The sequence below is a fragment of the Miscanthus floridulus genome, chromosome 8, assembly GCF_019320115.1.
Source record: "Miscanthus floridulus cultivar M001 chromosome 8, ASM1932011v1, whole genome shotgun sequence".
Lineage (NCBI taxonomy): Eukaryota > Viridiplantae > Streptophyta > Magnoliopsida > Poales > Poaceae > Miscanthus > Miscanthus floridulus.
This window is the reverse complement of record NC_089587.1, coordinates 160,870,640-160,942,728: the sequence shown is the minus strand read 5'-3', so window position 1 is coordinate 160,942,728 and position 72,089 is coordinate 160,870,640. Positions and strand designations below refer to the sequence as shown.

Sequence of the window (72,089 nt, the reverse complement as noted above, 5' to 3'; positions counted from 1 at the left end):
TTGGACTGAGACTTCTGAGCGGCTGAGTTCTGTGGGCACTCAGTGGCTTTGTGACCTGGTTGCCACAAGCGAAGCAGGTGAAAGGCGTACCGCCTGTAGGGGTTGGCGCGGGTGCCTTCCAGTTTCCAGTGCTTGGTGTAGAGCGGTTCTGTGCTAGGCGTTCATTCACAGAGCGGGAATAGTTGAAATGGTCCTGAGTGTTGCGGTCCTAAGCATAATGGTCCTAGGTGTAACGATCCTGAGTAGGGCGGGAGTATTTGGTGGTGTAGCCTCCACTACCCCTACTCGATCTAGGGTTGTCATCCCTGTTGTGGCGAGAGTGTTCCCTAGGTGGTGTATCTCTGTGGAACCTCTTGCAATCATGACCACAGAAGGACTCCTCAGGCTTACGCTTCCTCTCCTTGTACTCCTCTCCAGCTTCAGCATGGTCCTTCTCAATCTGAATGCAGCGATCCACCAGAGCACGCAACGTGTTACTCTCAATACCGCCAAACTTTAGCTTGATGTGCGGGTTAAGTCCCTTGCGGTAATAGTACAGCTTCTCCTTCTCAGAGTTCACAACATAGGAAGGTGCATAGCGAAGAAGATTGGTGAAACGAGTAGTGTACTCAGTCACCCTGTCCTTTCCCATCTTGATGTTGCGGAACTCCTCAGCTTTGGCCTCCATGATACCCTTGGGAATGTGATACTCAATGAATGCTTCGGCGAACTCATCCCACGAGATGTTGGTAGGGTCCTCATGAGAATCACTGAAACTGTCCCACCAGGCACGTGCTACACCTGTGAGCTGATGTGTGGCAGCTCCAACACACTCATCGTCAGTGAAAGTGGTGAGGTCAAGCTTCTTCTCCATCTCCTTGAGCTAGTCATCGGCTACAAGCGGGTCAGGGTCGGTGCCATCATAGGTAGGTGGCCTTAGCTTCAAAAATCCTTCCAGCTTCCTTTGGAAGTCATTCTGCGGTCCTCCCTAGTGATGATTTGCTCTGTCTACAAGAGCTGCAAGAAGCTGGGTCTGTTGCGCCATCACCTCTGCCAGGGTCGGTAGTGGTGGTGGCAGAATGTTCTCCTCAGGCGGCGGGGTATTCTCTAGGTTGAAGGGTATTCTCCACATCCACGGCTACGGTTGTTGCCACCACGCCCCCCATTTGGTTCGACTAGTTTGGGGGTGGGAGCACGTCCACGGTTCATTAGACGATTAGATCGATGGTTCAGCATCTGCAACACGGATCATAGGAATTTTAGTGTTCGTGCCATAAGTGCTTATAATTTAGTATGATTACATGATTTTGACGATTTAAAGAAAAATATTTATACTATCCAACACTCATTACAAAGAAGCAGTAAGATCCATAAGATGCAATAAGATCCAAAACATTCATTATATGGGTTTTATTACATAGCATCATCTCCAGTAGCTACACTTGAAGACTTGCGAGAATCTTACTACGCATAGTGTCTCATATTACATCTCATAAGGGGTACAGCTTATGGAAGCCACTGACATGACTCATTACCACGCAGGGTCATCTACTCTAACTCGTACACCGTAGCTAGGATCTCGATCTCCTCATCAGACTTGTGAAGTCAGGACACATACTTCAAGGCCTCGGCGAGCTCCTCGGTAGGCTTGGCTCCAAGTAGGGTAGGGCAGGCGTCTAGGTTGAGGCGAGTCAGGGATAACTCAAACTCCTCTATCCTAGGCTTTGTCTTGCTACGAATCTCCTTGGGTAGCTGATCCCACATACCCTTCATCTCCCTGAGGCGCTTCCTATTAGACTTCTGCCAAGCCTGCCATGTCCTCTCACACTTGTCCTATAGGTACTCATTCTGCCTGAGCGCCTCGATCAGGTGACCCTAGTTGCGAACAGCCTTCTTCCTAAACTCCTCTAAATCCTGAGTCATGGTCTTGTTCTGAGATTGGATTTTCAGCATTTCAATCCCCTTGGACCTTTCTCTGTCTCCTCTATGGTTGAACTTGGCCTTCTTGTCATCCAACTCTCTCTACAACTCCAAGACCTTGCTGTCGAGGTAGCAGTTCCTGTTGCCTAGGTCGGCGGCTTTGTCGTGTAAGTCTGCGACCTCGGTTCTGTGGACTTCTTCATGATGGTTGAGCTCATCCTATAGCTTGGCGACAATCTCAAGTAGACTAGCTCACTCCTGTGCTCCCTGTGAGTCTCACTCCTGGTACTCCCACAGAAGGGCCTGGTCCTAACATCTCCTCTGCTCCAGTTGGGTCACGTACCTATCCTGCTCCAGTAGGTGGATAGCCGAGACACGAAGGCATCTGTCCTCCTCAGCAAAGATAACTCTGCTAGCTACAAAACTCTGCTCACTAGGGGTAAGGCTGAGGTCGAGGGCCTAGGGAAGTAGATGGAACTCTATCGTCTTCAGGTGCTCGTAGTGGTCCCTCATCACCCTGCGAAGTGCCTTGTGTGAGATAGCTTGCAGTCCCTCCTCGACTATGTCCTCTATAGTCATCCCAATGAAAGCTGGGACAGAAGGTAAGGTAGTGCTAGCTGGGAACTCGACTGAGGTGACAATCGGTCCTTCGATTCCTCCTTCCTGAGCTGGCTTCCCGGTGTAGGTGATCTTGACAAGCTCGTCGAGGATTCCTAATGTGATGAGAACTCGGCAGAGGGTCTGTGCAAAACCCCCAAGCTCACGTAGGTCGAAGGTAAGCTTTGAAGGGTCGAGATGGCGACTAGAGGGGGGGGGTGAATAGTCCTTTTTAAAACTTAATCACGTTGGCTAACTGAAACAAGTGCAGAATTAAAACTATCGGTCTAGCCAAGACTACACCCCTCTATCTATGTTCACTAGCACCTTGCAAAGATACTAATCAAGCAACAAAGGTGCCGGGCTAGCTATAGCTCTCCTAACCAATTCTAGAAGCAAGGTCACACAAACCTATGCCACTAGTACTTTAAGCTACAGGGGAGCTCCTACACATGCTAGTAAGCAAAAGCACAAAGCCAACTAAGCTCACTAGCAATGCTCAATAACAAGGCAACCAATGCCAAATTAGAGAGCGCAATTACTTAGCTACACAAACTAAGTAATGTGACTAACAAGGTTACATAAACCAAATTAGCCATGCAAGGGAGCTACTTCTATGCTACACAAGCATGAAGGTAACTAGCAAGCTACGCAAGCTAACTAATTACAAAAGCAACAACACAAGCTTAATGTATATGAAAGTAAACGCAAGCTTGTGTAACGGAGATGCAAACCAACGGGAAGAACAAGGTTGACACAATGATTTTTCTCCCGAGGTTCACGTGTTTGCCAACACGCTAGTCCCCGTTGTGTCGACCACTCACTTGGTGGTTCAGCAGCTAATTGGCATCACCCGCCAAGCCCGCACGTCGGGCACCGCAAGAACCTACCCCTTGAGTGAGGGTAGCTCAATGACATGCTTTACTAATGTTGCTCTTCACGACTCCCGCGGGGTGAGCACAAGTGCCCCTCACAAGCACTTCTCTGGAGCGCCACACAAGCTTCTTGCGCGCTTCGATGGAGACCACCACCAAGCCGTCTAGGAGGTGGCAACCTCCAAGAGTAAGAAGCACCACTGGCTTGCAACTCGATCACCTAGTGCCACTTGATGCAACCTCATGATGCAATCGCACTAGAATCGCTCACTCACACAATCGAATGATCACTATCAAGTATATGTGTGATGAAGGGCTCCCAAGCACTCACAAGCATGGACACTAAGTCCCTTGAGGTGCTCAGCACCAGCCATGGCCGAAGGCCACTTCTATTTATAGCCCCAAGGGCTAAACTAGCCGTTACCCCTTCACTGGGCAACGGTCGGGCCGACCGGACGCTCCGGTCGTGTTGACCGGACGCTGGACCTTAGCATCTGGTCGCCCACAGATGGCCACGTGTCCTGGTTCCAATGGTCACTTGACTTGACCGGACGCAGCAGCTTTCAACTGACCGGACGCTGAACCCCCAGCGTCCGGTCGTTTCCAGTAAGGTACCAACCTCGACCGGACGCGTCCGGTCACACTTGATCGGACGCAGGCAGCGTCCGGTCACACTCCAGCTTCTGCGTCATTGTACGTCAGCCTGACCGGACGTAGCCTGCCAGCGTCCGGTGCATTCAGATCCAGCGTCCGGTCAGTTGACCGATGCCAGCATCTTCGCGACTAACTCGTTCTCACTTCTAACTTCTTCATCCTTGCTCCAAAGAGCCAACCACTAAGAATTTGCATCCGACGCAATAGAAAATAGGCATTCCATTTTCCCAAAAGCACCGAATGTAAATGTGCCAACACCACCTGCAAACACCACCTCCTTTGTAAATGTGCCAACACCACCAAGTGTACACCATCATGTGTATGTGTGTTGGCATTTTCACAATCATTTCCCAAAGGATGTTAGCCACTCAACTTGCCACGCCACTCGATCCTAGCAACAATGCAAAGTTAGATCACTCGAGTGGCACTAGATGACCGATATGCAAACAAGTTTGCTCCTCTTGATAGTACGGCCATCTATCCTAAACCCGGTCATAAACTTCTCTACACACCTATGACTGGTGAAATGAAATGCCCTAGGTTATACCTTTGCCTTGCGCATTCCATTCCATCTCCTCCAATGTCAATGCAACACATGCACCAATACGATCAACAATGATATGATCCACTTCATATCATCACATGATCATATTGGTTCATCGATCTTGACTCTACTTGCTCTTCACCATTGCCATCGTCCATCGGCGCCAAGTCTTGCTCAAGCTTCACCGCCACGCGGTCCATCACTCCAAAGCCTTCGACTTGCCCTTCACGCTTGCAACCGGTCCATCAAGCCAAGTCTTGTCTTGATCTTCTCCACCTTGATCACATGACTCAATGTCATGTCTCATGTGCATTTAAGCTCCTTCATCATCACATGTGTGAGCTTTGCAACATCTCCAAGCCATTTTCACCTTCATGGCATATGTTGCTCATACACATGTACCTATGGACTAATCACCTGTGTATCTCACATAAACACAATTAGTCCACCTAGGTTGTCACTCAATTACCAAAACCAACAAGGACCTTTCAAGCTTGGCGTGGTCCAGAGGTAGCGGTCCTAGAGGCGGCCAGTCGACGTTCATTACCACTTGCATGTTTTAAGGAAACATGTGTTAGCAGGTCAATAATAGATAAGCCTTGCATAAAAGTAAATGCAGGGTCGGTATATAACCGAAAGAAGGGCTGTTCATGTCCTATTCTATTGTCCATTTCTGAGGGTTTCATCCTATGGTCAAGTATGGCTCTGATACCAACTGAAGCGACCTAATTTCCGTGAAGGGAAATCCACAGAGTCGAAGTGTATTATGACCGTTGTAGATCATATTACCCAAATTCTAGTGGAATACCACATCCATACAACAATAATATCAGAGTACAAATAGTGCAGACTTACATAAATTATTACATTGCCGCATTGGCGAGATCCAAAGTAGCATTCATTCAGAACAGCTTGAAGATAAGATCACCAAACTCGAGCGTAGGAACGAACCCCTCAACCGTCAAACTCCTCGGAGCTATACTCCTGAGCAGAACCTGTGTGCCAAAATTTATCAGTACGGTTTGTACTGGCCACTCCCACCCTATGAGCATTTGCTTTGTGGAAATTGGATGCAAATTGGATATAATCAAAAGGAATCTATAAGGCCAGGGTTTCCTATGTCTTAGCATGTCAAGTATATAATAATAGTTGGTCAAGTTTTAACACCATTCCCACACCCATTCCACCCCATTCCCATCCAGAGCCAGATTTCGATCCTAGGATCGATATGCCACCATCTCCACACTATCACCATACCATCGCTCAGTCGACAGGCCAACTCCCTCTCGACATAGTCTCAAGGCCCATAGCCCCTGGCTACGACCGACACTCTCTCACGGGGGAAGAAGAGAAGGACTCATCTCACTATCTAGTTTAAGCGAAACCTAGGAAAGGTCCATAGCCGATAGGTCGGCTCATGTATCGATCGATCAACCATACACTCTGCAGAGGTTTTACATAACCACAAGATCTGCCTTCTTCGCTGACCGTCGTCAACTGGGCTGATTTCGGCCGCTTGCTAGCCTAGGATAGTGCCACTCTACCATTCAGCCCTGGTACACCCCAAGTTTAGCCTAGGGTGGCTGAAACTGTGAGTCATGAGCCGGGTCCACAAGGTCTCCATGAAGTCTCAGAAGGGTGTGGGGGAAATCCTCAGCGCCCCGTACCTCCTTACACTATCCGCTATCAACCTAGCAGTAGTGGCAATATCCTACCAAGTAGTCCGGCAGTCCCGCACCATATAGGGCGAGTGGTACGTAAGGCTTCCCGGTGACTCTGAGTACTAGTAAGTCCTTAGGGATGACCAAGCCAGAATGTCTTCATCGGGGTTTCCATTTACCATGCCACCACAGCACCTCCATCCCGAGCTCCTCCCATCATAGGTTCACACCTAGGACCACCTCATATACTATTTACCCACCACAGGTATCCATTCCAGGGGTGCCCAGGTAGCACCCCATGGCAACACTTGCCCCAGGCTCGTCGTATACTCTAACTTGGTCGACACAACCCTTACCCTCCATGCACCCAAGTCACACATGTAGCACTCTCCCCATAGTCCAGATAACACCAGTTTCCATCATGCATCAATGTAGTACAAGCATAGTAGAAGTATAAGCAATGAAATATAGCAGTAAGCATGTGTCTATCCTAATAGCAGGGTAAGCAGGGGTAAGGTTGCGTCAAGGTAAAGGCCATCAAGTAAGCATACTACCATGCAAGTCCTATTATAGTGTGAGTATAACAATAAAGTAAAGCAATAGCAGTTCTATATAGGCCATGCGTAATAGGTGCTACGAGATTGGATGGGATGTGGCACCTTCAGTGAAGTCATCTCCGTACTCCTCACGGTACTCTCGGTCCTCGTCCGTCTGGTTCTCCTCCGAGTCTGCAAACGATCGAATTATAGTCACGTTAGCGACGTCTATAGAATAGCACAAAAAGCGATGAAACTTCAAAAGAGCCAAATGCACTCAAACATGGGTTCATTGCGTAGAGTTTGATTTTAGATGAATTTTGGTCCTGGTCTTGTATTTTTCTGAGTTCGTATGAGTTAGTTATGAATTTCTAAAGTTTTAATCATTTCTAAAAATGGGAAAAGGCTGAATTAATCCTGAGCTGACACGTATCACACTGTGACTGGTCTACGTGGCATGCTGACGCCAGCATGACGTCAGCCTGGCGTCCTCATCTCGGCTCCGAGCTGACAGGTGGGGTCCCGCATGATGTCATCATGACATCAGCATGACGTCACTCAATGACAAGTGGGTCTAGCGGCTCTGTGTCGCTGACTTATGGGCCCGGTCTAAGTCATCGTCAAGTCAACGGGTGAGTCAATGGTCAACGGATCACAGTCACTAATAGGTGGCCTCGGTCAACGGCCAATGTTGTCCGATCAATGGCCAATACAGGCCGAACCTCGACTGGGCTGGTTGGGCCTAGATATGGGCTGGGCTTTGGCCTGCCACGTGGCGCGCACTGGTGCGGCCATGTTGTCTTACTGGGCCACTAACAGGCCATGATCCATGGGCACAAGTGAGGCACGGTTCATGGTGAACCCGCCTATGTTGGTCCATAGACCGCAGAGCCGGTCGATGATGGACTTGGTCCACCTACTCCTTCCTTGGGTTTGGTTCACGTGCACGACGTGGTCATGGTCGGAGCTGCTTGGCGGTGCTGCTTGGGACGTGGTCGGCGTGGTCATGGTCGGCGAGGTCATGGTCGGAGCTGCTCAGCGGAGCTGCTCAGGATGTGGTCGACATGGTCATGGTCGGTGAGGTCGTGGTCGAAGCTGCTCAGGACGTGGTCGACATGGTCATGGTCAGCGAGGTCATGGTCGGAGCTGCTTGGGACGTGGTCGTGGTCGGAGCTTGGTGATGGGAAAATCCCCTTCTCTTCCCTGACGGAGCTTGTGGGTGACCCAACTCAAGTTGTGAGCGGTTGTGGGCGATTCACCGCGACGGAATGTCAAAGAATCAACCCGTAGAGAGCACTTGATCCTTGCGCGGATCAAGGAGGAGCTACACCCTTGTGTGGGTGCTCCAACGAGGACTAGTGGGGAGTGGTGACTCTCCGATACCTCGGCAAAACATCGCCGTGTTCCTCTCTCTCTATTTACTTTGAGCATTTACTTTGAGCAATTCAATACTTGTTTTTACATTCATAGAATTGCCATGCTAGAGTAAGTTTGGAACATAGGTTGCAAGTCCTTTGTGCGTTAGATTGATAGAAACACTTTTCTAGGCACAAGGGGTTAATTGGGCTAACCATAGGATTTAATTATTGCAAGAAAATTTAGAATTAGCCCAATTCACCTCCCCTCTTGGGCATCTTGATCCTTTCAATTGGTATCGGAGCCTCGTGCTCACGTTTTTAAGCTTAATCGCTTAGAGCAAGATGTCTCACGAGGATGGACCACCTCCTATCTTTGAGGGAGATGACTTTCCATATTGGAAAATCCGCATGGAGGCGTACTTAGAAGCTCTAGACGTTGGTATTCTTAGAGCCGCCTCATAAGGCTTCCCAAAACCTTGGGACGCTACACACTTACAAGGCGATGAGGTTAATTATAAAAAGTGGAATGCAAAGGCTCTAAACACCATCTTTAGAGGCCTTTACAAAGATGTGTTCAACCGCGTAAGGAACCACAAAGACGCCCATGCACTATGGTCGGATGTTTGTGCGCTCCATGAGGGAACCAAGAGTGAGCGTGAGGAACGCTATCATCTTGTGATTAAAAAGCTAAATTCATTTGAGATGCTTTCCAAAGAATGTGCTAATGAGATGTATTCACGTTTGAATGTTCTTGTAGAGGAAGTCAATGGGCTTGGACTTACTCAAATGTCACCATCCGACGTTGTGAGAAAGATCTTGAGTGTCCTCCCCATTGACAAATATGGGCATATTGTGACCGTGCTACACCAAGGTGATCTTTCCACCGCTACACCAACACAAATCTTGGGAAAGATCAATGCTCATGAGATGTACATGCACATCATGCCACAAGATGGCTCATCCTCTACCAAGAAGAAAGAGAAGGACTTAGCATTCAAAGCTAGCCAAGATAAGGGCAAAGCAAGACTTGAGTATGAGAGCTCAAGTGATGAAGAAGATGAAGATGAAAATCTTGCTCTCATGGTGAAGAAAGCCGCCAAGATGCTAAAGAAGCTAAACAAGAGCGGCATCAAGTTTAACGGCAAGAAGAAGTTCTTCACAAGCTCTAGAAGAAAGCCAATCTCCGAAATGGATTGGTTCAATTGTGGTGAACTTGGTCATCTAGCACATCAATGCACCAAGCCCAAGAAAGACAAGTTCAAGAATAAGAACAAGGGCAAGAAAGATGACTCAAGTAACAAAGATGAAGATGAGAAGAAGAAGAACAAGCCATACAAGAAGAGAGATGGCAAAAAGAGGGACTTCCACAAGAAGAAGAAGAGTGGAAAGGCCTACATCATCGATGATTGGCTCACGGACATTGATTCATCTAGTGGATCATTCGATGATGATAGGTGGCCACCATTGCTATTGATCTTTCATCTTCACCGCCACCATCGCCATCATCCTCTACACACCTATGCCTTATGGCCAAGGGTGAATGTAAGGTAACTAATAATGATGATAGTAGTGATGATGAGCAAGCTAGTGATGATGATAGCGATAGCGATGATGATGATTCACCTTCATATGATGATCTTGTCAAAATACTAAGAAAATACACTAAGATCATTAGAAAGAGTAGAGCTAAAAATGAAAAGCTTGATGCTAAAAATGATTCACTCTTAGCAAAATGCGATACATTGGAAAAGGCTAATGTTGAGCTTAAAGAAACAAATGATGCTATATCATCCAAACTCAAGGAGCTCAAATCTTCTAAGAAAGAGCTTAAAGATAAACATGATAAACTTGAGTGGGTGCACAATGAGCTCATCACTAGCCACAACAAGTTAAAAGATGAATATACAACTCTAAAGATCAATTATGATACTCTTGTTATTGCTCAAGAATTTTTACCGAATGAGCCACATGATGCTACTAACCATGTTGTCAAGATTGATATAGCTACATCATGTGATGATTTGATTGATGAGAGCATTGAGCAAGGATCTAGTGGCAAAGGCAAGAAAGTGGTTGAGTGCAATGACTATGATGAATATGTCAAGCTTAAGAATACAAATGAAAAGCTCATGAAAGATCTTGAAGAGATGAAAAGCCACAACACCATTGTGCTAGAAACTCTTGAGCATGATGAAGAGTTGATCCTTGAGAATGAGAAGCTCAAAGAAGAGAACAAGAAGCTCAAAGAAGAGAAGAACAATGATATTCTCAAGGAAGAGAACAAGAAGCTCAAAATGGAGAAAGAGCATCTCAAGATGGGATTGAGCAAGTTTGCAAGAGGCAAGCATCTCCAAAGTGAGCTACTCATGAACACCGTCATGAAGATGGATAGAAGTGGCATTGGATATGTGGCAAGTGTAGAGAAGAAGAAGGCTCAAGTTCAACAACAACAATCAAAGCCAAAGCCAAAGCCAAAGAGATGTTTTGAGTGTGGACAAGAAGGCCACTTTGCTCATGAGTGCCAAACTCCACCGCCGCAACCCTTGCCCAAGCATGCTAGACCCTTTGCCTTCAATGCTCACTACATGCTTAGAAAGGATTCTAGTAGAAAGATGAAAGTCATGTTCTTAGGACCCCCTAACAAGAATAGGCCTAAGAAGATTTGGGTGGCTAAGTCACTTGTTGAGAAGGTGAAGGGCCCTCAACAAGTTTGGGTTCCTAAAGCTTGAATCTCTTGTGTGTAGGTGAACTACAAGACCGGTGGAAGTTATTGGGTTATTGATAGTGGTTGCACTCAATATATGACCGGTGATCCTCGTATGTTCACCTCACTAGATGAAGAGGTAGATGGACAAGAGAGAATAACATTTGGAGATAACTCAAAGGGCAAGGTTAAAGGATTGGGCAAAGTGGCAATATCAAATGATCATTCCATCTCCAATGTGCTTTATGTTGGTTCATTGAGCTTCAACTTGCTATCCATTGGATAATTGTGTGATCTTGGCTTCCAATGCTTGTTTACCGAGAAGGAGGTTGTTCTATCCAAGGTAGATGATAATCAAGTGATATTCAATGGATTTAGATACAACAACTTATATCTAGTGGACTTCACCTCCGAAGATGCAAACTTGAAGACTTGTCTATTCACCAAAATAACACTTGGGTGGCTATGGCATAGAAGACTTGCTCATGTTGGTATGAGTTCACTCAAGAAGCTAATGAAGAATGATTTGGTGAGAGGGTTGAAGGATGTGAAGTTTGAGAAGGACAAGCTTTGTAGTGCATGTCAAGCCGGCAAGCAAGTTGCAAATACCCATCCAACCAAAGCTTTCATGTCAACCACAAGAGTGCTAGAACTCCTTCACATTGATTTATTTGGACCAACAACATACAAGAGTTTGGGAGGAAATCTTTATTGTCTTGTGATTGTTGATGATTATTCAAGGTATACATGGGTATTCTTTCTTCATGACAAATCCAAAGTTGCATCTTGCTTCAAGAAGTTTGCCAAGAGAGCACAAAATGAATTTGAAGTGAAGCTCAAGAAGATAAGAAGTGACAATGGGAAAGAATTTGACAACACAAACATTGAAGCCTATTGTGATGAGGTTGGAATCAAACATGAAGTCTCCGCAACTTATACTCCTCAACAAAATGGTGTAGTTGAGAGGAAGAACCAGACATTGATCACTCTTGCAAGAACAATGCTTGATGAGTACAACACCCCTGAAGCTCTATGGGCGGAAGCAATCAACACTGCATGTTATGCATCCAACCGCCTATTCCTTCAAAAGTTCATTGGCAAGACACCTTATGAGTTGCTCAATGGGAAGAAACCGGACGTCTCCTTCTTTAGGGTGTTTGGTTGCAAATGCTACATCTACAAGAAGCGGCAACACCTAGGGAAGTTCCAAAGACATTGTGATATTGGTTTTCTTGTTGGTTACTCATCAAAGTCCAAAGCATATAGAGTATTTAATCATGCCACCGGCTTGGTTGAAGAAACATATGATGTGGAATTTGATGAATCTAACAGCTCCCAAGGAGCACATGAGAATCTTGATGACGTAGGTGATGAACCATTGAGGGAGGCTATGAAGAATATTCTGGTGGGAGACATCAAGCCTAAAGATGATGAAGATGATGTACAAGTCATTGATCAACCTTCTTCATCAAGTGTGCCACAAGATGGTGAAAAAGATGGGAGAGTAGAAAATGAAGATACTCATGTCTCCCATGAGCAAATGGTGGTACAAGCACAAGATGTTGATTCTCCACAACCTCCTCCTCAAGTGGTCAATAGAAGAAATACACCTCTCCTACAAGATCATCCACAAGATCTCATCATAGGGAGTCCATCAAAGGGTGTAATGACTCAATCTCAAAAACTTGCTTCATTTATTGCTCATCACTCTTTTGTCTCTTGCTATGAGCCTACCAAGATAGAAGAAGCTCTTAAAGATCCAGATTAGATAAATGCCTTGCATGAAGAGTTGAACAACTTCACTCGCAATGAAGTTTGGACTCTTGAAGAGCGACCAAAAGGTGCAAGAGTCATTGGAACAAAGTGGGTGTTCCGCAACAAGCAAGATGATCAAGGTGTTGTTGTGAGGAACAAGGCAAGACTAGTTGCAAAGGGGTTCTCCCAAGTTGAAGGTTTGGATTTTGGAGAGACCTTTGCACCAGTTGCAAGATTAGAAGCCATCCATATCCTACTTGCATATGCATCACATCATGAAATGAAACTATATCAAATGGATGTGAAAAATGCATTTTTAAATGGCTTTATTAATGAACTAGTCTATGTTGATCAACCTCCTGGGTTTGAAGACCCTAGATATCCTAATCATGTTTATAGGTTGTCTAAGGCACTATATGGGCTTAAGCAAGCCCCAAGAGCTTGGTATGAGCGCCTTCAGGACTTCCTCATTGAGAAGGGCTTCACCATTGGGAAGGTCGACACCACGCTATTCACCAAGAAGCTTGATGGGCATATCTTCATTTGTCAAGTATATGTTGATGATATCATCTTTGGATCATCAAATGAAGACTCTTGCAAAGAATTTGGTGAATTGATGTCGAAGGAGTTCGAGATGTCCATGATTGGTGAGCTTACATTCTTTCTTGGTTTTTAAGTCAAGCAAATGAAAGAAGGCATCTTCATCTCTCAAGAGAAATACACAAAAGATCTTCTCTAGCCGCATCCGTTCCTTCCTCTAGCCGCAAGCAAATGAAAGAAGGCATCGTTTCCTTTTCTACTCACAAGGGGGACCCTTTATAACCTAATCCGGCCGTACCTATCCCGCATCCGTTCCTTCCTCTAGCCACAAGCCGCCGGAACCATCGAGAGTCGCCGCAGCCACCGCCACCTATACCAGGGCCACCCTCTCTAGCCGCCAGCGCACCACCGCCAGCCCGCAAGCACGCCGTCACCTGCTCCCATGCTACCAGTGCCTCCCCATGCTGTGCTACCCTTGCACCACACCGTTTCCGTGCACCACCAAGCCGCCATGCCAAGTTCCACCGCTGTCCTCTCTTGTGCGCCTACCGTGCTCTCTCACTGCCGAGTCACTGCAAAATTCTCACCGCACTAGTAAGGCCATGCCCTAGCATCCACTTCACTTTGATCTAGATTGGTTTCAAAGCTTTGACCTCAATTGCAATCAGGGCCATCAATTCATCGCGAACCCTAACCCTAGCGGTCCCGGTGATCCCCGCGTGACGCTTCTCTCCTTTTCTTTGGATCGTCGGTTTGACAGGTAGCAAGCTAGTCGATTCAATTTCGTAGCTAGAGAGGAGGTGCCCGCAGTGGAGTTGTCATTGCAGATCATCTATCACCAGAGGCGTAGGGCAGACTTGAGCAGATTGAGCGTCTTCATGGTAGTCCACCTAGGACTATCATGATGGTAGGACGACGTCTTCCCGTTGTGGATCCTCAGCCTTAGGGGGAGTCATAGCAGGAGTCATAGCAGCAGCCCCCACCAGCAGAGCCTCAGCCAGCTCAGGAGACATAGGAGGGACAGCCATCACAGTAGACTCAAGAGGGCCAGCAGGCCAAGAAGGCTAAGGAGACCGAGTAGGCACCCCAGCCACAGCTACGCCACTCTGGTTGTACCCGTGTTCTAGTCTCACTGAGGCCATCGACACAACAGAGGGGATCACGTCCACCGCCTAGACCATAGGGTCCACCTCCAGTGACCCACCTTGACTTGAGGGCCACCATGGCCAAGCAGGTTCAGCAGCTTCGCTTCATGGAGTTTGATGTGTGGTTTCCACCCAGGAGGGATGAGAGAGCAGCAAAGGGTTTCTACACGCCACTGTAGGAGGATTTCTATAATGCCTATCTGAACAGTGGAGCAGTCTTCATATCTCAGAGAGTCTGCAGCATAGAGGCTATAGTCGCAGTAGCTAGAGAGCACATTCGCCCCCACCTTGCATATCTACCGGGGCTGATAGATCTGATTGGCTGGACAGGATTGTATGTACCATTTTGGGTTCAGCAGTTCTATGCTTTGCTCTACATTGACCCGCATCATAACTTTATACACTTTGCTTTTAGAGGCAGAGACTACAGGATGATGAGTTAGAGGGCCAGGGAGATACTGAGGCTACAGGAGCAGCCTGTCAGGTTATATGAGGTATGTTATGGACAGCAAGAGCCTCCCAGGCATCCTCATGGTGGTATGGTGCCCCCTATAGATCTTGTGCATCATTACTTCAAGGAACCCTTTGGTGAGGGGTCGAGGAGGAACCCTAGTGACCTTACTCCTATAGCTAGAGTGCTAGAGGCTATCATAAGGAGGACACTACTTCCTAGGATGGGATACAGAGAGGGTTTGACTCGCCTCCAGCTTTGGCTCCTCAATGCCCTGATGCAGCAGACAATGTTTGATATTTGGGACCTCCTTCTATCAGAGATGGAGGATACTATAGCTGAGGGCTTCAAGGGTCATAGGTAGCTTCCATATGCACATTGGATCACATTCCTCATTCTCAAGGTTGTGCAAGTTAGGTCACTAGAGATGGTTGTAGAGTACAGAGGTGCCACCACAGAGTTTCCAGCTTATAACATGGCATAGAGAATCAGGCATAGCACACCACAGGCACCCACTCAGCCTCGCCATCGTTCAGATGTACCAGAGTCTGCAGCTCAGTAGGACAAGATTATCAGAGGCATAGCAGCTACTGAGGAGGAGCAGCTTGAGGCTCAAGAGGAGAGGAGCGAGTCTAGTGATAGTTCAGATGATGACTACCTACCTATTCCTCAGATGCCTCCACACAGACATGATGCAGAGGCTAGCAGTTCTAGCTCCGCTCCACCTGCACCACAGACGGACCCCGCTTTGATTGCTATCCTTGAGCGGATGTAGCATGATCAGGCTAGACAGGCTCAGGAGACCGCTGCTAACTTTGCACAGTTTCAGGCTCATCAGGATGAGTTCCAGCGACAGCAGTAGGTCCTCTAGTAGCAGCAATAGCAGATGCATCAATAGTAGTTACTCATGCAGCAGCAGCTTTTGGGATTCATGCAGCATGTAGTGACAGCCATTGGGGCCCCACAGCCATAGCTTACGCCTCAGATTGGTTAGCCTACCACCACTATGACGACTCCAGCAGTATAGCCCAATGGGCTTTAGAGTCAGGGATAGCCACCAGCTCTGTTTGCTTCTCCCACAGTACAGGTGTCCTAGTGGTTATCCTCACCAGTGGTAGCCCCATAGTTCACACCACTTCAGATGGGCTTCACACTGGATTAGTCACCCTCGCTATTTGTGCCTGACACATCAGTCTCCAGGAGTCTTGGAGCATCTTTTAGCGAGTTGACAGGGATGCCTACACCACCACATATGTATGCCCTAGGTCCTTCTACAGCAGCTCCTATCATCGTGACTACTCAGAGGCTCCCTTCTTCTGTCGCATCTTCAGATCCTACGATAGACATACCAGCAGCATCATAGGCTGTACCTGCCCCAGCTCAGACCCAGACCGCTTCAGTGACGCTTCCAACCATCGAGGGTCAATCAATACAGAGCTTAGGGTCAGATGATGATGGCGCCCAGTTCTAGCTTGCTCCTCGTACCTCAGCGCCCGACTCGTCCGTTGCAGCCCCGCCGACTGACCCTTAGGTTTTGGTGTTTGACGCCAAAGGGGGAGAGGGTTCGAGTATGTTGACTCAGGGGGAGCGACTCTTAGGGGGAGCCTAGTTAGCTATTAGTCTATTATATACATTTGAAATTTTATCTATGTGATACACTATTACTATTATGCTTTCGTGTGTTTACTTTCATGCACTATTATATCTATGTGATAGTGATATCTACGTGATTGTGATATATGACATGTGTGCTCTCTACTTTGAATTTCTTTATATGTCATATCACTTGTGTTATGCTCATTTGCTTTTGATTCCGCGCTTTACTCCGATGCAAATGAGCTTCACCACTTGTACTCATGCTTATTTCTTATCTTTTGAGTACATTGTGTTGGCTTGGGTCATATAAGCTTGCCTAACTACTTTGTTCTTATTGACAAAACTTATATGAACCAAGCATGTCAAAAACCTCACTCTTTCACATACTCGAGGTGGTATTGTCATCAATCACCAAAAAGGGGAGATTGAAAGCATCTAGGCCCCTAATTGGGTTTCGGTGATTAATGACAATACAAGATTACTATGACTAATGTGTGTTTTGTAGAGGCAATTAAGTTAGGTCATGGTAATGGAAATCAATTGGGCAATCAAGGTGGTCATGCACCTACGATGGAAATCGTTTTGGTTTCAAAGGATGGACGACAAGGTTAAGGATGTGTGGCAGAACCTCCTAAATTATAGGACCCACATGCACTTGTCACTGTCCAACGACCTTTGACAACTATGCATATATTCCTGGTAACTTAAGAAGTCTGTTGGGTGTCCTCGGGGAACCCCGAATCATCCACGATTTCTGAGTAGGATCACATTACAGAGTCATTGCAGTATTACAACATTTATTCAAATATATACATCAGAGTAAAATAGTGGAAGTCTTACGATAACTTAGTTTACAAACCAGTTGTTTCAAACCTTACAAACTAAGTTTAGTAATTATTACAAACCATAGTAGTAGTGGAGTGGCATAATTAACATAAACATAACACACAAAATAAGCATCCTACCTAAGGATCACACATTCACTTATCGTCATCGACAGGAACAATAGTCATGCAGCAAGGTCCAAAACAGACATGCTCATGAGGCTCACCTGCAACAAGGGTCAACGAACCCTGAGTACAAAAGTACTCAACAAGACTTAACCAAAATAAAACTGAGAAGACTCAGGAATGTAGGCTTAGGGATTCAAGGTTTGGCTTTAGCAATACTCAAAGTTCTTTTACGTAAAAGCTCTTTACAAAATTTCAGTATTTCAATATTAAAACTTCATAAGAACAATATATGAATCTGCCATGATCCGTAATGAGATCATGAACTTCATATCAAACTCTTTCTCAAATCCAGCTCTAGTTTTAGTTATTAACTACGATGATGAACAGTGAGTTGAGTCTCCATAACTGAGGAGCAACGACGATTCGAACCGATTATAAACCCAGCTAGGGATTCTAGACCACACGACATATGCAGGTCCCCGACTTACATATATCAACCTACCCTCGGATCTTCTAAAATAAGAATGGGTCCGCGCCACCCGAGAATACAGTACTTCACCAATCCAGCCCATTACCACGTGGGTATACGCTATTCCCGCCATCTATCCACTCCCAGTGCGCGAGTAGCCATTCTCATAATAGAATAGCCGAGTTAAGGCTTACCGGAGTATGTGGTTAGTACTACAAAGTCTCATCTCATGCAATTCAACAATGGACGGACCTTAATCGACACAGGCAGAAAGAAGCCGCTCACAAGACCTCCATGTCTTGTGGCTCTCACACACCGAGTCTGCCCGGTCTAGATTTATTACTTCACATGTTCATATCTCATGATAACATAAGTAACCAAAGATCCATTTGAAATTCTCAGGTGATAGGTAATCACCTGACTAAGCATGACTAAGCATAACTAAACATTTATGAATAAAACAGGTAACTAAGGTAGATATGGAAAAACAAGGTTGGTGATGCACCAATTAGGTTTCCACTTGACTCCTAATCACTTAATGCAGTATAGGAAAGCAAAAGCGATAAAATTTGTAAAACACAAGGTAGGGTTAAATGCATCCAGGGCTTGCCTTCGTTGACGGAAAAGTTAGATTCCTGCGGCGTTCCACAATTATCCGATCCGACCTCAACAGATGGATTAACCTCTTCCGCAACTTGATTAACTACCATGTGTTCACCTTCGTTCACTACATGTAGTAACAATGCCATGTTTAACATGATGTGGAATACGAAACATGATGTTTGATGATGGATGTAAAATTAACAATTTGAATACAACTTTCCTTCACGGTACAGTTGCAAGTCAAACTAACTAAACATTTTTCGTAACACATACATCAATTGCCAAGGATCATTATCAACTAATGACCCAAGGTCATCACTCAATCCAAAATTAAATAAAAACCTAAATCATTAAAGATTACTATTTGCTTTTATGAATTAATTATTTAATTCAAAATTATGAAATAAACCAACTTATTCTAATTGAGCTCAAAATTTTTGTAAATGTTCATTACATGATAACTAAGTGGCAAAAAAAAATTCTTAATTTTTGGATAATTAATTAAGCCTAGAAAAATCATGGAAACCCATTTATTAATTAATTGAGCAACTTTTTTCACATTCAAAAAATACTGAAAAATAACATTTAATATTTCTCCTAAATAGTATTCATCACAGAGAGGTCACACAAAAATTTTCATAATTTTTGGAGCTCTAAATAAATCTACACAAAAATAACAAATTAAAACACTATTCAAACATTTCAGAAAAGGAGAAAATTCATTTTTCAACTACACAGCCGCTGACAGGGTAACCCCATATGTCATCCCTGACCTCCCGCTTTGACCACGACAGCGACGGCGCTGACCAACAAAAACTCGCCGACGGTGAGACCAATGGCGACGACCAAAGTACCAAAACACTCCCCACACCACCCCGCATCGCTTGAAGGCACTAGCTTGAGCAATTATAGCGAGTTACGAGCTTGACGTCGGCCATGGCGGACGTAGCGGCTCGGCGATGCCACACCGGTGAAACAAGGCCGGTAGAGTGTAAACAAAAGGCACAGGAAGGTTCAGCGGCTCACCATGAACATGTTGGAGCAAAGAGCGAGACCAAAGAAGCAACGGTGACGCGGGTCGACGCTCACAGCAGCCACGGCGGAGCAAACTTCAGCGACGGCGGTGCTCAGGCGACTGTGATGGACAAAATGAGCAATCAACTGGTCATAGAGCATCTCAGGAACAAGGTGGAGCTCAAGGTGCACTGAGCAAGAGCAAAGGCTCACCGGAGAGCGCTGGCCACGACGGCGCAAGCACGATGGAGAGGTTGCCGGCGGTGAGGAAGAAAGGCGTCTAGCGACGATTCTCGACGAAATCAAGTGACCACAGTTGGATGGCTAGGCGTGCAAGGAGTAGGCGAAGCTATTGAGCGCTTTGTTATGACGGCACAGACGCTGGTTCGACGGCGAGGGCTCGACGGAGATGATCGGTGACGTCGAGAAAAGCAGAGCAAAGAAAGGAAGAACGGCGACGGCGTCTGAGCTTTATAGAGCGGCCAAGGGATTAAGGAGACGACATGTAGTGGCCTTCTCCGTGCCAGTGTGAAGCCAAGAGCGGCCACAAGCACGTCTGGAACCGAGCAGAAGGACGCCGACGGTGGGGCGGTGGTCGTGGCACTGTTCCACTTAATTACAGAATTGCCATTCATTTTAAAATCCAAATTACTCCCAAATTTGTATAACAACTCAAAAATCTCCAAAAATAAAAGTTGCTCAAAATCCAAAGTTGTACAACTTTGCTTTTATAACCACCCCCTAATTCAGTCTACATTTTGAAATGAAATTTTGAATACAAATAGGGGACATTTAACGAATTTCGCCTTTTCAAATTACTTCAAATTTTTCATAACAACTTTGAAAACTCCAAAAACAAACTTTGTATAACTTGACAAGCTCTACACTTTTGCTTTTAGGCTCAACCCCAAAATATGCTTAGATTTTGAAATGAGTTTTCAGGGTAGGATTTAAATACTGAAAATCAGGGTTTTCTTGAAAATTCAAATCCAAACCAAATTTTAAACTTGATTCTACAATTCAACACATACCACATGAAGGTAAATTTGTTTTAGTGTATGCATATCAAAATTTTCACTAAATGCCAAATGCTTTGCAATGCATATGATGATATGACAGGTTTTAGTATTTAAACACCCGAGGTGTTATAGGATGACTAGTTCTAAGTGTTGATTGGAGTTGGAGAGACACTTAGAGTAGTTTAGGACTTTGTTTTTTTCTTTGGTCGTACTATTAAGGGGGGTATGGACGGGTAGCTTGACCTAGATGAGTCTAGTGAGTTAGGTGTGGTGCACACTTGTTAAAACTAGCACTAGGTAGCTCCTACATATGCCTAAGATCCTATGGAGCAAACTTCATTCACATATGATCGAGAGTTGGAAGTGAAAGGAGGGTCAAATGCTGATCAGACGCTGGCTCTGGTGCGACCGGACGTTGGCCGCAGGGTCCGGTCAGTTCATTTGACCAAGGAGATTGTGTTCGGTGCGACCGGACGCTGAGTGGTTGAGTGACTGGACGCTGAGGACCAGCGTCCGGTCAACTCCAGTAAGGTTCTAGAGAAGGAATTCTATGACCGAACATGACCGGTCAGTACTGACCGGACCCTGAGGGTTCAGCGTCCGGTCGAGTACAGTAAGGTTCCAATGAGGGTTTAATGCGACCGGACGTGTCCGGTCAGTGGTGATCGAACCCTGCCAGCGTTCAGTCAACACTTAAACATTAGTATGCGGGTTGAACTGACTAGAGTGTCCGGTCAACATGATCGAAGCGTCCAGTCACCCCGTAGAGGCAGTGTGGCAGAACCTCCTAAGTTATAGGGCCCACATGCACATGTCACTGTCCGATGACTTTTGACATTTATGCATACGTTTCCAATAACTTAAAAAGACTGTCGGGTGTCCTCGGGGAACCCCGAATCATCCACGATTTCCGAGCAGGATCACGTTACATAGTCATTGCAGTATTATAACATTTATTCAAATATCAATACCAGAGTAAAAACAGCGGAAGTCTTACAATAACATAATTTACAAAACAGTAGTTTCAAACCTCGCAACTAGGTTCGATGTTTATTACAAAACGAAATAGTGGAGTGGCATTATAATATAATACACAACACACAAGGAGATTGCCCTGCCCAAGGACCACACATTTACTTCTCATCGTCATCACAAGGTACAACTGTCATGCAGCACGATCCAAAACAGATCTGCTCATGAGGCTCACCTGCAACAAGGGGTCAACGAACCCTGAGTACAAAAGTACTCAACAAGACTTAACCGAAATGAAAACTGATAAGACTCAGGAATGCAGGCTCAGGGCTTCAAGGTATGGTTTTAACAAGAATCAAAGTTCTTTTGCGTAAAAGCTCTTTAATAAAATTCTTTACTCCAAAGGTAAAACTTTATAAGTACCACATATGATTCTGCCATGATCCGTAATGAGATCATGAACTTCATATCAATCTTTTTCGCAAACCTTTCTCAAGTTCTAGTTATTAATTCTACGATGAGGAAGAGTGAGTTGAGTCTCCATAACCGAGGAGCAACGACGATTCAAACCGATTATAAACCCAGCTGGGACTTCCAGACCACACGACATATGCAGGTCCCTGACCTACATATACCAACCTACCCTCGGATCCTCTGAAACAAGAACGGGTCCACGCCACCCAAGAATACAGTACTCCACCATTCCAGCCCATGGCTATGTGGGTACACGCTATTCCCGCCATCTCTCCACTCCCAGTGCGCGAGTAGCCATTCTCGTAATAGAATCGCCAAGTTCAGGCTTACCGGAGTATGTGGTTAGTACTACAAATTCTCACCTCCTGCAATTCAACAACGGACGTGCCTTAATCGACACAGGCGGAAAGAACCCGCTCACAAGACCTCCATGTCTTGTGGCTCACACACACCGAGTCCGCCCGGTCTAGATTTATTACTCCACATTCCCATATCACATGCTAACATAATTAACCAATGTTCCATTTAAAACTTGCAGGTGACAGGTAATCGCCCGACTTTCATCGTTCTATGCATAGCTAAGCACAACTAGGCATATACGAGTTTAAAACTGGTAATATGGTAAATATGGAATAACAAGGGTGGTAATGCACCAATTTGTTTTTCACTTGACTCCTAATCACTTAATGCAGTAACGAGAAGCAAAAGCGAAATCAATTCGTAAAATACAAGGTAGGGTTGTATGCATCCGGGGCTTGCCTTCGTTGACGGAAAAGTCCGGCTCCTACGACGTTTCACAAGTATTCGATCCGACCTCAATAGACGGATCAACCTTCCCGACAACTTGATTAACTACCACGTGTTCACCTTCGTTTACTACACATAATAACAATGCCATGTTTAACATGATGTGGAATACGAAACATGATGCTCGATCATGGATGCAAAATTAATAATTTGAATACAACTTTCCTTCGCGGTACAGTTGCAAGTCAAACTAATCAAACCTTTTTCGCAACACCCAATCAATTGCCAAGAATCATTATCAACTAATGATCCAAGGTCATCACTCAATCCAAAAGTCCAAACAAAAACCTAAATCATTAAAGGTTACTATTCGCTTTTATGAATTAATTATTTAATTCAAAATTATGAAATAAATCAACTTATTCCAATTGAGCTCAAAATTTTTGTAAATGTTCATTACATGATAACTAAGTGGCAAAACAAATTTCATATTTTTTGGATAAATAAATAAGCCTTGAAAAATCATGGAAAGTCATTTATTAATTAATTGAGCAATTTTTATCACATCCCAAAATTACTGAAAATCAATATTTCAAATTTTTGTCATATAATATACATCATAGAGAATTCACACAAAACTTTTCATAATTTTTGGAGCTCTAAATAATTCTACACAAAAATAACAAATTACAGCACTATTCATTTAATTCTGAAAAATAGAAAAATCCATTTGAACGTTGAGTCACTGACACCCGGGTCCCACATGTCATCTTCAACCTCCGACGTTGACTACGACGACGACGGTGCTGACCGGCGCAAACTCACTGACGGTGAGTTCAAAGGCGACGGTCACGGTACCAAAATGACCACATCATCACGGCGCATCGACTGAAGGCACTAACTAGACAAATTACTACGAGTTACAAGCTTGGCATCGGCCATGGCGGACGCGGTGGCTCGGCGACGTTACGCCGGCGACAGGAGTACGGTAGCAGTTAATCAAAGGGCACAGGAAGCATCAGGAGCTCACCACGAACACTACGGAGCAGAAAGCAAGGCTAGAGAAGCAGCGTAGACGCGGGTCGACGTGAACAGCAACGGCGGCGGAGCAAGGAGCGTCGGTGACGGTGTGCCGGTGACTGCAGTGGACAAAACGGCCAAGCAACAATGAAATGAGCACTACGGCATCGAGACGAAACCAAAGGTACACCAATCAAGGGCAACGGCTCACCGACAGGCTCTGGCCACGGAGATGCGCATGCGACGGTGAGGTTACCGGCCGCGAGGAAGAAGGCGATGAAACTCGAGTTCCCGGTGAAGACAAGCCAAATTGGTGGGTCAGATGGACGCGCAAGGTTTAGGTGGAGCTGGGACTAGCTTATCAGCAACGGTGGAGCACGACAACGACGGCACGGGCTCGCCGGAGTGGAGCAGCGGCGACGGGAAAAACAGAGGGCGAAGAAAGAAGAACGGCGGCGGCTCCAGAGCCTTATAGGGCGGCCAAGGAAGTGCAAGGAAGCCACGACGAAGCCTTCAGCGTGCCAACGCGATGCCCAGACGGCCATGCGCGCGACTGGAAGCAAGCCGAAGCTCGCCGGCGGTGTAGTGCAAGCGGTGAACACTGTTCACAATAATTACAAGTTTGCCATTCGCCAAAATTCATAAATTACTCTCAAATTTTCATAACAACTCAAAAATCTCCAAAAACAAAAGTTGTTCAAAATCAAAAGTTCTACAACTTTTCTTTTATAACCATCTCCTAATTCGGTCTAGATTTTGAAATGATCTTTTAAATTCAAATAGGGGATATTTAACGAATTACGCCTTTTTGAATTACTCCAAATTTTTCTAAACAACTTGAAAAACTCCAAAAATAAACTTTGTATAACTTGTTAAGCTCTACACTTTTGCTTTTGGGATCCACCCCAAATTATGCTTAGATTTTGAAATGGATTTTCAGGGTAGGATTTAAATGCCAAAAATCAGGGGTTTCTCGAAAAATTCAAAATCCAAACAAACTTTGAACTTGAGTCAAACAATGCGATTCAACACATACCACATGAATATAAACTTGTTTTAGTGTATGCATCTCAAAGTTTTTAATATGACCAATTGCCTTGCAATGCATATGATGATATGACAGTTTTTAGTATTTTAAACACCCGAGGTGTTACAATCCTTCCCCCTAAAAGAAATCTCGCCCCGAGATTCAAAGCCATAGAGTAAGTAATGGAAAAGGAAATGTGTCAATAAAAAAAAACATCCAGAACTTTTCCATAAAACAACTGAGAGTCTTTTACAAAACACAATTTGTAGTAACCGAGCTCAACTAACATTATTCTATTCTATATTGACGCTAGAAACTCTGGAAACTTTTCTAACAAGTAATCTTCTGATTCCCAGGTAGCTTCCTCTTCTGAATGTTGATTCCATTGTATTTTATAGAACTTGATTGTCCGTCTTCGAGTAACACGATCTTTCTGATCTAACACTCGGATAGGATATTCGGAATAAGTTAAATCCGGTTCTAATTCTACTCCTTCAACTTCAACATTCTGTTCAGGCACTCGGAGACACTTCTTCAATTGAGAAACATGGAACACATCATGCACAGCTGTGAGATGTTCAGGTAATTTCAAGTGATATGCCACTTTTCCACACCTCTCCAAAATTTGATATGGTCCAATGTATCGGGGTGCCAACTTTCCTTTAACACCAAAACGGTTAACTCCCTTCATTGGCGATACTTTCAGATATACAAAATCTCCTTTGTTGAATACCAATGGTCTCCGTCGTCTATCCGCATAACTCTTTTGGCGGGACTGAGCTATCTTCAGATTACTCTGTATTTGCCTAACCTTGTCTTCTGTTTCTTTCACAAGGTCAACTCCAAAGAACCTTCTCTCTCCTAGCTCAGACCAACTCAACGATGTTCTGCATCTACGACCATAGAGTGCTTCAAATGGAGCCATTCTAATGCTTTCCTGATAACTATTGTTGTATGAGAACTCGGCCAAAGGTAAGCACTCATCCCACTTATTGGAATAGTTAAGGACACAACACCTTAACATGTCTTCAAGTACTTGATTGACTCTTTCAGTCTGCCCATCAGTCTGCAGATGATAAGCTGTACTATACAGAAGTTTGGTACCTAATGAAGCATGTAAGTGTTTCCAAAAGCTGGAGACAAACTGTGTACCCCTATCTGACACTATGGTTTTTGGTACCCCATGCAAACTCATGATTCTTGCTAAGTACATCTTGGCATATTGGATCGTAGGATATATGGTCTTGACTGGAAGAAAATGTGCTGACTTAGTGAGTCGATCTACAATAACCCATACTGAGTCAAATCCCTTTGATGTCTTGGGTAGACCAATAATAAAGTCCATACTTATGTCCTCCCACTTCCAAGATGGAATAGGTAATGGTTGTAATTCACCAGCAGACCTCAAATGTATAGCTTTCACCTTTTGACAAGTATCACACTTTGCTATATATCTAGCAATCTCTATTTTCATTTTAGTCCACCAGAATCTTTGCTTCAAATCATGGTACATCTTGTTGCTTCCCGGATGGATAGATAACCTAGTAGCATGTGCCTCATCTAGAATTGACTGCCGTAACTCAGGAACTTTTGGTACCACCAGGCGATCCTTGAACCATAACACATCTTCATCATCTATGTTAAAGCATTCCGCTTTTCCATTCTTGACTTTTTCCTTGATATGGGCTATACCCTTGTTTTCCTTCTAAGCAGCAATAACTTGATCTTGAATAGTAGCTTCAACAATTATGTTGGTCAAACTTCCTTGTTGAATTACTTCTACATTCAACTTCTCCATTTCTTGGCATAAATTCAAACCCATTGTTCTCACTGTCAGACAATTGCAATAACTTTTGCGACTAAGGGCATCTACAACCACATTTGCTTTACCAGGGTGATAATGTACTTCCAAATCATAATCCTTAATCAGTTCTAACCATCTTCTTTGTCGCATGTTCAACTCTGACTGAGTAAAGATATACTTTAAGCTCTTGTGGTCTGTATACATATGGCACGTATTACCAAGCAGGTAATGCCGCCAAATCTTCAGAGCATGAACCACAGCTGCTAACTCCAAGTCATGGGTCGGATAGTGTTCTTCATGTTGCTTAAGTTGCCTGGACGCATAGGCAATGACTCGACCTTCTTGCATCAACACACATCCAATACCAATACCTGAAGCATCACAATAAACATCAAACGGCTTCTCAATATCAGGTTGAGCTAACACTGGTGTAGTAGTCAACAGCCTTTTCAAAGTCTGGAAAGCATCTTCACAATCTGATGACTAGACAAACTTAACTTGGTTCTTCAACAATTCTGTTATAGGTTTTGATACTTTAGAGAATTCTGGAATAAACCGACGGTAATACCCCGCTAATCCAAGAAAACTTCGAACTTGATGAACTGTGGTTGGCGGTTTCCAATCAAGCACATCCCTCACTTTGCCGGGATCAACTGCAACTCCTTCAGCTGACAAGACATGTCCAAGAAATTGCACTTCCTTAAGCCAAAAATCACACTTGCTGAACTTGGCATATAGTTGATGTTCTCTTAAGCGGGTCAGAACAATTCTGAGGTGTTCTGCATGTTCTGTCTTATCCTTGGAATACACTAGAATGTCATCAATAAATACTACTACAAACTTGTCTAACTCAGGCATAAATACTGAGTTCATCAGATACATAAAATGAGCGGGAGCATTTGTCAAACCAAAAGACATCACCAAGTATTCATATAATCCATACCTTGTGGTAAATGCCGTTTTGGGAATATCTTCAGACTTTATCTTAATTTGGTGATACCCTGATCTCAAATCTATCTTGGAGAAAACTTTGGCTCCGGCCAATTGATCAAAAAGCAAATCTATCCGAGGTAATGGATACTTATTCTTGATGGTCACTTCATTCAACGGACGATAGTCAACACATAACCTCAGGGTCTCATCTTTCTTTTTCACAAAAATTGCTGGACATCCCCAAGGTGAGGAACTAGGTTGGATAAACCCCTTCTCAATTAATTCTTGTAACTGAGCCTTCAACTCGGCTAATTCCTTAGGTGGCATTCTATAAGCTCTCTGAGAAATCGGAGCTGTTCCAGGTTGTAACTCTATATTAAACTGTACATCCCTATCAGGTGGTAGACCAGGTAAATCTTCTAGAAACACATCCGGAAATTCACACACTACCGGAATATCTCTAATCTCTTTGACAGCAGTCGCACAAATCTTGCCCATTGATCTTCTTAGGGTTGGAAGTTGGATGAGAAGTTGAGAATTACTATCAGGCAAACTTACTCTTAAGGTCCTATTCAAAATATCTATAACAGCCTTATGCTGATACATCCAATTCATTCCCAAGATTACATCTATATCCTGATCCTTAAGGATAATCATGGTAGTGGGAAAAATATGCCCACCCAGGTTTACGGGTACTTGGTATACCATTTCCTTAGTACACAGACGTCCCCCGGGCGACTGTATAAAGAAACTTTCCTTTGTTGCCCCAATTGAAATTTCATACTTCATGACAAATGTTCTATTGATGAATGAATGCGATGCGCTAGAATCAAAAAGTATAACTGTAGGGTGATTGGCGATAGGAAACATACCCATCATCACTGGCTCTCCTTTAGGAATTTCCCCGGCTTGAATATAGAAAACCCTTCCTGTCTTCCTCTCATCTTTGCCCTTCTGAGCATTCTGATTGTGGTTCTTGTTTGGTGCTTGACCCTGTTGTTGATTGGCAGGGGCCTTCTGATAATTTTGATTAGCCTGCCTAGGATATGGACATTCCCTGGAGAAATGACCAGTCCTTCCACAATTGTAACACGGATAGTTGTGACCCTGTGATGTTGGAGCATTACCACCTGGAGCATTGGTTGACTGTGAGTTTGGATAGGTTATAGCAGGACGGACATTTGACTGTTGCCTGGCTTGGAACTACGGCGGACGATAAGGAGGACGATAATGGTTTACTGGATGATAAATCACTCTCTGCCTCTTTTGGTTTCCACCAAAAGGTCCAGACGGCACATTCTTTTTCTTCTTGAGCTCCTTATGCTGCCGATACTTTGCCTCTGAAGCAATTGCAATATTTACTGCCTCATGATAAGTGATATTGGTACAGGCTGTCATCATTGTCTACAGTTTGGTATTCAGACCTCTCATGAACCATTTCTTTTTCTTGGCATCCGTATTGACATGTTCGGATGCATATTGGGACAGATGATTAAATCTTCCCACATACTGCATCACGGTTTGATCTCCTTGCTTCAAGGCAAGGAATTCATCCAGCTTCATAGCCATCACTCCTTCTGGGATATAATGGGCTCTGAAAGCAGTGCGAAATTCTGTCCAAGTTAACGGAACGCCTGCAGGTTGCATGGCCATCAGATTTGCATACCAAGCACCAGCTGCACCTCTAAGTTGTTGGGTAGCAAACACCGGTTTTTGAAACTCTGTGCAGTGAATAAGATCAAATTTCTGCTCCATGGTCCTAAGCCAGTCATCAGCCTCCAGGGGTTCATCTGCCTTGGTGAACACCGGGGGTTTTGTATCTGTGAAATCCACATAGGTAGCCTCATGCCTGTTATGATTGCGGCCACGGTTTCCATGCATCTAATTCTGATTACTTTGAGCCATCTCATGAAGCAAACGAGAATTTTCCACAGTCACATTGACTAATGCAGCGATAGCATCAGCCAAATTGGTCGGCATTGGTGGCGGGTTGGGGATATCATCATCATCTTGTGAAGTACCAGGAATATGCGATCCCCGCGTACGACGCATCTGTTCATAACAAACCAAACTTTATTCACAAGTCTTTAATCAAAGATCAAAGAGCATACTACCCGCATTACATCGATGCCACTTATTTAAACACAAGAACACATCTAAACAAGACTACTATCTTAACTAGATCTTCTATTACACAACTCTACTCCTTTCCCTGAGCACTTCAAACTTCAGGCTCGGTATCCATTCCGGAAATATTACCACCTTCATTATCACTTTCATCTATCATTACTAATTCTTCAGGATCTTCTTCTTCTTCTGATTCACTTTCATCGGCAAGGATGACACCTGGGTCCATGGCATCAGCTTGAGGCTCATGATTCAGGTTTAGTAGATTGCTAAGCCTATGAACTTCCTCATGTAGATATGTATTATGTTCTTCTAAATCTTCTACATAGAATTCTAGCTCATGAGTTCTAGCTCTAGCTACATTTTCCCTATGCCAAGCCTCATTTCTTCCCTCCACCGTACGAACTAACATGCTTTCGTAGTTCCTGTGTGCGGTGGTGAGACGCCTCAATTGATCCTGTAATTCTCCTACCTGTATAGCATCCAAAGCCCTATCTCTAGTAGCTTGTGCTAACTCTGTAGAAATCCTCTGTATTTCTACCTAGAGATCAGGCCTAGAACTGCTACTGCTAGCACCATCATTTCTAGGGGCAAGTTGGTGACGAGGAACTCCTTTGGGTCCAGTGGACTTACGGGGCGTCATCTTGGCATGAGCCATACTGTAGGAAACCAATTTAATCCAAGTAAGACCATTTGATCAAAGTCTAAAGAGCAGCTATGATGGATTACATTACTCAAACCAGTCTCACTACTCAACTCCAGACTAAGAGGTGAAGGAAGTAACGAGTGAATTATGCATGATGCATGAATCGTTCTTACGAACAGAAACATCAAAGTTTATAATGCACATAAACAACATTTATTTTTATATAGGGCATAGTAAGATTACTACTCCACCACACAAGACCCTTTTAGTCAAATAAGGAATGGTGAGAAAGAAATAAGATAAGTCAGAAGCAATTTGGACCAAACTATCAAGTTAAATTTAGTCATCCAAATCATTTTGAAGTTTTTGTAAAACAATACAACAAAAAACCTTGTAACGATCGCTCTGATACCATTCTATGGCAGAACCTCCTAAGTTATAGGGCCCACATGCACCTGTCACTGTCCGATGACTTTTGACATTTATGCATACGTTTCCAATATCTTAAAAAGACTGTCGGGTGTCCTCGGGGAACCCCGAATCATCCACAATTTCTGAGCAGGATCACGTTACATAGTCATTGCAGTATTATAACATTTATTCAAATATCAATACCAGAGTAAAAATAGCGGAAGTCTTACAATAACATAATTTACAAAACAGTAGTTTCAAACCTCGCAACTAGGTTCGATGTTTATTACAAAACGAAATAGTGGAGTGGCATTATAATATAATACACAACACACAAGGAGATTGCCCTGCCCAAGGACCACACATTTACTTCTCATCGTCATCACAAGGTACAACTGTCATGCAGCACAATCCAAAACAGATCTGCTCATGAGGCTCACCTGCAACAAGGGGTCAACGAACCCTGAGTACAAAAGTACTCAACAAGACTTAACCAAAATGAAAACTGATAAGACTCAGGAATGCAGGCTCAGGGCTTCAAGGTATGGTTTTAACAAGAATCAAAGTTCTTTTGCGTAAAAGCTCTTTAATAAAATTCTTTACTCCAAAGGTAAAACTTTATAAGTACCACATATGATTCTGCCATGATCCGTAATGAGATCATGAACTTCATATCAATCTTTTTCGCAAACCTTTCTCAAGTTCTAGTTATTAATTCTACGATGAGGAACAGTGAGTTGAGTCTCCATAACCGAGGAGCAACGACGATTCAAACCGATTATAAACCCAGCTGGGACTTCCAGACCACACGACATATGTAGGTCCCTGACCTACATATACCAACCTACCCTCGGATCCTCTGAAACAAGAACGGGTCCGCGCCACCCGAGAATATAGTACTCCACCATTCCAGCCCATGGCTACGTGGGTACACGCTATTCCCGCCATCTCTCCACTCCCAGTGCATGAGTAGCCATTCTCGTAATAGAATCGCCAAGTTCAGGCTTACCGGAGTATGTGGTTAGTACTACAAATTCTCACCTCATGCAATTCAACAACGGACGTGCCTTAATCGACACAGGCGGAAAGAACCCGCTCACAAGACCTCCATGTCTTGTGGCTCACACACACCGAGTCCGCCCGGTCTAGATTTATTACTCCACATTCCCATATCACATGCTAACATAATTAACCAATGTTCCATTTAAAACTTGCAGGTGACAGGTAATCGCCCGACTTTCATCGTTCTATGCATAGCTAAGCACAACTAGGCATATACGAGTTTAAAACTGGTAATATGGTAAATATGGAATAACAAGGGTGGTAATGCACCAATTTGTTTTTCACTTGACTCCTAATCACTTAATGCAGTAACGAGAAGCAAAAGCGAAATCAATTCGTAAAATACAAGGTAGGGTTGTATGCATCCGGGGCTTGCCTTCGTTGACGGAAAAGTCCGGCTCCTGCGACGTTTCACAAGTATTCGATCCGACCTCAATAGACGGATCAACCTTCCCGACAACTTGATTAACTACCACGTGTTCACCTTCGTTTACTACACATAATAACAATGCCATGTTTAACATGATGTGGAATACGAAACATGATGCTCGATGATGGATGCAAAATTAATAATTTGAATACAACTTTCCTTCGCGGTACAGTTGCAAGTCAAACTAATCAAACCTTTTTCGCAACACCCAATCAATTGCCAAGAATCATTATCAACTAATGATCCAAGGTCATCACTCAATCCAAAAGTCCAAACAAAAACCTAAATCATTAAAGGTTACTATTCGCTTTTATGAATTAATTATTTAATTCAAAATTATGAAATAAATCAACTTATTCCAATTGAGCTCAAAATTTTTGTAAATGTTCATTACATGATAACTAAGTGGAAAAATAAATTTCATAATTTTTGGATAAATAAATAAGCCTAGAAAAATCATGGAAAGTCATTTATTAATTAATTGAGCAATTTTTATCACATCCCAAAATTACTGAAAATCAATATTTCAAATTTTTTTCATATAATATACATCATAGAGAATTCACACAAAAAGTTTCATAATTTTTGGAGCTCTAAATAATTCTACACAAAAATAACAAATTATAGCACTATTTATTTAATTCTGAAAAATAGAAAAATCCATTTGAACGTTGAGTCACTGACACCCGGGTCCCACATGTCATCTTCAACCTCCGACGTTGACTACGACGACGACGGCGTTGACCGGTGCAAACTCACCGACGGTGAGTTCAAAGGCGACGGTCACGGTACCAAAATGACCACATCATCACGGCGCATCGACTGAAGGCACTAACTAGACAAATTACTACGAGTTACAAGCTTGGCGTCGGCCATGGCAGACGCGGTGGCTCGGCGATGTTACGCCGGCGATAGGAGTACGGTAGCAGTTAATCAAAGGGCACAGGAAGCATCAGGAGCTCACCATGAACACTACGGAGCAGAAAGCAAGGCTGGAGAAGCAGCGTAGACGCGGGTCGATGTGAACAGCAACGGCGGCGGAGCGAGGAGCGTCGGTGACGGTGTGCCGGCGACTGCAGTGGACAAAACGGCCAAGCAACAATGAAATGAGCACTACGGCATCGAGACAAAACCAAAGGTACACCAATCAAGGGCAACGACTCACCGACGGGCTCTGGCCACGGAGATGCGCATGCGACGGTGAGGTTACTGGCCGCGAGGAAGAAGGCGATGAAACTCGAGTTCCCGGTGAATACAAGCCAAATTGGTGGGTCAGATGGACGCACAAGGTTTAGGCGGAGCTGGGACTAGTTTATCAGCGACGGTGGAGCATGACAACGACGGCACGGGCTCGCCGGAGTGGAGCAGCGGCGACGGGAAAAATAGAGGGCGAAGAAAGAAGAACGGCGGCGGCTCCAGAGCCTTATAGGGCGGCCAAGGAAGTGCAAGGAAGCCACGACGAAGCCTTCAGCGCACCAACGCAATGCCCAGACGGCCACGCGCGCGACTGGAAGCAAGCCGAAGCTCGCCGGCGGTGTAGCGCAAGCGGTGAACACTGTTCACAATAATTACAAGTTTGCCATTTGCCAAAATTCACAAATTGCTCTCAAATTTTCATAACAACTCAAAAATCTCCAAAAACAAAAGTTGTTCAAAATCAAAAGTTCTACAACTTTGCTTTTATAACCATCTCCTAATTCGGTCTAGATTTTGAAATGATCTTTTAAATTCAAATAGGGGATATTTAACGAATTACGCCTTTTTGAATTACTCCAAATTTTTGTAAACAACTTGAAAAACTCCAAAAATAAACTTTGTATAACTTGTTAAGCTCTACACTTTTGCTTTTGGGATCCACCCCAAATTATGCTTAGATTTTGAAATGGATTTTCAGGGTAGGATTTAAATACCAAAAATCAGGGTTTTCTCGAAAAATTCAAAATCCAAACAAACTTTGAACTTGAGTCAAACAATGCGATTCAACACATACCACATGAATATAAACTTGTTTTAGTGTATGCATCTCAAAGTTTTTAATATGACCAATTGCCTTGCAATGCATATGATGATATGACAGTTTTTAGTATTTTAAACACCCGAGGTGTTACAGGCACTTAACGGTTTGTTTTCAGGCTGCCTTATAAATAGAAGCTCCACTCATGTGTGGAATCACTTTTGCTCATTCCAACAGCTGAGAAACACGTTTGTGAGTGCCAAGAAGAGCAAGGTCCTGGTGAGGTGATTGAGATTCATGAATCCAAGAGAGTAGCCTCATTAGTGAATCAAGAGTAGCAAAGTGTGCATCCACCGTTCTCATTAGGCTTTGAGTGGTCAAGTGAGAGTTTGTGCTTGTTACTCTTGGTGATCGCCATCACCTAGACAGCTTGGTGGTGATTGGGTGCTTGGTGATCACCCAGCAGAGCTTGTGGGTGACCCAACTCAAGTTGTGAGCGGTTGTGGGTGATTCACCGCGATGGAGTGTCAAAGAATCAACCCGTAGAGAGCACTTGATCCTTGCATAGATCAAGGGGGAGCTACACCCTTGCGCGGGTGCTCCAACAAGGACTAGCGGGGAGTGGCGACTCTCTGATACCTCGGCAAAACATCACCGCGTTTCTCTCTCTCTATTTACTTTGAGCATTTACTTTGAACAATTCAATACTTGTTTTTACATTCATAGAATTGCCATGCTAGAGTAAGTTTGGAATATAGGTTGCAAGTCCTTTGTGCGTTAGATTGATAAAAACACTTTTCTAGGCACAAGGGGTTAATTAGGCTAACCGTATTGCAAGAAAATTTAGAATTAGCCCAATTCACCCCCCCCCTCTTGGGCATCTTGATCCTTTCACCGAGGAAAGTAGTGGCAAGGTTTGGAGGAGGAAGAGGAAGAGGAAGAATAAGAAGAAGAAGAAGAAGAAGGTGACGGTTCTGGGTCACCCGTCCAATGGGATGAGCTAGGCAGCGGGGACGGCTTTAGGTCACCCATGCAATGGGACGAGCTGGGCGGTGGGGATGAGGATCCATCTCTACCGTAGGTAGGGCCTTTCCTATGGCATGCCCCGGGGCAGGAGGGGGGACGCACCCCTAGACCCCATAGAATCAAGCCGCCCCGCCCCATCCTGGCCTCCCACGACACCCCATCCGTACCCTCTGAGTAGATGGAGGGCTTGAAGCACAACATGCCGATGAGGAGCAGCCGGGGTCAGGTGGGCCGGCCCCAAAATGTCATCGTCCAATGGCATCGACGTGAGTCAAGAGTTTTTTCGTCTTTTTGTTCTAACAAATTTTTACCGTAAACTGACCGTCATGTCCTTTGCAGTGTCGAAGGACATGGGACTCTCCTGAGGCTTATGCTAAAGAAGAGCCTCCTCCGGTAGACGTGCTAGGAGCTAGCTGGCGTCACGCTAAAGGTGAGCGGGAGTGGCGCTGGGGCAGCCACGGGGTCGATCGGGGAGGCATAGCCGATGGCTATGGCGGGCATGGCATGGCCGGGTGTGGCCACGATGTCACAGGTGACAGCGGCATAGCAGGAGCCATCATCCGTGCAGGTGGCCACCTCCCTAGCGGGGTGGATGGAGGAGGACATGCCCGAGGCGTCCATAGCAGATGTGGCAACGGGGTAGGCCTCTGCATCCACGTCACCCGCCCCTCTACCATTGGAGGGTCCGCTTCAGAGGAGTTGCTACCGCAAGAGGGGTCGGCACCACTTGGGATCAGCGTGGAGCCATCCTGGTCTCTAGTCCAAGTGCGCGGCATCCTACATGAGCCGGGAGAATCCTAGACCCGATGGGCAAAACGGTGGGACCCAGCAGTGACGCTTTTTGCCCTCGATGACGCAGTGGAGGAGAGGGAATGAGGTAGCGTCCACACAGAGGTTGGGATCACAATTCACGCCTTGACCACCACGCTGAGCTCACTGCATGACATTGTTGCCCTAGTTGGCTAGGTATGATATAACCGTGCTTTTGACCCTCATTTTCCCTTTCTGCACCTCTAAGTCTTGTCCTCTCCATAGTCCCTTATGGCCCACAACCGGGAGAAGTCCCAATTCCTCATTGAGGAGATGTGGCGGAGTGAGAGGCTGGCCGCACAGCTCGCTGCCGCTCATCTAGAGGTGGCTAAGCTTGTGCCCACTGCCCAAGAGCTGGCCAACCTCTAAGTTAGAGAGAAGGATGCTCGCGATGATGCCCGCAAGGCCAGGGAGAAGCTCATGGCCCTGATCGAGAGGGTGCGCACGGACATCGTGGAGGCTGAGTGGCTATGGAAGGAGCGGGACGATTTGCTCTGGGCCGTAGAGGGGCTTCACATGGAGCATGACTTGGCTTGCCAGGAGTGCACCGATGCCCAGCAGCAGATCGACCTCCTCGAGGGTGAGCTTGAGGGGGAGAGGGACCTGAAGGTTGTGGTCGAGGGCATGTCTGCCAGGCTCACCACAAAGGTCGATCAGCGCTAGGAAGAGGTCCGACGCTTGGAGGTCGAGGTGACCCGGCAGCGCGAGCAGCGCTAGGAAGAGGTCCAGCACCTAGAGGCCAAGGTGACCCAGCAGTGCGATGAGGTGCGCAGGCTTTAGGCGGACCTAGACGATAAGCCTCTAGTTTCCCTTATTGTCTTTCTCCCTAGAATCTGTGGTAGGCCTTTGGACATGGTCTGTATGTGGCTTGGATAGGTCTTGATGGCAAGCTTGGCATGGAGGTGATGAAGAGCCATGGCCTAGAGAAGGAGCTCGACAAGGGGAAGGCCTCCCTCCTGAAGGAGTGCAATGAGCATGATTCCATGCGCATCACCGTCCAACTGGTCTTTGATGACCTCAAACTGGACCTGGAGCAGGAGACGAGCTCATACACGGTTCGCACCATCTGGATTATGGATTGAGCATGTGAGATTGCGAGGGACGTGCTTCGGTTCGACGTTCACTGATCATTCATGATCGCTCGCTCTCACTATGAGAACATCAATCTAGCGACGATGAGCTAAGGCTTCACGCCCGTCTACTCCGACGCTGAGCTGGAGGACATCAAGAAGGAGGTGGCTCCTCTGGCATAGGACTTATCTATGAAGATAGAGGATGAGATCACCCCCAAAAAAATTAGTTAGTTAGATAAGCTAGGCGGCGAACTTGTAATATGTGGATAAGTTCTTAACTTTTGTTATGGCCGAATAGACTTTTGGCTCTTCTCCCTTTTTATGTATAAAAGGTTAATACATTCTGACCCTTTTCATTGTTAAGGCAGTAAAGCTCGAGGTGTGGGCAAAAAACTCTGATCACGCTGGTGAGCAAAAACGTCGTAGCCACTGGGGCATAGGTTTCTTGTAGTTCGACCAGTTTTACTCAGCGTTTGTTTTCGCCACCCTTGCTTCTAGATCTTAACGAGAGAAAGGGTCAGGCATAGTGGTTGTTTCTGAATAGGTATGCTCTTATCAGCCCCCGAACAAGGCATGACCCATTGTCATTGCTGGGGTCAGGTGTCACTAAAGATCGGGGAGACGATAGCGAAATCAATTAGAGAAATTGTTTTTCTTTTCAAAAACACCATTTTTAATTTTTGTAAGTACACGCATAGATTAGGGGTAAAAGCGACGTAGTTGCTCGATGTTCTAGGCATTGATGAAGACTTCGCCGTCGATGGTCTTGAGCTTGTAGGTGCCCGGTCAGAGCACCTCCGCGATGACCTATGGTCCCTCCCACGGTGGAGAGAGCTTGTGGCGGTTCTTGTTGCTCTATACAAGGCGGAGCGTCAGGTCCCCGACGTTGAAGGCCCGACCCTGCATGTGATGGCTGTGGTACCAGCGCAACACTTGCCGATACTTGGCCAAGCGGAGGAGGGCAACATTGTGCGCTTCATCGTGCTGATCCATGGCATCCTTGAGGGACGCCTCAGCTCCCTACTCGTCGTATGCCCTGACCCTTGGTGCTCCAGAGTCAAGGTTGGTCTAGAGGATAGCCTCGGAACCATAGACCATGAAGAAGGGTGTGTAGCCGGTGGCCTAGCTGGGGTCATCCTCAGGCTCTAGAGCACCATGGGAAGCTCCATGACCCATCGTCCGCCAAACTTGTTCAACCGATTGAAGATCCTAGGCTTGAGGCCTTGTAGGACCATGTGGTTCGCATGCTTGACCTGCTCATTCATGTGGGGGTGCGCCACTATGGCCCAATCGATGCGGATGTGGCATTCATCACAGAATCAGAGGAACTTTTTCCTAGTGAACTGTGTACCGGCGATGATGGAGTTTGGAACTCCAAAGCGGTGGATGATGTAAAGGAAGAACATCACGGCTTGCTCGGACTTAATCACAGAGATCAGTCGAGCCTCTATCCACTTTGTAAACTTGTCTACGGCGACAAGCAAGTGCATATAGCCCCCCCGAGCGCTCTCTTGAGAGGTCCGACCATATCGAGCCCCCAGACAGCGAATGGCCACATGATGGGGATCGTTTGGAGTGCTTGGGATGGCAGGTGGGTCTATCAAGCGTAGTATTGCCACCCTTCGTAGGTGCGCACAATCTGTTCAGTGTTGGCTACTACAGTCAGCCAGTAGAAGCCATGTCGGAACGCATTTCTGACTAGGGTCCTAGGTGCGGCATGGTGCCCGTAGACCCCACCATGGATATCTCTCAGCAACTGCTTCCCTTGTTCGATGGGGATGCAGCACTGCAGGATCTCGGTGTGGCTTCACTTGTAGAGCTCCCCCTCAATAACGATGAAGGACTTGGCATGACACGCGAGCCACCGAGCCTTCGTTTTGTCCATCGGTAGCATCTCATGGAGGAGGTAATCGAGGTAAGGCATCCTCCAGTCAGCTAGAGGGTCGGGCTCTGCTATTGGATCTTCATCAAGCTCCATGACTTAAGGGTCAGAAGGAGTCGATGATCGATTAGCCCCTGAGCCTAGGGTAGGCGGCCCATCACCAGTCTATTTTGGCTCCTCGTAGCGGACCGAGGGCTTGTACTGATCGCTGGCGAAGACGCCCATTGGCACTGGCTCTCAACCGGATGCCATTTTCACCAGCATGTTGGCCACCTCGTTGAGCTATCTCGGGATGTGGTTGAGTTTGAGGCCATCAAACTTGTCCTCCAGCTGGCGGACTTCTTGGCAATACACTGCCATCTTGGCATTGTGGTTGCTTGACTCCTTCATGACTTGGTCGATGACCAACTGGGAGTCACCCCAGATGTCAAGCTGTCGGATGCCCAGCTCAACGATGATGCATAGGCCGTTGATTAGTGCCTCATACTCTGCCACATTGTTGGAGGCAGGGAAATGGATGTGAACCATGCACCTCATGCGTACCCCAAGGGGTGAAACAAAGACTAGCCCCACGCCAGTGCCTTTCTTCATCAGCGACCCATCGAAGTACACCGTCCAGTACTCTTGGTCGATAGCTGTTGGTGGCATTTGGATCTTGGTCCATTCTGTAATGAAATTGGCCAGTACTTGGGACTTGATGGCCATCCGAGGGGCATACAAAATGCCCTGACCCATTAGCTCGAGTGCCCACTTCGTGATTCTTCCTGTGGCATCCTAATTTTGGATGACCTCACCGAGAGGGAAGGACGTCATGACCATCATTGGGTGCAACTCGAAGTAGTGACGCAACTTCCTCTTGGTGATCAGGATGGCGTATAGGAGTTTCTGGATTTAGGGGTAGCAAGTCTTGGAATCGGACCAGACCTCGCTAACGAAGTACACGTGATGCTGTACTTTGAGGGCGTGTCCCTCTTCTTCCCGCTCTACCACCAGGGCAGCACTAACCACATGCATAGTGGCCGCAATGAAGAGCAGGAGAGATTCCTCGTCGATCGGTGGGACCTAGATCGGGGCCTTTGTCAGGAGCTACTTGACCTTGTCAAGTGCCTTCTAGGCCTCGAGCGTCCATTCTAAACAGTCGGATTTCATTAGAAGCCAATAGAGGGAGAGACCTCATTTGCCGAGGCACGAGATAAAATGGCTAAGTGTAGCGAGGCACCCTGTAAGTCGTTGTACCCCCTTTATGTTCTGAATTGGGCCCATCCTCATGATGGCTGAGATCTTCTCCGGGTTGGCTTCGATGCCGCACTCAAAGACGATAAAACCCAGTAGCATACCCCTCGGGACCCCGAAAACACATTTCTCAGGGTTGAGTTTGATGCCATTTGCTCAGAGTTTCATGAAGGTCTCCTCTAGGTTGGCTATGACCTAGTCAGCCCATTTGGACTTGACCACGATGTCGTCTATGTAGGCCTCAACGGTTTGCCCGATGGGGTCCCTGAAACACTCAAGCATACAACGCTGATACGTAGCCCCCATGTTTTTAGACCAAACAACATTGTGATGTAGCAGGACGATCCGAACAGGGTCATGAAATACGTCACGAGCTGGTCGGACTCTTTCATCGTGATTTGATGGTACCTAGAGTATGCATCAAGGAGGCAAAGGGTTTCACACCCTGAGGTCGAGTCGAGTACTTGGTCTATGCATGGCAAAGGAAATGGATCCTTTGGACATGCTTTGTTGAGACCTATGTAGTCAACACACATTCTCCATTTCCCACTCTTTTTTCTTACAAGAATGGGATTGGCTAACCACTTAGGGTGATATACCTCCTTGATGAATCTGGCCGCCAAAAGCTTCGTAATCTCCTCACCGATGGCCCTACGTTTCTCCTCGTCAAAGCAACACAGGCGCTGCTTCATCAGCTTGGAGCCTGGCCTAATCTTCAAGGCATGCTCGGTGACTTCTCTCAGGATGCCTAGCATGTCCGAGGGTCTCCATGCAAAGATGTCTCTGTTGGCACAGAGGAAGTCGATGAGCGCGCTTTCCTATTTAGAGGAAAGTGTGATGTTGATGCACACTAGTTTGCCCTCAGAGCTGCTGGGGTCTATGAGGACCTCCTTGGCGCCCTCCACGAGCTTGAAAGACCTAGCCAACCGCTTGGGGTCAGGCGCTTCTTTGACGATCTCCTCCTTGATGGTCGTGAGCTCTTTGGAGGCAACAATCATCATGGCATGTTCATAGCATTCGACCTCACACTCATAGTCACGCTAGAAGGGGGTGCTGATGGTGATGACCCCACACGGACCCAGCATCTTCAACTTCAGATAGGTGTAGTTGGGGTTGGCCATGAACTTTGTGTAGCATGGATGTCCTAGGATGGCGTGGTAGGTCCTGTGGAACCCAACCACCTTGAAGGTAAGGGTCTCCATCCTGTAATTGGCTGGATTCCCAAAGGTGACGGGCAGATCAATCTGCTCTAGTGGCACGACCTACTTTCTAGGCACGATGCCATGGAAAGGCACCCTGGTTTGCCGGATGTGCGATCGGTTGATGCCCATGGCGTCGAGCATCTCAGCATACATGATGTTGAGGTCACTGCCTCCATCCATCAGCACCGTGGTGAGCTGCTTCGTGCTGACGATCGGGTCGACCATGAGCTGGTATCTTCCAGTTGTGGGATGCTTTTCGGGTGGTCGGTCCGATCAAAGGTGATGGTGGACTCCGACCATCAGAGGAAGGAAGGCATCATTGGCTTGGCCATATAGACCCTCTGAAGATCATGAGGTAGCCATCCGGTGTTGGAATGCCACCATCCTTCCCCTTAGTGTCATCCGCCGCTAGCTTGGGCTCCTTCCTATGCTCCCCCTTGTTGGAGCCACCAGTCAGGAACCACTTCATGAGAGCATAGTCTTTGTATAGGTGCTTGATGGGGAAGGCATGGTTCGGGCATGGCCCTTCAAGCAGCTTCTCGAAGTGGTCTTAGGTACCCTCGGCAGGCTTTTGACCCCCCTTGCGATCAACAGTGGCAACGAGTGAGCCCTCGTGCCACTACTTGTTGTTCTTCTTGTTAGGGCGGTTGGAGGCACCTTCATCGGCGTTCTTGTCTCGCTTCGCTTTGCCCTTAGGGTGGTCAAAAATTGCTCTGACCGCCCCCTCGCTCGAGGCATGGCTAGTGGTGATGTTGAGGAGCTCCTTGGTGGTTCATGGGCCCTTATGTCCTAGCTTGTGAACCAGGGACTCATAGGTGGTCCCAGATAGGAAGGCTCCTATAATGTCGGCGTCGGCGATGTCGGGCAGCTCATTGCACTACCGGAAGAAGCATCAGATGTACTCATGAAGAGTTTCACCAGACTTCTATCAGCAGTTTTTGAGATCCCATGGGTTTCCCAGGACACACGTAGGTGCCCTAGAAGTTTCCTATGAAAATCTCCTTTAGGTCTGCTCAACTTTGAATCCTATTGGGCGGAAGGTGCTCCAACCATGTTCGCGCCGAATCGGCTAGGAACAATGGAAGGTGGTGGATAATGAAACTATCACTATCTGCTCCACCGGCTTGGCAAGCAAGCCGGTAATCCTCGAGCCATAGTCTGAGGTTTGTTTCCCCAGAGTATTTTGGGATGTTGGTCGGTGGTCGATACCACAGTGGGAAGGCGACGTTGAGGATGTGTCGGCCAAAGACCTGAGGTCATGGTAGGTCAAGGCTCAGGCTCTAGTCCTTGTCGCTGTCATAGCGTCCACCATGATGAGGGTGGTAGTCATGGCCGACTTCCGCTCTCTTGTCGCTTCATCCACGCCTACGAGCTTCTAGGGTGTTTCATGCGTCACGGTAGAGGCCGAGACGCTCATGCATGGGGGCCGCAGTGCTACCCCCGCCATCGCACAATGCCTGATGGACGAACATGTCCCTGACATGTCATCCCGAGGGTGCACGCTGACTGGCGTCGAGCTCGCGTCACTGAGACAGTGAGCTCTTCGCCTGCTTCACCGCTGCACGCTCGAGCAGTGTGAGGATCTCATGATGGGCCCGACGATCCTCAGGTGTCATGGGTTCTAGGAGCCCTCGAAGCAAGGCCACCACGGTAGTGATGTTTTGGCTTGCCCAGGCGAAGTGTGGGAGGGCTCCATCGTCTTCGATGATCCTTCGGTTCATGTCACGGGCCATGGCGCATGCACGCCCACCGTCTCCGTGGCGCTCAATCTCTTGCTCGAGCTCCGTGTGCTCCTGCTCTAGCTGGAGTCATGCATCCTCGAGTTCCCTATGCCGCACCCTTAGCTGCTCCACCCATAGGTGAGGTGGGCCCTTGCATCTCCCTCAACCTCGTTGTTGAGGTCGTTTGGTGGGGGTAGCCCCTCCCTTATGGACGCTTTCGACACATCCCTTGGGTGTACCTACCATAAAACATTCTCGCGAGGGGTGATGGCTCCCCCTGCTAGAGTCAGAGTCAAAAAGCAACTCTAGATCTCCCGCAAGAAGGTTGTGGAAAGATTCCATGATGTATTCAGTTATCCCCACAAACTCATTGTTCATAGGGGATAGGAGCATGCACTGCGCCATGAGGTGGCCAATGGTCTCTGCAGTGTTGTGCAAACTGAATGGGAACGCTGTCGAGGCACTCTGGATGAGGTATTCCAGGAAGAGCGGTCACCCCAGCAAGTTGCATCATGACATTGGTGAACGAGAAGGTGAGGCAGCGTAGGTCCTCTCAGGAAGGTCAGGGTCCCAGGAAGATGTCAAGCTGGCGCTCAAGCCTCCCGTAGTTGAAGCCAAGGAGCCGGTTGCTCTCGGGGACATGGGCCTCCGGCGCATGCAGCTATAGCTCCTCAAGCGCCTCGATAACCGCATTGAGGCCGATAGAGTGGAGAGGTTGGACGACGACGGGAGCCTACGCCAACTCTCACTCCATCATGATAATGAAGTCTAGGTTCCTGAAGCGCACGTGCACGCCCGGGACCTAGCTGACGCCGTGACTAGCCATCCTAGGCCTGAAGTGGACATCGAGATGCACAAAAAACCCCTACATGACGCGCCAACTGTCGGTGTTTCGTATCACCGGCTAGTAAATTTGTATCTACACGTCTGGCCTGGATGGTGCGCTCGGAGGACACAAGGATTTATACTAGTTCCGGTGGAATGTCCCTACATCTAGTCTATTGCTGCTCATGTTACCAGCACTAGTTTGTAGTAGGGGTTACAAACAGGTGAGAGAGGGAGTGGATCCTAGGTCTCTGGTGGAAGGATTGGAGAGTGTTGAGAGTTTGTTCGACTGTGTGCTGATTGCCTGTGTGCTCATTGCCCCTTCTTAGGACGTCCTGCTTTCCCTTTATAGGTGAAGGGGAAGGCGCAGGTTATAGAGAGAAAGAAGGAGAAAAGCGAGGGAGAAGAAGGCCTTCAGGGCCACAGGGTCCTTCTTCTCCTTTATGCGGGTCCCACCGATGCTATAGATGGTGATGGGGATGGCTCCACGTTGGCTCTTGTTCACCACTGGTGCCATGCCCCGATGTCATCACCTGGTCATGGCATCTCTCCGTCTTGGCAGACAACGTGGTGAACCGACGTGCCGATCGGCGGCCGTACGGTGAGTAGGCAGCACAGCGACCACGCACCCATCACTGTTGGCGATGTGAACCCTTGGGCGTGTCCTGGAGTGGCCATGGATCACGTCGAGATGTGCCTGCTTCCCACCCGGTGTCAGAAGTTTGACCCCGGGGTCGTATCCTTAGAGCCATAGTGGTTGGAGGCGGTACGGGTCCCCATCGGGTGAGACAGAGCCCGCGTCCCAGGGGTCGGGCGAGACAGAGCCCGTGCCCTCAGGGTTAAGAGAGATGGCCCTCGTACCCTTGGGGTCGAGTGACATGGGCCCGTGCCCTAGGGGTCGGACGAGACGGAGCTCGTGCCCTCAGGGTCGGGCGAGACGGCTCTCGTACCATTAGGGTCGGGCGACATGGGGCCCGTGCCCGAGGGGTCGAGTGAGACTAAAATACGTCCTTGATTATCTAGGCGAGTCATCATCCGTGGTCCTCAGATCCCTTCTTTGGGTATCTCCAATACTGATACCCGACAACAGTAGAGTCCAGCCATAATGTGGCTGCTCTATGTCTCTAAAAATATTCCTCGGACGTTGAGCGAGTCCGATCGATGAGGATTGGATGCGTCCGATTGTGTTTTTCACGCTGTGGACCTCTCTGTATTGAGATCAGACGCGGGGGCTAGGCGAGTCTGGTCATTGATCGTCGTGTCCGGTCCGAGGGTGACTGAGCACACACGTTGGAGCCGTTGGGTGCCAATGGCCGTATTCAAACGGTAATTGCATGTGGCACAGAGGGAGTTACCGGATGCACCTGACCGGACACGTTCGGTGCAACATATAACAGCGTGTTCGGTCAGTGGCCAATGGGTATGTGACTTGTTGAGGCTCTATAAATAGGTGTTGGTTGGCTCTAGCTCACTCGGACACTTTGATCATTGATACATTCTTGTGAGCTAAGCCAAACACCTCCCACTTATCTCCTTCATTGATTCACCATCTTTGTGAGATTGGGAGTGATTCTAGTGCATTTTCTTAGTGTTTGAGCATCTAGTGGCACTAGTGATCGTGTGAGCTGCGGGATTGCTTGTTACTCTTGGTGGTTGCCACCACCTAGACAGCTTGGAGCAGCTCTTGGTGATTAGCACGAGTTGGTGATTATTCATGGCCATCCCGGTGGTGATTTGTGAGGGGTTCTTAGGCTTATTCCCTAGCGGAGCGCCAAAAGCCACTCTAGTGAATTATGTGTAGCTTGTGAATCCCCATCTTATGTTGGTTGTGCGGCACCCAGTTGCGGGTTAGGCATGTGATGCCTATTAGCGCGTGAACCTCCAAGTGGGTGAATCGCTACAACTGGGACGTAGCTTGCCGGCAAGCAAGTGAACCTCAGAGGACAAATCATTGTGTCATTTGATATTCATTGTGATTGATTTTTCGCTTGCCCGGTTTGGTATAACCTCTCTACCACTCTCTTGTATTTACTTTCACACTTACTTATGTAGTGGTAGTAGTAGTAGTTGCTAGTGTAGCTCTCTTGTTTAGCTAGTTGCTTAGCTTGCTAGTTAGTTGTTTAGTTGTTTTAGTTTCTAGCTAGCTCAACTAGTGTAGAGTGTAGCAACTTAGCCATTGAGTGCTTAGTGATCATAATTAACTAGATTTATTGGTAGGTGGCTTGCTTTTTAAGTAGAGCTAGAGCAAAATGTTTTTTTGCCTTTTAGTTTTGCTCTAGTGCTTTTATAGAAATTTTTATAGACTATTCACCCCCTCTAGCCATTTAGAACCTTTCAACATCTCTCTGTGAGATTTGGATGTGTTCTAGGTGGCCTTGCCAACCCTAAGACAACCTCTACATGCTCCTCCCCGATGGGCCTTCCTAGGAGGTATTCGGGAGTCTATCAAGCGAGGAGCGGGCTTCAAATTGGCCTAACTAGCTTGTTAGTCGGTTTCGTTTATTCATTGTGTTCTTGCTGCGATCAAGGTCGTGTGCGACCTTAGGCATGCTAGCTCTTAGTGGTGTGTGACCTAATTCAGCATCAAAACTATCGTTAGAAAAGTTGTTGTCAAATTGATCTAGAAAACTAGTGTATTGTAAACTCATCTCTCATTCTCAGTCAATGCGATGCCTGAAGTCATCTATGCATCTACATTATGATGGCCACCTCGATCCTTCTGGTCACTTAACACTACCGCTAGTTTAGAACTCAATTACACTGGCAGTACCACAGACAGGATTAGTAGGGGCGGCTGGTAAGGCTTTGTAGAGGCGGCTCGGTCAGCCGCCCCTACTATACCGTCTCTACAAATCATGCATTTGTAGGGGCGTTCCCAGATCGTCCTTACAAATCGATTTGTAGAGGTGGCTAGTGTTATCAACCACCCCTACAAATCGATTTGTAGAGGCAGCCGTAGTACCAGCCGTCCCTATAATACCTGCTTGTAGGGGTGGTTCAGTCTAGAACCGGCCCTACAGTATATTTTTCGTCAAAAAAATTCAAATTTATAATTTAAATTCGACCAGAATATATATATATATATATATATATATATATATATATATATATATAATTCAAATCTGATCACAAGCACAAACAGATATTGCGGCTACGGCTAGCTGCAAGAAAACAAAATGCATTTATTGCAAGAATCAAAAGAACAAGGCAGAGCCGAGCTGTGATTAATCTTGTAAACTCTGGCATGCAGAGAGAGCACGGCTAATCTTGCTGATTAACAATGTTGAACTCCTCCTGCAGGGCGAACTGCTACTGCTGGGCTAGCTGCTGCCTGACCTGCAAATCTGAGACACAAGATCAGCTCCTACTATTGGCACAAAGAGAATGAGCAAGCAAACTGTGGAACACGCTTTCATAAACAACATAATAGACTCCAAGCCGAGATGCTCCAGATCTCACGAAAACGCACCAAATCTAGACAACTGATAATAAGATTCGAACCGGCAGTGGAGATGAGTCGTTGTCACCTGATCTCATCGAGAGGAGGAAGGGGATCTCGTCATCCATTGCCGTCGTGCCCCCGGAACTGCAGAGGCCACCGCGCCCACGGCCATCGGCGAGCAGGCAAGGGAACGCGTATCGTGTGCCCGGTTGCCGCCCGAGCTGGCGTAGAGGCACGGGCCCACTGCTGCCAGGACCTCGCCGTCGTAGATCTAGTCATCGTCGCCTTGGCCGCGAGCGAGGGCGCGCGAGATCTGGCCGCTGCAGTCCCTGCCGCACTCCCCCTCCCCCATGGGCCTGGATGTCGAGCTAGTGCAGAGGCGCCGACTCGCACGGGACGCCCAGCTGCCGTAGTTTCTTAGCGCGTGAATGGGAGGAGGAGGAGAGAAATGAGGTGTGTGGCTCTCGAGCTTTTCTCTCCAGCTGCGAGCACGATTCGCTTCCCCACGGTAGTCATCACCGGCTAGGGAGGGAGCTGAGGCCTAGGCACTGGGGAGTTGTGGCCGGTGGCGGCGCAGGCTAGGGCTGGGGCGGAGCTGGGAAAAGGAAGGGGTGGGTGTGGATAGGGGTTCTGGCGTCCGTTTTATACGAGGAAGATTGCATCCTCCCCGTTGGATCAAGATGGATGGACGAGATCATCTACAACCTTAATTGGGCCTGCGAATTTGAGAGTGGGCCAAATGCTATGTTGTGTCAACCCAGTAGAATTTAACTGAATATGCAGCGGGCATTTATAGGGGCGGCTAGTGATTCAGCCGCCCCTACAAATGGACACAGCAGGGGCGGCTGGTAATAGCCGCCTCTACATACCAACCGCCCCTACTATGCCATTTATAGAGGCAGCCGCTATGCTAGAGCCCGAGCACGTTACTATACGGGCTGCTCCAATGCCAGCCGTCCTAAAAAAAGTCACGTTATTACAAACTATTTTTCACGTGGTGAATCAGCCGCCAATGAAAATACTAGCCCGAACATGCGCACTTCATTGCGCGGGCATACGTGAAGAGAACAGTGTTGTAAACACCAAAACATGGTTTTTAATAGTAAGAACAGTGTTTTCTGCAGTAGATGGAGTGTGTTCTGAACCGAGCTTAACAATGTTAGGAGCAGTCACTGAACAGTGCCTGAACAGTTGTCGAAGTGCCGAGAGAGCCAGAAATCTTGCGCGCACGAGGGGTATCTTACTAATATGATTTTCATAGGCGGTTTTCTTAAGGATCGTTAGTGTATGAGTATTTACACAGGCGGTTCATAGCCATGGGCCTACACATATATTTCTACTTGGTGCTTGCTCTTTATGAATTGCATGTGAAAAAAAGTCAGGCGTCAACAAAAACCATTTCTACGCCAGTGGAGATAGAGAAGAGATATTATGTTCCTAATTAGCAGCACCCATGTTCATTCTCCGGTATTGGATTTACTAGTTAATTATCTTCATTTGCTGCTAGACTGCTTTGTAGAAGATTGGATCTGCATGGGCTGGTAACTTCAAAATGCCATCCTTCAGATCAAAACCACCTTCGTGAAGCTAGATTTTGGAAAGAATGGTAAAGGTAGCTTTGGAGTTTGGAGTCTTGCTTATTACGTTTTCCCGGACAATGACTTTTCTTTGTGTTTTGGGCTGAAACAAACCTAGGCACTCAAGGAGAGGATGCAAAAATGGAATCTGCATCCATATAGTAGAATGGCCATGCCCAACAAATCGCGGCCTGGTCAGCCCACATAACCCCCACAGACACATAGTCTGCTCAAAAGTGAGCTCCCTCCTGAAGAGAACCACCACCATTCGGTACAGAAAGAAGCATTCTTCGGCCTGAAGTTTCTGTGCAGGTGCCTATAGAGGTGTGAACCCTTGCGCTTGATGATCTGCGAGACGGTTTTCAGCTGTCTTCTTGTTCCAACCTCATCAAGCCTGAAGTTGTGTCTGGCTTTCCTCATGAAACCCACAAAGCACCAAAATGCTTCATGATCTTCCTCCATGACTGCAATTATTGTTGACGAGAGATCACTCATTCCTTGACAGTATCCGATCTCTGGATCATAGAGTGCATATGCCTCAAGCAGTGCAACTAATCGTGCAGCATGATAAATCACGTAAGGCTCCAAATGGTCAAAATCTTTCAACCCAACAGATATTGCAGACTGCAGTGCTTTCTCTTTAGAGACTTCAGCCTGGTTACGGGCAAATAGAACCCATTCTGTATTTGCTCGAATAGCATCTACAGGTATAATGCGCTGCCATGTGGCAAAATCCTCGGGAGTTCTGTCTGAAATAAAAATGTCTGACTTAGATGAAGCGATCCGGACAAATTTTGGTTTGGGATCACAGTTATCTTCCATATTGGTAGAGACGGGTATTCTATCAGGGTCCTCTTCATATATAGGAAGACTCAGATTCAGAAGATTCTGATTCTACCATACATGGATCAATAGAAGTTAACTCACTTGTATCTTCATCTATGCATTCCACAGCATCCCAGTTATAACTCTCTGAATCTTCTGCCTTACTGCCTAAAGATTTCAATTCTTTGGGCATCACACAAGCCCTCTTACTATTTCTGTTTGAATATGGTGACTGAACCTTCAGCCCCATCAGAAAAGTCCTCATTCATGAACTCATTTATAACATTCAGGCCATTTCCTCTATTACAATGCAGAACGCTGTGGCACTTTCGCCTCAGTTTTTCATATTCTTTTCTGCACCAGAAGTTGAGGCAATTCATTTTATCAATAAACAAAGTATCGTTGTGAACAATACTAGTGTTATTGTGGCATTTTCTTCAGATAACAGGAAAGCACAACATGCCTGACAGCAAAGGTGCACTGAGCTGTAGCTAATAAGCCCAGCCCAACAGCACAAACAACCACCCGTCCAAGCAAAGAAAGGAGAAAAGAAAGGAGCTTTGTGGGAGGGAGGAGCGCGAGAACGAGATCCTCCTCCCCTCCCGCCGACCCGCCCCCGACTGTCTCGTCTCCTTCTTTCACATATCCCCACACCGACCGCCCTCTCGCTCCACGTTCCCTTCCCACCACCTTTCCCCTCTCTCTCTCTCTCTCGCTCTTTCTCCCCGACCGCCGTTCCTTGCACCGTCCACCCCACCACATGCGGCGGCGCGGGCGCCTCCCCGCGGGGCTGTGGCTCGACGTTGCCGTGACGTTGGCGGCGCTGGTGCTCCTGGTGGCGCGGCCGGCGGGCGCGGCGTGGTGCATCGCGCGGAGCGGGGCGTCGGACAAGGCGCTGCAGTCGGCGCTGGACTACGCGTGCGGCCCCGCGGGGGGTGCGGCGGACTGCGCGCCCATCCAGTCCAGCGGCCTCTGCTACCTGCCCAACACCCTCGCCGCGCACGCCTCCTACGCCTTCAACTCCATCTTCCAGCGCTCCCGCGCCGCGCCGGGGGCATGCGACTTCGCCGGCACCGCCACCGTCACGCTCAACGACCCCAGTCAGTACGCTTAACCAAACTTTCCGCCTAGCTTGTTCCATGTTCTTCACTGTGCCGTCTGTATCTGCGCATCAATCCATCTCCGGCATCCCTTTTGCTTTTGCTTTTCTGTTCGGTCTTGGAGTACGTCCTCTGTCTCTTTTGCTTTGCGCAACCATACTCTGCTAAACTGGTCGCTTTTCTTTTTCGGAACCTTTAGGGGTTATATATCCGTTTGTTTCTTGCATCATTTATTTAATTTCCTTCATCATCTCTGGCTAATTAATACTCTTTGGTTTCCTTCATTATTACTTTTGCTTTTGCTTAGCTCACTTCATATGAGAATAATAGTACATATTGATGTGATGATGTCATAGAAGAAAGTCATTGGGTTGTGGCAATGAAAATTTTACTGCTACAATAATAGGGTGAAAATGAACGGCATCAACATTGCCGATAACCTATGGACCTGTTTTTCTTCTTTGTCCTATAGTCCATGGTGCGCGATTTGCTGTAGCTTGTAACAACATTGCTCTAAACCCAAAAAAAGCACTGCTTGATGCTAAACAGGGAGTGCGTTTAGTTGTGTATTTTACTGTGAGGTATATTTGGGTTGATACAATACATTTAAGCAAATGTGATTGCTGATTTGCTGTATACACGTAACATGAGGCAACTGTAATTCATGATAAATAAGTTATGTTAATTCTCAGTTTGGCTCTCACAGTCACAGTTATGTTCCAATTGTTCTAGGACTAAATTATACTACTTAATATCATGCGGGTTCAGGATTCTTTGTCTCTTATTGTGGTATATATGTTTGTCCGGAGTAAGAGAAGTTCCAGAGGACTTGAAGTGCAACGATTTCTAATACATACTATGATTATATATAAGGTTATAAACTACATGATTGTATATTTATATATAGTCGTCATTGTGATTAATGTGCTCCTTGAAGAGAACTTTCACTGAAAAGTTGTAGCGATGATATGTTCCGCTGAACTATACAAACATACCAAACATTCAAATGGGAATATGGCCTTCATTCTACATAAAAAAACCGAGTTTGCACTTGCACACGTCTCATAGGTTTTTATTGCCTTTATTCTAATGTGATTACATACTTACATGTTAGTTTGGGCCCTGTTAGTTTTCATATTCTCTTTTGTAGTATTAGATTAAAGTTTCTTAAATGTGTAGTATTTGTGTTGCATGGTTGAAACCATCTTTGCACCCTCCGGTCCTCTCCTCTACCTTTTTTTTCAGTGAAACAGACATTTATCTTCTCAAAAATCTTACAAGTATGTGTGGAATCTACTTATTCATCAAAAATATGTATTTTGCATTTCAGGTTATGGATCATGCACCTACCCTTCATCTCCAAGGTAAATGCATTAAATTTTACTAGCCTCCATTTGAAGTAGTGCAGAAATGATTCAGGCAGTGTGGAACTTCTAATTATATATAACTTTATCTATTCATTTCGTAACTTATTCTGTTGTCGAAATTCAATATACCTAAGATATATAGACATTTATCAGATACATTACAAAAAAGATAAGTAGCAGCATGCCACCATCACTCATTTGTGAAAGTTAGCTCTGCTAAGCCTTTCATATTTTGCACCAACTCTTCAAGCTGCATTATAGCTGGAAATGTTTGCTCAACTTTAAGAAATAGGTTTGTTAGCAAGCATAGCACTACTTCTAGTAATGAATACAACGTGCATCTTGATGGAAGAAATGGTCATAAACTGTAAACTCTATTGCTCCTTATGGAACTCCCAAATATTGTGAGTTTTATGAAGCCTTTCGATGAAGATTCGATTGCTGGCTGAGTCCGTACTTTAGTTTTATTAATCTGATGACCCCACATAAATAGGTTGTGTAGCTTTTACAGTTTAGTATGCTTTATTTATGTACAGAACTTATACCCTCGTTTCTGAAACAAGGTCATATTGAGCATTTGTAATTCTTGTTTGCAGCACTGCCGGGCAAACAGGATCACCTGGTTCAACATCCATGCCAGGAACTCCCACGTCGCCAAAAGGAACTGGGAGCACTGGAGGATTGAGCCCACCTGACGTCGATTCGACCGACTCCAATGCTGAACATCTGGCGACTGCATCCCTCCCATCTCTTGCTCTGTCCTGTTTCATGTATATGTTCTTGCAGTTGTGGTGATGCATGGATGATCTAGTTAGGTTCAGTAGAGCATTGGGATGCAGCATTGTTGCACGTGATGTAAGAGACACCACCACAGTTTTGTTTCAGGGAATTGGTTGGTTGGTGGTAGCCGTTGTAACCTGCCGTTCAAGTGAAAGGCAAGAGTGCCCGTCAGTTGGATTCTCTCAACTCATTATGCTTCTTTTGGTCTAAAAAATCATTATGCTGCTTTTTTTTCTTGGGGATCTTATTCTGTTTTGTTGACAATCGTAATTTTCTTTGGTTGATTTCAGGGACACTTTGTTAGGATTGAGCTCACCGGACATTTGGGTAATTGGTTTTCTTTTGCAGCTATCCCTTTGTTTTAAATTATAAAACGTTTTGGTTTTGTTCTAAATCAAACTTTTTAGCCTTGACCAAATTTTATAGAAAGATATATTAACATCTGCGCTATCAAATAAATGCATTATCAAACTATTTTTTGGTGTGTCTATTATAAATCTTGTTTGATAATTTTTGTCAAAACTAGGGAAGTTTGACTAAGGAAAAACCTAAAATGATTTACAATTTAGATAAAGAGTATTATTTTGTATATTGATTTTGGAGAATGGATTAATAGGACACGGTTAAACAGAGGTAAGTGGAAGTATTGGTTAAGGTCTTGTTTGGATCATTAGTGCAATTGTTAGCTAGCAAATAACTGCTAACTATTAGCTAGCTAGTTAGTATGGTGTATGGAACTGTTTGAATTCGCCTGCTACTAATTGGTTGCAGCTGCAAATGTACTGTAAGAGCAAAATAACTGTTAGCAGACCCTGTTAATGGTTAGCAGGTCTATTTTGTTAGCCATTTGTACTGGTGGATCCAAACATACATAATTATACCGATTTGCGGTTTAGAATTGCTTTCATTCAAAATTTGGTATTTTCAAGATTTGTTAAGAGAGCTATTAGTGAAGTTGCAATTTAATTTTTTCCCAATTAATTTGCTGTCGTTATTAAAATCCACTTGAGTCTCGTTTAAGAAAAAATTGCAAACATAACACTAGTCAAACTCTACTTTACCCTTTTACCATGAGCTGTGAGTCTTAGGGCCTGTTTGGTAGGGATTTGGATTCATCAGATTCAGATTCGGATTCAGGAGCTTGGATCCACAAAAAAATTTCCAAACACTCCAGATCCACCAAATCCGGATTCAGCAAAATGGTGGATCTGGAGGCTGGATTCACCATTTTGGTGGATCTCCTCATGGGGGTGCTCCACCAAATTTGGTGGATTTGGAAGAATTACCCACCAATGCCACTCGTTACACAAAGTACTGGTTCATTCTAATTTTTTCCGCCGTTCTATTCTCCCCTGACGCGCTCCTTCTTCCTTCCCAGCTTAGCCTCTCATGTCGCCGCCCCACGCTTGAAAGCCCTAGTTTGGTTTTGGCTAATTGATGAAACCTATTTGGACTAATTCTTGCATCTAAGTGTGTGACTAGATAGGATGGTCCAATCCAAGTGAAGGAGCTAGGTGGCACTCATGGATGGAGATGGCCACATGAAATGAAGTCCATGATGGAGGTGTGGACATGTGATGATGATCAAGCTCCGGGACTTGGAAAAGAAGAAAGAGAAAAACAAAATGGGCTCAAGGCAAAGGTGATAACCATAGGGCTATTTTGTTTTCGGTGATCGAGACACTGTAGAGAGTATGATCACATTTAGGATAGATGGTCATACTATTAAGAGGGGAGCTCTTATCGGACAACTCGATCATCTAGTGCCACTAGGTGTTGGATAACTTGCATATGCATTTTAGGCCTAGTGCACAATCGGTGAGAAGTGAATAACCTTTGAAAAAATGATTGTGAAAATGCTAACACGCTTGCACGTGATGGTGAAACACTTGGAGTGTTAGCACGTTTGCAAAGGTGGCGAAAAAGGTGAAGAAAAGGACGCAAAACTTGGCTTGGGGTGCTGCCCCGGGGGCACCGCCACCCCTTGTCTGGTGCACCGCTACCCCTGTGGCGGTGACCGGCAAGAGAGGCCGAGAAGGAGGCGCTCAGGTGGGGCACCGCCACCCTGTCCGGTGGCACCACCACCCCTGGGGCGGTGCCCACCTGGACTCGGTCGTGAGCAGCAAAGTGTAGGCTGGTCACCGGACACCACAGTGTAACACCGCCACATGCATGACGGTGCACCGTCAGGTGCTGTCCGGTGCCACCGCCTCTTTTCACCAGAGAGCAGGGGAAGAACTGGGCACCACTGCGGGCACCGCCACCCTCTTTTCAAGTGTGGAAGCAATGATCATCTTGTTGCTCAACGCCCATACAATAGTGACAATGATGATGATGACAAGAAGAGCAAGAAGAAGGACAAGATGACCTTCAAGAAGAAGAAGGGTGGTTCATATGTGGTCACTTGGGATAGTGATGCTTCCTCAAGTGATGATGATGATAGTGATGATGACAAGATCACCAAGAAGAAGGCTCTTGCAAGCGTTGCCATACATGAAAAGCCTTCTCTCTTTGACACTCCATGCTTCATGGCTAAGGCCACTAAGGTACAAACTTGTGGTGATGGATGTGATGAGGAACATGATAATGAAAGTGAAAGTGATAATGATGATGAACCCACTAAAGATGAACTAATTGACATGTTGGAAGATGCTAAAGAACATTTTGACATTAAGAGAAGGGAATACAAAGACTTGTGAAAGGAACTAAAAACCCTTAAGCAAGCCTTTGATGAGCTCAATGCATCTCATGAGAGTCTAAAGGAAGACCATGAGGAGCTTGGTAAGGCTCACAAGAAGCTTGAAAAAGCTCATTCCTCTCTACTTAATGAGCAAAATGAGAAGGAGCATGTTGTAACATGTGACAAAGGCTTAACTTGTGACATAATTAATGAATCATTCTATAAGCCTATTGTTGTTGCTCCCACTAACCCTTCATGTAGCTCATCATCCACTTCCACTTCACCTATAAGTGATGGTTTCACTTGTGATGCCTCACTTATGGTTGAGAATGAGACCTTAAAGAAGGAGGTCAATGAGCTCACTCGTGCCTTAGGCAGTGCCTATGGTGGTGAGGCCTGCTTGCTAAAGTGCTTGGGTAGCCAAAGATTTTCTCTCAACAAAGAGAGATTGAGCTATACCCCTAAGAAAGGCAAAGCGGCATTTGCTCCTCACAAGACTAGTTTTGTGAAGAACAATGGTCGGTTTTGCAATAGATGCAAGGAAGTTAGGCATGTAGAGTAATATTGCAAGAACAAGAACAAGAACACTAATGTATCCTCAATTAAGTTTGATTCTTGTTATTTGCTTACCAAGGGTGTGAATGGAGTGAAGGCTAAGTTTGTTGGTACACCAATTGTGGGCTCAAATAAGAAAGCCATTTGGGTGCCAAAGAGCTTAGTAACTAACCTTCAAGGACCCAAGCAAATTTGGATACCTAAAAAGAATTAATCTTCTTTTGTAGGTCAATTATAAAGTTAGAGGAAGGCATTGGGCTCTTGATAGTGGGTGCACTTAACACATGATCGGTGATGCAAGAATGTTCAACTCAATCAACACCAATGGTAATGATGGTTATGATAGTATCACATTTGGTGACAATGGCAAAGGCAAGGTCCAAGGGCTTGGTAAGATTACAATATCCATTGACATGAGCATTTTCAATGTGTTGCTAGTTGAGAACTTGAACTTCAATTTGCTATCTGTGGATCAATTGTGTGATCTTTGATTCAAATGCATATTTGTGGTAGATGATGTAGAGATCATAAGTGTAGATGGCTCTAACTTGATCTTCAAAGGCTTTAGATATGAGAATCTATACTTGGTTGATTTCAATGCTAGTGAAGCTCAATTGTCAACATGCTTGTTCACTAAATCCAGTATGGGTTGGTTATGGCATAGAAGGCTTGGTCATGTTGGAATGAAATAATTGAATAGATTGGTTAAGCATGACTTGGTTAGAGGTTTGAAAGATGTGTTTGAGAAGGATAAGCTTTGTAGCTCTTGTCAAGCCAGCAAATAAGTTGGAAACATCCATCCTAAGAAGAGCATAATGAGCACTAGCAAGGCATTTGAGTTATTGCACATAGACTTGTTTGGGCCAATACAATACACTAGCATCGGTGGAAACAAATATGGCTTTGTGATAGTGGATGACTATACTAGATACACTTGGACATTCTTTCTAGTGGACAAGAGTGATGTGTTTGCAACTTTTAAATTATTTGTCAAGAGCATTCACAATGAGTTTGAAACAACCATCAAGAGAGTTAGAAGTGACAATGGTAGTGAGTTCAAGAACACTAGAATTGATGAGTTGTGTGATGATTTTGGAATTAGACATCAATTCTCGGCCAAGTATACTCCACAATCAAATGGCTTTGTTGAGAGAAAGAATAGAACACTCAATGATATGGCAAGGTCTATGCTTAGTGAGTATAATGTGAGTCAATCCTTTTGGGCCAAAGCCATCAACATGGCTTGCTATTGTAGCAACCACCACTATTGTCACCCCTTGAAAGAGAAGACACCTTATGAGCTCTTGAATGGTGAAAGCCCAACATTGCATATTTTTTGGTCTTTGATTGCAAATGCTATATCTTGAGGAAAGGCACTAGATTGAGCAAGTTTGACAAGAAATGTGATGAAGGATTCTTGCTTGGTTACTCCACTACTAGCAAAGCATATAGAGTTTGGAATTTGGCAAGTGGTACTCTTGAAGAGGTTCATGATGTCGAATTTGATGAGACCAAGGGTTCCCAAGATGAGAATGAGAATCTTGATGATGTTAGAGGCATTCAACTTTTAAATGTCATAAAGAACATGGATGTTGGTGAATTGAGGCCAAGACAAGTGATTGATGATTAAGATGATCAAGTGCAAATACTCTCTAATATGCAAGTTTACACAAATCAAGCAAGTACAAGTGGCTCTCATGATAATGTGCAAGATCAAGTGGCTAGTACATCATCTCAACCTAATGATCAAGCAAGTACAAGCAATGTTCCAATTTTTCAGCCAACCAATATTGCAAGAGATCATCCATTAGACACTATAATTAGAGATATTTCTAGAGGTGTACAAACAAGATCAAGATTGGCTTCATTTTGTGAGCATTTCTCATTTGTGTCATCCATTGAACCAAAGAAGATAGATGAAGCATTGAAGGATGTTGATTGGGTGAATGCTATTCATGAAGAATTAAACAACTTCACAAGAAATCAAGTATGGGAGCTAGTTGAGAGACCAAAGAACAACAATGTGATTGGAACCAAATGGGTCTTTAGAAACAAGCAAGATCAAGATGGGATAGTAGTAAGGAACAAAGTAACATTGGTGGCACAAGGATACACTCAAGTGGAATGTCTTGACTTTGGAGAAACATATGCCCTAGTTGCTAGATTAGAAGCAAATAGAATCTTGCTAGCCTATGCTTGTACCCACAACATCAAGCTCTATCAAATGGATGTCAAGAGTTCATTTCTCAATGGCTACATCAATGAAGAAGTATATGTTGAGCTATAAGGAAAATGGACCCTAGGCCCATTTACTTTGGATTTTGGTGTTTGATGACCAACGCAACCAAATTGGACTAATGAATTTGCAAGTGATTGTTTTATAGTTCAATAGGATGCAAGACGTGACTTGGATGAAGGCAACGTGATGATCCAATGATCAACACCTTAAGCAAGACCTTAGGAGCACAAGAGAAGACCCAAGATATCAAGCAAAGTCCAAGCATAAAGATAGGAACCAAGCCGTACGCAAGATATCGAAGAAATGAGCTCACAGAAGTGATCGGACGCTGGACCGGACGCTCCGATCAGTGGCTCGGCAACAGCAGGCACCAGTAGCAGCGACCGGACGCTGAACAAGCAAAACGACCAGACGCACCGATGGCACTGTTCATCAGTCCGGCAACACACTCAGCAAGTGACCGGACGCTTGCGGCAAACCGATCGAACGCTAGACAGCAGTGTCCGATCAAGTACAGAGAGGTTCTAGAGCGGCGAAAATACGACCGGACGCGTCCGGTGGCAAGTGACCGGAGACTGGCAGCGTTCGATCAGTTGTTCACGGCTCCAACGGTCGAGACGACTGGACGCGTCCGATCAGGACGACTCCAGCGTTCGGTCAGTAGCAGAAAAGCGGGATTTCATCTCCAACGGCTACTTTCTTAGTGGGGCTTATAAATACAACCCCCAACGGCCAAATGATAAGTGTGGAGCTAAGGAAACATACTAAGGGTGTTGATACACCATTTTAGTGATATTCACTTGCATAGTGCTTAGTGTTTTATTAGGTATTAGCATAGGTGCTTTGCAAAGTGCTTAGGTTGATTAGACCACCACTTATGCGCTTGCTCTAGGTTTAGGCCTAGGGTTTAGTGAGGTTTGCATACCTCTTACCACTCGGTGCTTGCGCGCACCATTGTTGTACATCAGAGGAGCTTGTAGTCTTACAAGATCACACTAATCGCGTTTGTGGTGTGCCCGCCACCGTGTACCGGAGGGAACAAGGCCTGCGGCATTTCACCCCGAAAGCTTGATAGTAAAGATGGCGGGGAGCATCTGGAAGAGGCTTGCCGGAAGGCACATCAGAGACCCACTTGCGCATGGGAAAGGCCCAAGGCTATCCACTGAGTTACCCGACCGGGAGCTTGGCCCTTGCGAGGGATTCCTTGTGAGGGGCTCCAACGAGGACTAGGGGAAGCTTGCGCGCTTCTCGATACCTCAGTAAAAATACCAGAGTCATCGATGGGATTTTGCACATCTCTACCTTGCTCTTTAGCTTTCGCATTTACATTGATTGTATTACTCCTTTTGCGGTAGAGATAGCAACACACTAGCAAAACCATAGTTGCATATTTAGATAGTTTATCTTTTGCATATGTTTTGCTAAGGTTAGAAAAAGTGGCCATAGTTTAGAGTTAGAATTTTAAGTTGCCTAATTCACCCCCCCCCCTCTTAGGCGTCACGGTCCCCTTCAATTGGTATCGGAGCCGATTGGCTCATTTTGGACCTTTGGCTTAACCGCCGTTGAGCCGACGCTATCTAGAAGGGTTGGGATAGATACATCTAGGCCTCCACACTTTGACGGCACTAACTTCCCCTATTATAGAGCTAGAATGGCTTGCTACCTTGAGGCGGTTGATTTGGGAGTTTGGAGAGTCACTCGAGATGGGATGAAACCCATTAAGAATCTCGATAAACCCACGAAGAGTGATGAAAAGGAAATTCATTTGAATGCTAGAGCAAAAAATTGCTTGTTTAAATCATTTAGCATGGATGTGTTTAACCAAGTGTTCACTTTAAATACGGCACATGAAATATGGTTAAAACTCCAAGAGCTCCATGATGGCACATCTAATGTACATGAGCAAAAACATTGTCTAGCTAAACAAAATTATGATTCCTTTACAATGAAAGATGATGAGCTTGTTCGTGATATTTATTCTTGTTTGAATCTAATTATCAATGAGCTCTATTCAATAGGACTAACAAAGCTAGATGATGCGGACATCGTGAGGAAGATCATCTTCGTGCTACCACAAAAGAAGTATGCAAGCATCATCACCATCCTTCACAACATGGAGGACTTGAGCACCATGACCCCGCCCATAGTCATTGGCAAGATTGTGGCATTTGAAATGTCATGAAAAATGGGTCAAGAAGAAGCCTCTTCATCAAGCAAAGGCAAAGCTCTCGCTTGTGGCGAGAAAAAGAAGATGAAGGGCAAGCAAGTTGAGACAAGCTCAAGCTCAAGCTCCTTAAGTGAAGATGAAGAAGAAGATAAGGATGATCATGAAGATGAAGATTCAAGTGATGATGATCAATCTTCCTCCTCCACCTCCGACCTTGATGAAGAATTAATCAAACTAATCAACGAGGTGGAGAAGATGATCCAAAAGCTCAATGTCAAGGGTGTGCCCATCCAAATCCAAGATCTCATTTTCACAAATCAAATAAATGAGCAAAGAAAGAGAGGATGCTATGGATGTGGTGAGTTGGGGCACTTTGTGGAAGTTTGTCCAAACAAGCCCACACCCAAGACAAAGAAGAAGGCATGACAGAACCAAGCCCTCACATCAATAAGGTCATGGGATGATTCTTCAAGTGAAGAAGAACACCATCACAAGAGGCAAGGGCGCAATCACTCATCATCAAGCTCTTCTCGTGTGTGCCTTATGGCATGAGGTAACGAAAGCTCATCCTCTAGTGAGAGTGATAGTGATGATGAAATGCCTTCTTATGAGGAAATTGTGCAACAAAATCTTAATTATGCTAAAGTTTGCACTAGTCAACAAAAGAAGCTTGGAAAATTAAAAGAAAAGCTAGATAGTTCACAAGAAGCATACAAAACTTTGCTTGAATAATATGAGAACTTTGCTAATCTTAATGTTGAACTATCTACTAAAATTGAGCGACTTGAGGCTAGTGCAACAACAAATGCATGCACAATCAATGATGAGCAACTTGTAAAGTAAAATGAAAAATTAAAAGAAAAGTTAGCTAGCTCACAAGATGCTTATAAAAGTTTGCTTGCTAAAATGGAAACCATGTGCGAACATTGTGATGAGCTAACTAATAAAGTTGCTAGTCTTGAAGCCGTTAACACAACCCCACCAAGGCATCTAAAAGGAAAAGTTATATCATTAACATGTCTAAAAAGGATGACTCTACTTCTTGTAATGATTTATGTTTAGACTCACCTTTGTTCAACCAAGTTTGTGTTGAGAAAGTTGTTGTAGATACATGCACACAAGAGGTTGCAAAGGAGAATGAGCAACTCAAGCAAGAAGTAGCTTGCCTCACCAAGGACTTGACTCAAGTGAAAGGCAAGGCGAAGCAAGCCCAACTTCATCAAGATAACACCGTCAAGGGAGTGAAGAAGCTTGATGAAGGACAAACCGTGGTTTGCTACGTGTGCCATAAGGAAGGACACAAGTCCTATGAGTGCAAGGTGAAGAATGGGGGAGGAGCAAAGAAGAAGGAGAAAAAGGAGACAAGCAAGCTCTCCAACACCTACACCAACAAGGTGGACAAGAAGGCCTCCACACCTTATCTCTTGAAAAAGAAGAAAAATGACAAGGTGGTGGCTATCAAGGTGAACAAGCAAGCCAACAATGGGGTCAAATGCTTTTGGGTGCCAAAGGAAATCATATCCAACATGAAGAGCACCAAGAAGGTTTGGATCCCGAAAGGGAAGTGAGAAGTCCAATGGACTTTGGAGAATTTGGAGACTTGGCAAAGGTATGGATGCATTTCATGGGGTGCATCATTACGGACAAAGTCATTGCCAAGTGGATTAGTGAATACTATGGACCCAAATTCCCCTTCCTATGTTAGGCAACTAGATAATATTTGCTTCAATTGGTATTAGATTTAACTTTCTTACAAATTGGTATCTTTAAGCATCTAGTTACTCTTCATGCCTAGGTTTGCATTTGTATGCTTACATCTTTTGTCATGCATACACTAGGTATATCATATGGTAGGCTTGCTCGGTTTCATTCTTAACCCTTGGAGCAAACCTACATGGTTTAAAAAATTTTAGGAGCATAGCACATAGCTTGTCTTTCGATTATTCATCTAATATGTGCCAAAGTCAAAATTATAGATAATCTCTCTCAAATATCGCCTTCGAAAACGGCTCTCATGTTTATGTGATGCTATCACAGAACCGACCAATTTATAAGAGCACAAGTACAAAAACAATCGCCGAAACGATCAAATTCTCGAACTTGAGCCCATATAAACCCGGTAGTCAACTGAAATCTCAAAGGAATTCAAACCAACTTGCATACAACCAAGATCACAGTAATTCAACATAACATATCGTACGTTACAACATATCGCAGACGTTTGCAAATAGATTACATCATCATAGAGTCATCGTTATTACAAAACAAGTCTTGTAAAACATGCAGAAGCAAATAGTTTGACTTACACACCTGAGTTCAAATACAAATACTGGTTCATTGATCACAATCCCACAAAAGCATTCAGATAAGAGAAATGTAGATCATGCCCATGATCTAGTCTTCGTCACCCACCGGGTGGAGACAATACTTATAGAATCTCTGATATAGTAGGTCATCTGTAATAAGAGGGAATAAACCCTGAGTACGGGAATGTACTCAGCTAGACTTACCCATCGAAAACCAAAACAAATGACACCAAGGATTATGCATAGCTTAATTTAGTGGATCTGGCTGATACTTTCTTTTTACGGAAAAGCATAAGTAATAAGATCAACTCTTAACCTGATCTAGCAGTGACTTTTAGCCATTAACCTATCGTCTATATTAGCACCTGTACTAAGCAATCATTTCATTAGGGTGCAAACATTAATAACCATATCAGGTATACACTGTGGCAACCTTATCATCATCATCCATTTAACCATTTCGTTAAATTAATTGAATCTACGTTGCCGCTGCTCAGTCAAGTTCTCACTATCCGGGAGAGACGGCAATTCGAATCGATTCCTATCCAATTGGAGGGGTATTCCTAACACAAACCCTGCTTCCCCCATCAGGGTCGCAAACAAGTCACCGTTGGTACAATTCAGAAGTCGCGAGTCCGAACAGTGCCGCAAAATCAGAGAACCACTCTGCCATGAGTGCTCGGTGACTTAACCTGCCCTTGGGCTTACGCCAATGGTTCCCTGCACATCCTTACTTCCATCCAGATTGCGGACCCCTGCTCGCATCCCCGGCCTGAACTGAGCTACTAGGCTTCATGGTCAGAACGACTTATTCGGCCAGCTAAGTGTTAGGCTGCGTTCAACATGACATAAGGACGTACAGCGTATCGGTCCTTAAACGACTCAGACGGAGTCACTATGTCCAAACCTACACAAGACTCTGCCTGGTCTTAATTCATTATTAACATGGTTCTTTTCCACGATAGCAAATATAGCCAACCGTGATCCACCTCATCCTAAAGCTCGCAGGTGATAGGAAATCACCTGACTTCTACCGCACTAAGCATGGCTAAGCATTTAACCCGTTCCTGAACTTAAATAGGATTCCAGTGCGATATCTGGACAAGGAGGGATATATAATGCAGCAATTGGTTCCAACCAATTCCTATACTTAATGCATCATCAACGAATAAAAGATACTCAATGTATTTGTAAAAAAACATGGCAGGCTTAATATGCTCCGGGGCTTACCTTTCAGGAAAGAGGAAGGCTGGTAGTCAGGGCACTCGGGCAACTCCTCAGCGGCGGCTGCTTCGTCGGCTTCCTGCACCTCGGGCTCCTCCTCCTGGTTGGCTCCCTCAAACTCCAGCAACATCACTCCCTCCGGCACACCTATTGCATGAATGCTCAAGATAAATATCATGGATGCACATGAACGAATGTCAGGGATGCTCGGGGAATGCACATGTTCGCTGTAGTCTGCATATACCAACTTAAGCCCTATTCAAATCACTTTACTTACCAAGTTTATACAACCTAATGTATAATTACTTATCTTCAGTTAATGACCTAGCACCTGCACCTAAGCATATTATCAAGTTAGGCTAACCCCTAAACAATCAATGAGAACATTGCAACAAACATACACTCAAGCATTTGTACTTCAGCAAAAGGGAGACTATATAGCAGTATAGTAAACTGGCCATAACTGGAGATTTAGAAATACAAATGACATGCAACAAGATAATTTGGAAAGCTTATGAAATTGTCTACAATTCATTTTCAGACCTCTAAGCATGATTCCCACCTTTACCAGGTTGAATTCTTTAATCACCAGAACTCTGTCCTCACAAGACAGAGAGTAAGCAAAACTGGAACCTAACTTTAAATAGCTGTAGTTCCTAAACTACTGGGCCAAATACCATCAATGTTTTACAGGAGCTAGATACATAAATTATCTACAACTTTTGTATTCATCACATTCACAGAAAACCAAAATATCATGGGGAACTTTCTAAAGTCCCCAGATCTGTCCAGAGGGACATAATGCAAACAAATAATTATTAACTTATGATGTAAACACATAATTGGATAAAACTAACTCTACTCACTTATTACACATATCACAAGAACATCAGAAAGTAGGGTGTTCATCACCAAAACATTTCTTTTAATACCTTTCTTAATTTATTTAATTAATTAGAGGAAATGGTAAACATATATGAACACTACACCATTAAATCTACAAAAATTACAGTAGATACTACCTGCTCTAAGTAGACTACCATAAAAATTTCACACCATTTGAGCAAGTATAACAGCCTACATAAAAATGATAAGACATAATGGCTTACAATGGCATAATTAGGAAACCTTAGTGAAAAGTGTCAAGCAACAGATTTCATATTTTTCCTAGCATCCTTAAGGTACTAGGATACTACCCACAAAGTTTCATGGTCATAGGGTTCCTAGATAATTTACAAAAATTCACATAAGTATCAATCAATGATAAAAGGAAAATCTATAACTCAAAAGCCATACATGCAATGACTCTCAAATTTTAACCTGAGATTCTACTAAGCAAGACTAGCTTACCCACAAAATTTCATAATTTTTGGATCACAGAAACTCAAGATATGATTTAAACAAGTTTGCATGCATTCAAAAACACATTTCAAGTTCCTATTTAATTCATCCAAAATTTCTACATCATGTGCTGATGTCATATTTTTCTTAAATACTAGACTTCACTTTGAGCCTACCAAAATTTGAATCACACCATTTGGATCTACACATTTGGAGTTACAAAATTCACAAAACAGCATCAAAATCTGCATAAATGAGCTAGCTTTTGAATTAAACAGTCACTGACGCGTGGGACCTGCCTGTCAGCCGGACCCACTGGTCAGCGACAGCGAAACAGGGGAGGCAGCGTTCGATGGTGCGGCGGTGGTCTAGCTTGCCATCAGCGAGGGCTCCGGCGACACCAAGGCCACCTACGTGCTCTACGTGATGAGGGGAACCGATTAGTGCTACCGGTGAGACCTAAGACCTAGCGGAGGTGGCTCGTCGCCGGTGATGGCGGCACGGCAAAGCTCCGGCACGAGGTGCCGGCGACGGCGAGCCATGGCTGCCTCAACCGAGCTCGGTATGAGCTTTAGGAGGTCACTACGATGCTACCCAAGCAAAGAGAAGAGGACGGGAAGGTTCCTAGCTACCCCGACCACGACGGCCTTAACTCCGGCGAGGACACGCTCATGGCGGCGGTGGCGGGAATGGTCAATGCACCCTTACCAAAGCTCAATCGACTCAGCTAAGAGGTGGAGGGAGTAGAGGAGGACACAGCAGAGCTGTGGTGAAGATGTAGTTCGCGTTTTTGCAGCGGCGAGCGCGCATAAACTCGTCGGAGCTGCTACGGCTGTTGCTGCGGCGCTTCGGGCGAGCGGAGGAAGCGAAGGAGAAGGCAGAGCGCGTGCGGGCGAGCTGAGAGGCAGCAGGGCGCTCTCCACTTCAAGCCGGCCAGCGCGCGGCGTGGTCAGGCCAAGCCAGGCACGTGGCAGCCACGCGGTGGCCATCTTCTGACCTCGGTCAGCCATGACCGGTCTGAACCTTGTGTTTCAGAGTTCAACGATCCCGACTGACAGGCGAAGTTTGACAGTGATTAACTCCTAATCCGTGATGATATAGCTCAAGGTATAATTGACAAAGTTGAACATCTACATGTGAACTACAACTTTTACAATGGGAGCTCGAGCTGGTTTGGCTTTGTTTGGGAGATACACTACGCTAAACATTAGTACATGGAACTAAAACATGCTTTGTGACTTAGAAAATTTTCAGAGTTACAAAATAGATCTCAAAACTGACTTGTGGGTCCTTTTTGAACATGTTGTGCACATTTTCATGACTTGGCTCCTAAACAAAGTTTATTCCTTATAAACTTTGCTACAACTTTTCTTTAGGTTGCTCAGACATGCAAACATCCTAAGCTACACTTTTTAAACAGTCAAACACAAGGGTTTAGGGGTCAAAACAAGTCAAACCACTTTTTGAAATCCTATTTAGGCAACATGATCAATATGAACAATGTTCCAAATGACATTCTAGGTGTCACTAAGTTGTTCAAGAGAATTATTAGTCACACCACACCTTGGTCACACAAGAATCAAGCATTGTATGTACTGAAACAATGAAAAACACATGAAATGTTACATCTATTTCATAGTCCTATTTCACATGTTTCATGATCATGTTGCATGGTATTATCTAGCTTTATTTCACTAAAGTGAGTTGCACATGTTGCACTTAAGTGTTGCACACTATTCATCTCATAAAAGAAACAACACACATGAAATATGCAACATGTTGCAATGTTTCAAAATCATGTTTCATGTGATATAAGCTTATGAATGGATGAATGATGCTCATGTTCATGAAATGCAAGTGCAAATGTGGAAGGCAAACACCTGGGGTGTTACAGCCCTCCCCCTTATAAAAATCTCGTCCCGAGATTTGAAAAGCGTATCATTGTTGATAGAATTCCTTATAACCATCCCTCAAATAATCTTCCCTTTCCCACATTGCATCGCGTTCACTACCCTGATTACTCCACACGACTTTGTAAAACTTGACCACCCGACTCCGAGTCACTCGCTCATGAGTGTCAATCACTCGGACCGGCTTTTCTTGAAAGGTCAAATCAGATTTTAACTCGATATCCCCCCAATGGAACTCTCTCTTTAGGGACACGAAGACATTTCTTCAATTGGGATACATGAAAGACATTGAAGATAGCACTCATCTCCGGAGGTAATTGAATCTTGTACGCCACCTTACCACTTTGTCCAATGATTTCAAACAGACCAACATATCTCGGCGCAAGCTTTCGCTTCACACCAAAGCGCTGGACACTCTTCATAGGTGAGACTTTCAGATAAACGAAGTCTCCAACTTCGAACTCAATAGGTTTTCTACATCGATCAGCATAACTTTTCTGCCTAGCTTGAGCTGTGGCCATGTGGGTTTGGATAGTACGGACTTGTTCTTCGACTTCTTGAACAAAATCAATTCCATAATATCTCCTTTCATTGGCTTCTACCCAGTTCAACGGGGTTCTACACTTCCGGCCATACAAAGCTTCAAATGGTGCCATCTTGATACTCTCTTGATAACTGTTATTGTACGAGAATTCAGCTAGGGGCAACCATTTTTCCCATGAGCCCTTAGCCGAGATGACACATGATCTCAACATATCTTCTAAGATTTGATTCACTCGTTCAGTTTGCCCATTGGTTTGCGGATGATAGGCAGAACTTCTTACTAGCTTAGTTCCTAATAATCCGTGTAAGTGCTCCCAAAAGCGAGCAGTGAACTGTGGTCCTCTATCCGAGACAATAGTATGAGGGATCCCATGAAGTCGGACTATCTGATTAAAGTACAACCCCACATAGTCGGTTGGACGGAAATCTATGCGGACAGGAATGAAGTGTGCAGACTTGGTCAGTCGGTCTACAATCACCCAAATGGAGTTAAAATTCCTTTGCGTACTAGGGAGTCCAACTATAAAATCCATACTTATCTCCTCCCATTTCCAACCTAGAATAGAGAGTGGCTGAAGTAATCCAGCTTTCATGTGCACAGCCTTGACCCGACAACAGGTGTCACACCTAGCCACATAAGCGGCTATCTCTTTCTTCATTTTTGTCCACCAAAAGCGAGGCTTCAAATCATGATATATTTTGCTACTACTAGGATGAATAGATAATTTAGAGGAATGGGCTTCGGATATGATTTGATTTCTAAGCTCTCTATCCTTCGGAACCACCAACCTATCCTTGAACCATAACACGCCATCCTCATCCACTCGAAAATGTTTGGTTTCTTGCTCTTTCATCTTGCGTTTGATGTGAAACACACCTGCATCTATCTTTTGTAGCTCGATAATTCGACTCTATAGAGTATAACTAACAGTGATGTTGTAAAGGACTGCAGGATGAAGGAGCTTTAACAAATGGATGTCACTTTCAAGCAAGGAGTGGCAATGAGACTTCCTGCTTAAGGCATCCACTATGACGTTTGCCTTGCCAGGGTGATAGTGCACTTGGAGGTTATAATCCTTGATCAACTCAAGCCATCTTCTCTGACGCATATTCAACTCTGGTTGAGTGAAGATGTACTTGAGACTTTTATGATCAGTGTAGATGTTGCACACATTGCCAAGCAAATAATGTCTCTAGGCCTTCAAAGCATGAACAACAGCAGCAAGTTCCAAGTCATGCGTTGGATAATTCACTTCATGCTTTCAAAGTTGGTGAGAGGTATAAGCAATGACTCTACCCTCTTGCATAAGAACACCTCCTAACCCAATACCTGATGCATCACAGAACACATCAAAAGGTTTCTCGATATCTGGTTGTGCCAAAACCAGAGCCGAAGTTAGAAGAGTTCGCAGGGTGTGGAAAGTCGCATCACACTCAGAAGTCCAGACAAACTTCATGTCTTTTTGCAGCAACCGAGTCATAGGCTTGGCTATTTTAGAGAAATCCGGGATGAAGCGACGATAATAGCCAGCCAACCCCAGAAAACTCCGAACCTCATGCACCAAGATTGGAGCCTTCCAGTTCAACACTTCTTGCACCTTGGTGGGATCAATCATAATTCCACCATCGGACAACATGTGTCCAAGAAAAGGTACCTCACAAAGCCAAAATTCACATTTGCTGAACTTTGCATACAGCTGGTGTTCCCGCAATCTAGTGAGAACCACCCGCAAATGTTCAACATGATCTTCATTCTCAGAATAGACCAGGATATCATCTATAAATACCACCACAAAGTTGTCCAACTCGGGCATAAACACCGAATTCATCAGATACATAAAATATGCGGGGGCATTGGTCAATCCAAAAGACATAACAAGGTACTCATACAGACCATATCTTGTAGAGAATGCAGTTTTTGGGACATCCTCAGGCTGAATTTTGATTTGATGATAGCTAGATCTCAAATCAATCTTGGAAAAGACTTTGGCTTTAGACAATTGATCAAATAAGATATCTATGTGTGGCAGAGGGTACTTATTCTTGATTGTAACTGCATTCAAGGGTCTATAATCTACACACATGCGTAGGGATTGATCCTTCTTCTTCACAAATATAGCTGGGCAACCCCACGGAGATGAACTAGGACGGATAAGGCCTTTCTTTAGAAGTTCATTCAACTGGGTCTTAAGTTCGGCAAGTTCATTGGGAGGCATTCTATATGGCCTTCTAGAGATGGGTGTTGTACCAGGAAGCAACTCTATCTTGAACTCCACTTCTCGATTCGGGGGCAATCCAGGCAAATCATCGGGAAAAACATCCAGAAAGTCACACACGATAGGGATATCTGCCAGAGACTTTGCTTGCACCGCATTGGTCGTGCAAGAAAGATTGATGTCTCGGGGTAACTGTACTGGAAAACCCTCCTGATTACCAGGATCTCTGAGCATGACTACCCTAGTCGATGTATCAATAAGCACTCCATGACGGCTCATCTAGTTCATTCCCAATATCACATCGATACCTAACCCCAGTAAAACTACCAGATCAACTTGATAACTTCGCCCCTCTATCTCAAATTGTACGTCCCCAACTACTAGCTTGGTTGGGATAATACCACTGGCAGCCCTAATACAATAACCCTCACCCTCAACAGTATATGTTTTCTGCATAAACTTGGATGCAAATGCTGGACTAATAAAGGAATGCGAAGCACCCGAATCAAATAGTACAATTGCAGGGTGTTGATCAATCAGAAACTTACCAGCAGTCACTACCTCTCCTGAAGGAATCTCAGTAATATTAGTGTGGTTCACCTGCCCCTGACGGCCACCTTGGTAGTTGTTCTTCTTAAGGTAAGGACACTTCCTTGACCAGTGGCCTGGCTTGTTGCAATTCTAGCATGGCATGTTGCTTGGTGGCACATTGGAACTGCCCTGACTGGTAGTGCCCTTGGGAAGAGCAACTGTAAATGCCTTGCGAAACCCAGTCTTGGCGGGATTCTTCTTCAGCGGTGGGCGGAACTTAGCGCCTGACGCTGGAGGGCGGAATGGAGCCTTCTGTGTGACTGGAGCCTTGGATTGTGAGGCACCCGCCTCATAGGCCCGCTTATGACTTTTCGAAGCAGCATACACAGCATTGTTGTTTTCTTGCGATAAGGCATCACTCACAAATTCATTAAAAAGAGCACACTTGCAATTTCCCATGGTCTTCATCAATTTGGGGCTAAGTCCCCGCTTGAAACTAGCAATTTTTTTGGCATCGGTGTCCACAAACTCGGTAGCATACCTTGCAAGGTTGTTGAAAGCCTGCAGGTATTCATTCAAGCTCTTGTTCCCCTAGGTCAGCTTCATGAACTCTATATGTTTGATCGCCATGAGACTAGGAGGAATGTAATTTCCCCTGAAAGCAGACTTGAACTGATCCCAAGTGATTTGGGCATTAGCGAGCATAGTGGACCGATGATGACTCCACCAAATACCAGCTGGCCCATGCAGTTGGTGAGATGCGTACTCAGTCTTCAGCACCTCAGTCAAGAGGAGCAGACAGAACTTCTGCTCGAGAGTATTCAACCACTCATCAGCTTGTAGGGGCTCCTCAGCCTCCTTGAAGATCAGGGGTTTCGTGTCAAGGAAATCCTTGAAGTCACTATATTGATTTGGTTCCGGTCCTTGGCATGGACCACGGCCATCATGATTCGCAATCGTATGGAGAGCCTCAGCCATAGTACGCTGTCCTTCCGCAAGAATTGCCATCAATTCCGTGGGTGTGGGTGGTGGTGGTGGTGGAAGCTCATCATCCTCACCCGCACTGGTGGAACGAGTACGAGGCATCTGCAACAATGCGCAACCAGTAATTATTGATGATGTTAGCACATTGGAGAGGAACAATGTAATTGTGCCAAACTGAATTTACTAACGAGAATGAAAACTTCATACAATAAACAGAGGCAATAATTCATTCTCCAATCCCCATATTATCAATTAGATTACTAGCGCCATACGCAGTGCATTCCAACATGACAAGTTTTAAATTTAACCATTATGATACGCATTCCCGAAGGGAGTGAATTAAAGTACATTACATGCCAAGTTTGAATTAAAAAGGTACATCCAACATCAGTCATCGTACTTAAGTCCATTACATCAATGACTACAAAAGCTTAAAACTAGTGAGACTTGCTGACTAACTACCCATCAAAGTGATCATTGTCCACATCGGAGACACCTTGGACTTCTTCTGGGTCTTCCTCTTCTTCTTCATCTGCCGGCTCAGCTGCAT

The 72,089-nt window shown here is 45.3% G+C and overlaps 1 protein-coding gene and 1 pseudogene across 1 annotated transcript; one reads left to right on the top strand and one right to left on the bottom strand.

Annotated features, from left to right (window-relative positions):
• Positions 1-48,893: 48,893 nt before the first annotated feature.
• Positions 48,894-49,976, bottom strand: LOC136470082 (rab GTPase-activating protein 22-like; annotated as a pseudogene).
• Positions 49,977-50,313: 337 nt separating this feature from the next.
• On the top strand, positions 50,314-52,957 carry LOC136473860 (PLASMODESMATA CALLOSE-BINDING PROTEIN 1-like). Its single transcript, XM_066471504.1, has 3 exons — positions 50,314-50,696; positions 52,027-52,060; positions 52,660-52,957. Exons 1-3 carry the CDS (start codon positions 50,357-50,359, stop codon positions 52,856-52,858), a joined length of 573 nt encoding a protein of 190 aa, XP_066327601.1. The 5' UTR covers positions 50,314-50,356; the 3' UTR covers positions 52,859-52,957.
• The last annotated feature ends 19,132 nt before the right edge of the window (positions 52,958-72,089 follow it).

Excerpts from the sequence above, each read along its gene's own strand:
- LOC136473860 (XM_066471504.1), top strand. The coding sequence starts at position 50,357 with ATGCGGCGGCGCGGGCGCCTCCCCGCGGGGCTGTGGCTCGACGTTGCC. Across the intron at positions 50,697-52,026 it reads CGTCACGCTCAACGACCCCA|GTTATGGATCATGCACCTAC; the intron begins GTCAGTACGCTT and ends TTTGCATTTCAG. Across the intron at positions 52,061-52,659 it reads ACCTACCCTTCATCTCCAAG|CACTGCCGGGCAAACAGGAT; the intron begins GTAAATGCATTA and ends TCTTGTTTGCAG.